Source organism: Pelodiscus sinensis, chromosome 31, assembly GCF_052426305.1.
Source record: "Pelodiscus sinensis isolate ZL-2025 chromosome 31, ASM5242630v1, whole genome shotgun sequence".
In the NCBI taxonomy this organism is placed as follows: domain Eukaryota; kingdom Metazoa; phylum Chordata; order Testudines; family Trionychidae; genus Pelodiscus; species Pelodiscus sinensis.
Genome location: NC_143082.1, coordinates 10,146,339 through 10,206,621, shown reverse-complemented (window position 1 = coordinate 10,206,621; position 60,283 = coordinate 10,146,339). Strand labels below are relative to the sequence as shown.

At 46.5% G+C, this 60,283-nt stretch overlaps 3 protein-coding genes across 7 annotated transcripts; 1 reads left to right on the top strand and 2 right to left on the bottom strand.

The window, feature by feature from the left end:
* Positions 1-2,993: 2,993 nt before the first annotated feature.
* Positions 2,994-6,131, bottom strand: LOC106732567 (uncharacterized). Of its 3 annotated transcripts, none has more exons than XR_016348166.1 (3): positions 5,849-6,113; positions 4,185-4,444; positions 2,994-3,528 (listed from the first exon to the last, which is right to left on the bottom strand). XR_016348166.1 is itself a non-coding variant. In XM_089774725.1 (3 exons), the coding sequence occupies exons 1-3, from the start codon at positions 6,104-6,106 to the stop codon at positions 3,032-3,034; spliced, it is 948 nt and encodes a 315-aa protein (XP_089630851.1). In that variant the 5' UTR covers positions 6,107-6,131; the 3' UTR covers positions 2,994-3,031. The 3 variants fall into 3 exon arrangements, 1 of the variants encoding a protein (XP_089630851.1); XR_016348167.1 differs by lacking the exon at positions 5,849-6,113 and adding an exon at positions 5,293-5,824; XM_089774725.1 differs by having other exon boundaries at positions 5,916-6,131.
* Positions 6,132-6,189: 58 nt separating this feature from the next.
* Positions 6,190-55,603, top strand: CERS5 (ceramide synthase 5). Its single transcript, XM_006131149.5, has 10 exons — positions 6,190-6,574; positions 28,411-28,516; positions 31,797-31,927; positions 34,511-34,568; positions 35,548-35,598; positions 38,529-38,621; positions 46,895-47,023; positions 47,590-47,696; positions 50,541-50,697; positions 54,338-55,603. The coding sequence occupies exons 1-10, from the start codon at positions 6,384-6,386 to the stop codon at positions 54,488-54,490; spliced, it is 1,176 nt and encodes a 391-aa protein (XP_006131211.4). The 5' UTR covers positions 6,190-6,383; the 3' UTR covers positions 54,491-55,603.
* A 2,589-nt stretch (positions 55,604-58,192) lies between these two features.
* Positions 58,193-59,314, bottom strand: COX14 (cytochrome c oxidase assembly factor COX14). 3 transcript variants are annotated; one of them, XM_075902055.1, is made up of 2 exons: positions 59,157-59,314; positions 58,193-58,490 (listed from the first exon to the last, which is right to left on the bottom strand). In XM_075902055.1, exon 2 carries the CDS (start codon positions 58,486-58,488, stop codon positions 58,309-58,311), a length of 180 nt encoding a protein of 59 aa, XP_075758170.1. In that variant the 5' UTR covers positions 58,489-58,490; positions 59,157-59,314; the 3' UTR covers positions 58,193-58,308. The 3 variants fall into 3 exon arrangements, with proteins under 3 accessions (XP_075758170.1, XP_075758172.1, XP_075758171.1); XM_075902057.1 differs by having other exon boundaries at positions 59,167-59,289; XM_075902056.1 differs by having other exon boundaries at positions 59,161-59,267.
* Positions 59,315-60,283: the final 969 nt, after the last annotated feature.

The following is a 60,283-nucleotide window of genomic DNA, read 5'->3' as shown; positions in this document are numbered from 1 at the left end:
ATTCTCCCTCTCCCACATGACAAACAAGTCCATTTGAAGTTCATGAAAGCTGCAGGCACTCAGCACATCTGAAAAGAAGGCCTTTGGCCCATGTAGTGAATAGCAAGTCAAAGGTACTGTCTCCCCACTTTGTCCAAGGTGCAACTATATTGACATTTAGTATTCCAATAAGTATGAAATCACTTTTGTTTGATGTGCTCCATCTCCATCCCATGTAGAGTCCATACTAACTTATGACATGGACCAGGTTATGTGAAACATGATGTAGCTCAAATCCCATTTGTCTGAGACTTTGCCATTACGCATCAATGAATGTAATTCCCATGCTTTCCAAGATAGGAAAGCTCAAATCTTGAGATGCTATGTTCCCTGTCTAGGTAACTGAGTTACCCCTAAAAAAGTTCATACCACTAGGGTGATTCAAACATTGTTTTTTGCCAAAATTCTAATGTCTGTACCCTTTCCAGCCATAGTTTTATATTGGTGGTTATTACCATAGTCCGTGCTTACATAGGCCAGTTCATTTCCATCCACAACAGAGCAGCTTCTGAGAGAATAATCATACAGATTATCTTGTACATTGTACTCAAATCTTCAACCCTTAGGACAATATGCTGAATAAGTCTTGTGTGATGAAATTTCAAAACCTATTTGGGAAAATAAACCAAAACAAACAAAACAAATAAATGGCAACCTCCTGATAATAGTGATAGAAATGTAGCCGTGTTAGTCTGGTGTAGCTGAAACAAAAAACAGGACTATGTAGCACTTTAAAGACTAAAGTGCTACATAGTTCTGTTTCCTGATAAGCACACTGTTTTAGGTGTTTAATTTGGGTTTATATAAAAAATATTTTAAGAAATCCCAAGACTCTTCTGCACCTTTTTATTTGAGCAACTACATGAATTTGGCTGTAGGAGTAGGTCCTCTAAGTGGGATGAGCAGAATTTTAGCCTGATGTCCTATTTAACCACTACTTTTATCTTTGAAGAAAGTATCTGCATGGCTGATAGCAATTAATAAATGAAAGAGCTAAGGAATTGTCACTGATTCACCAACTGCTGTTCCAAAATTTCAATAACATGTCTTTATAATCCAAAGAGTCACTGCACAAAGAGTATAGGAAATGCATCTATAAATTCTCATTGTCTTGAGAGCTTGTGTTCCTTCCAGACAGTTGATATAGCTTGCTTTCAACAAGAGGAAGAGACTAGACTGTTCTGCAGTAATGTATCAACTGATAGGAGAACTAACAGCATTCCCCAATACATTAGGAAGAGACAGTGCGGCTTGAACATAGGACTGGAAACCAGGAATTTTTCAACCTTGATCTACTAATAGCTTGGGACACATGAGTCCGTTTCAGTACTTGAAGGAGATGATATTCCCATTTTAAAGAGGGCAAGAGGACAACTATTGTGACTTTTAAACAATCACATAGTGATTGTTAAACTATCTGTAGAAATTGAGGAATATGAAGTCAAGATTTCTTCCCATGCCTCTCAAACTAGCTCTAGGTAAAATCCAGATGTGATTTTAAAGGGAAATCATTAGTGAATATCCCATACAACTATTTGATTTGCTAAAATACTTGTTTTTAAAATGATCAGTTTCTTTGCCATCCCAAATGGATGAGGAAATAAAAAGAAAAATGTCTGTCCATGTCCCCTTCAAGCACACACACAAATAAAAACCATGTAAGTGCTTCAGGCCAACTGAATGATCATAAGACTAAAATTCTAAATTCACTAAGTTAAATCCTCCTTCAACTTTGCTTGCTCAGGACCTGCTGAGTGGGAGTACTTCCTACATCTGTGTATTTATTTTAAATCTCACCCCATTTTAACTTTTCTATAAACTCTAGCACCTATTCACATTAAATCTGTAGGATTTCAGCATTAACAGGTTGTCAACTCAGATTTACAGTACACTTGCAGTTTCCCACTCAAACACCCTCATTCAACCTTGACGAATTAGCTGAGCTAGCTGCTTTACCACCAACACCAATGAAGATGTTGCAAGTAAGGGGGTGATTTTGTCTACCTCGTCTCAAAATCAGATAAGGGAATAAACTCAATCTCTGCTGAACTTGCTCCAATTTTGCTAGCAGTTCCATCTACTACCAGTTTAAACTGGTTTAACATTACTCAGCATAAAGCAAATCAGTTATTTTGTCCAATATCAGTGGCTTTTGGACCATATGAGAATCCTGTTTAAAAACTACTGTCCTGGTTTCCAATATACTCTATCTTGCCTTGTCTCTCCCATATTTTTCTAGTGCAGGGGCTGGCAACCTTTTCAAATCAGAGCCAAACATTAAATTTCAGAACAAGTGGTCAATGAAGAGCTGCAACCTAATATGACATTAGCCTTCTTGGCTACATGCTCACACTGTTGACCCATATCCAGCTTCTCGTCCACTGTAATCTATCATGGCTGAGGCAGCCTAGCCCCCTGATGCCATGGCTTATGAAGTCCTACACTGGCCACAAGCAGGGAACAATTTAATGTGCACTTGAATGGGACTCACTTGCAGGTTGAATGTGCCTTCAGGCCTTTAAAGGGGAGGTTCAGGTGCCTGCTCACTCACCTCCATGTGCGGGTAATGAAACATCCCCAAGGTGGTGGCCACGTGTTGTGTGCTTCACAGCCTGGTAGAGAGGAAAGGGGAAGCCTTTCTCCCAGGGTGGGTAATGGGCTGGTGGAGAGGGGAGGCAGTTCGAGCAGCTGCCGCCCACCAGGCTGCAATGAGCATCCAGGAGGCCCAAGAGAGAGATTTTCAGAAGGAACCCAATGATTCTCCCCCGTGCCTCCCCAATGGGGGCTTGGGCCTGGCCCCCCAATACTTTTCCCCCCACAACCCATCCCTGCCCCACTTTCTGGACATTATAAGACAGATACCAAGTTTTGTTTGAAAAATAAACTTAGTATTAAATAACAAGCAATGTAAATAACAAGCACAATGCTGGTTTCAAAAATAAACTTCATCTTAAATTTAAAAACATTTCTGTAATTGGGGGTGGAAGGAGCTCTAAACCTGGACAGCGAAGGGAGGCTCAGGGCTGAGGGTGTTGCCTGGACCGCAAGCTCCTGCTCTCTCTGGTCCAGGGACCTTGATGGAATAGGAGTTGGGTGGGGCCTGGGACAGTAGAGGGCAGGGTAAGGGGGGCGGTGCTGCAGCTGGATCTAGGATAGCAGGGGATGAGGGAGCAAGGGAGAGATTGGGGGGGGGGGGGGAGGATGCAAGGGGAGCAGGAGCAGCAGCAAGGGGGACAGGACCTGGGAAGGCCATGATCTCCCTCATTGTGGAACATATTGTTGTGCGCTGCTGGACGAGCTCGTCCAGCAAGTGGTCTTGCCACACAGCCTTTGCCCGCATCCTCTCAGCTATGGTCTCCTGCAGTCTTTGGAGGACCCTAATGTGCTGGCGGGTGAGGTCTTGATACATGCACCAGTGCCTGTGGCTTCCATGGACCCAGCTGGGTGGTGGGACAGATGTCGCTTGACCATCAGGGACGGATGGTCCAGCTGTGGAGGACAAGAGGCAGAAGTGGTCAGTCATGCATGCACACGCTGTCCCTGCTTGTGAGCAGTGAGTTACTGTCCTTGGAACAGGGGATTCTGATGTTCTGACAGCAAGTCCACATGTGGCCTGGCCAGCAGCCCCAGCATCACAGGGGCCCCTTGGTGCCCAGGGTACCATCCTGCCTCTGCCCCCCCATAGCCAAGCAGCCTAGGGAAGTGTCCAGCCACAATGGGTTCCCAGATATTGGAGAGGGGCCTGGAGCTCTCCCAGGCTCTCACCCCACCCCACCCCACACGTGCATGTGGCAACACTGTCTGCAGGAGCAGTTGTTGCCTCGCATGTACACACGTGGCCAAGTGCTATGTGCAACACTCATTGGTCTGGGTGGGGTCGTGTGTGCATGCTTGTGCCCAGCCTGCTTCCTGGCAGGGGGAGGACAGCCCTCCCTGTTGTTGGACATGTGTGGGGCCGTCCCCAGGCTATGAGCAGCAGCTTGTGTGTGCCCCGGGAAGAGACGTGCCCTGGGACTGCATGTGCTTACACGTGCATAGACAGCTAGATGCTGTCCAGGCCCAGCATCATGCATGAAAATCGTGCCCCCATCCCTTGTGCTCCCATCTCCCGCACGCTGTGTGTGTGGCAATCCCACAGCACTCACCTGATGTTCCCTCCTCGGGGTCTGAAGATGCCTGGGAGGCGTCCTGAGTCTGGGGGACCGGTTCCAGGGTGAGGGTCACACCACGCCCGGGGTCGTCGTCCTCTTCATCCTGGAGCTGCTGGTCATCAGGGTTGTCTTCATGAAGCTCTGGCCAGGGTAGACGTAGCCTTAATGGGACACTTAGCTTTGCCAAGAAAAGTGTGGAAGTGGATTTCCCATTATCAGCATGAGACTTTTGGTAAGATCTGTGAGGCCAATGCCTGTGAAGTGAGAGAATCTGTCACCACCCTGTTCTGTCTCTAACTAGTCGGCTATGTCTAGACTGGCATGACTTTGCGGAAATACTTTTAATGGAAAAGTTTTTCCGTTAAAAGTATTTCTGCAAAAGAGCGTCTAGATTGGCACGGATGCTTTCGCACAAGAAAGCTCCCACGGCCATTTTAGCCATCGGGCTTTCTTGTGCAAAAAATTAAGGTGCCTGTTTACACTGGCCCTCTTGCGTAAGTATTCTTGCGCAAGAGGGCTGATTCCTGAGCGGGAGCATGAAAGTATTTGCGCAAGAGGCACTATTTTGTACATTACAAAATCAGTGCTCTTGCGCAAATTCAAGTGGCCAGTATAGACAGTTGGCAAGTTTTTGTGCAGAGAAGTGGCTGCTTTTGCGCAAAATCTTGCCAGTCTAGATGCACCCATCATGTTTTGGTAATAGCACTGGACAGACCCTTTCTGCAACCCTCCTGCTCCCAACACTCCCTTCAGCACTAACAAATCAATACTACTAATCAGGGGCATCCTCTGCTGTTTGTGCTTCCCCAACCTTCAACTGCTGTGACCCACTTGCCTCCTGCAGGGTAGAAGAGAACTCCTGACTACATGCATCTGTGGAAGCAGAACAATCCACTGGCTGTGGGCCCCATCTCTCTCATCCATGATTTCCTCCAAAGTATCCCTGTGGGTTTTTGGGCTGGAGATGAGGTTGTTCCCACATATTGTATCCTGCTCTTTGTAGAACCCACAGGACACTGGTACAACACCAGCATGGAAACCCCCTGGGGCAGGGCTTAGGCTGCTTGTTGGAGCATCTGTGGGGACCTGAGCTCTCCATCACCTTTGGTACCCCTGGGCAGTGCCTTGAGTAGGCATACCGCAGAGTGCTTCCCTTTTTGTCATGTATCTTGATATCCGCCCGTAGTTAACATAATTCTTGTGCCTTGAGCGTAGCTGGCACTGGGACTCTCCCCAATTGCTGATGAGTTCCAGCACCTCAGCATTGCCTGAAGTTGGGGAATGCCTAGTGTGTGGAACAGGCCTGGCCACCTAGAAAGATACACTGAGTGAGGAGGGTGCTGAATTAGGCCCCTCCCAACCTGTCTGTGCCCTTCCCTGCCCCAAGCTGGGTTCACTCTCCCATACCCATCACCTCTGCCACAAATGGAGTCTGGTCTGAGAGCTGGCAACTTAGCCACAGCTGGAGGCTGTTGCAGAGTCCTGGGCAAGGAGCAGGACCCAAAGCAGCAGCCACTGGCCTAGACCCCTGCAAAGGCGGGGCTGTGTGGAGTAGGCAGCTGACAGAGCCAGGGGCACCCCAGGGGAGCTTCAGGGAGGCCAGGAGGGCGTGGGACAGCCGAGGACCAGCAGCCACAGGGCGGGGCAGCGGGGCCTGCCTGTAGCTGTAGGCGGGAGAGCTGCCGCCCGCGTCCAAGGTTACTGATCCGAGTGGCAGCGCCCCGCCCCCGCCTCAGGCGTTGGTTTCTGCGCGTCTCCTCAGCGACGGCTGCAGGCTCAGAGTCATTCCGCCCGCACGGAGCCGCGCCGGGGCGGGGCCCTGCATCGCGCGCTCCTCGCGCACGGGGGCGGGGCTCTGTAGGGAACGCGACGCCCCCTCCTCGCGCACCGAGCCGCGGCTGGGCGGGGCCCTGCATCGCGCGCGCTCCTGCGCCTGGCGCCCTGAGACGCCTCTCCCCTCCCCCCCCACGGGCGGGCTTTTGGTCCCTCTGCTGGTGACCGTGCGACGGCCCCCGCCGGGGTGACGTCAGCAAGGGGCATGGCCTTGCTTGAGGCACAGGGGAAGCAGATCTGTGGGGGGCGTGGTCGCTGGCTGGGAGGGCGTGGTCCCGCGAGGGGCGGGGACCAGGGCTGTGCACCGCCCTGGCCCGCTGGCTGCTGCTGCTGGCTGGTGGGGGGAGGCCGCGGCGGAAGATGGCGGCGCTGCTCTCGGCCTGGTTCTGGAACGAGCGCTTCTGGCTGCCGCACAACGTGACCTGGGCGGACTTGGCCAGGGAGCCCGGCCCGGAGTGGGGCAGCGACGCCCAGTACCCCCGGGCCTGGCACGTCCTTTTCGCCTTCCCGCTGGCGCTGGGCATCTTCGCCGTCAGGCTGCTGTTCGAGCGGTGAGCGCGCGGGATCCTCCGCCGCGTGCCAGGGACCCGTCAGGGCTGGGGGGCGTCCCCGGGACCTGAGCTCAGGAGCCCTTCGCTGGGCACCCCCAGGGCAGAGGGGACCCTTCTCCAGAGCATCCCCGGGACCTGAGCTCAGGAGCCCTTCCCTGGGCACCCCCAGGGCAGAGGGGATCCTTCTCCAGAGCATCCCCGGGACCTGAGCTCAGGAGCCCTTCCCTGGGCACCCCCAGGGCAGAGGGGATCCTTCTCCAGAGCATCCCCGGGACCTGAGCTCAGGAGCCCTTCCCTGGGCACCCCCAGGGCAGAGGGGATCCTTCTCCAGAGCGTCCCCGGGACCTGAGTTCAGGAACCCTTCGCTGGGCATCCCTAGGGCAGAGGGGATCCTTCTCCAGAGCGTCCCCGGGACCTGAGTTCAGGAGCCCTTCGCTGGGCACCCCCCAGGGCAGAGGGGACCCTTCTCTAGAGTCTCTCCAGGGATCTGAGCTCAGGAGCCCTCCACCATTCCCTGGGCACCCCCTAGGGCAGGCCTGGGGGGGGGGACCCTTCTCCAGAGCATCCCCAGGGATCTGAGCTCAGGAGCCCTCACCCTCCGCCCCCCTGCATCCTGGGTATCCCTGGGGGACAGGGCTAGGGACTTCTCTCTGGCACATCCCTAGAGACATCCCTCATCTCTTGGAACTCTCTGTGAACAGGGCCGGTGACAGCTCTCCAGGGCGTCTCAGTCTGGAGGTGGGCATACCCAGGGCATCCTCTGGGACGGACCTGGGGTGGAGGAGGTCTCCTGAGCCTTTCCCAGGGACCACTGAGGAGCTTTCCCTCCCCTGCATCTTGGACATTCCCTAGGGGCAAGGCTGGGTACTTCTCTCTGTAGCATTTCCAGGGACCAGAGCAAAGGCGTTCCTTTCCCTCACTCCCAGCACCCAGGGTAACTCAGACAGGCACACTCACCTAGAAACTCTTGGGGACAGCGGCAGCTCTGTAGAATATCCCTCGGGATTAGAGTTGAGGAATTCCCCCTTCCCTTGCCATAGCTGGGTACCCCACATCCTCACAGAGCATGTCTAGAATCCCCTGGAAGTAGGGCTGGAGAGGTTTCCATAGCATCTTCCAGCCCCACAGGAACCAGAGCTGTATATCCTCCACCCTTGGAGATTCCAGTACTAATCTCTGCTGGGAGTCTCTTTGTCACTAAATTCACATGGAGCTCAGGCTCCCAAATCCTCAGGATTGGAGAGCTGGGTTCTAAGATGTTGGATTTCCAGGAATGGGGGTGGTACCTCTAGATGTGGTATCTGGGGAAATCTACCCATCAGTAAACTTAATATGATATTTCTCTACATGCCAGATGCTGTAAGAATTAATAGCAGTGAGCCAATGAGAGATTTTCAGCTATATAGTACTATGCAAGACTTATTTACGTGTGACTGACTAGACAGTTAATGTGCAATATCTTTTTCAGTTATGAGATTGAACAGCCATGCAGGGTGACAAAAGGACATGGGTAGAAATCGAAGCCCCCTTTATCCACTGGAAAAGTATAGAATAAGGCAGGCAACAGCAGGGCATACCTCAAATGTAAACTTGGTTTCTTCAATCCTTAGCTCCTTCTCTAAGACTGCCAATAAGGAAGTCAGGTAGTCACGATATAAAGCTAGTTTATGTGGCGTGGGACACTTATCCACTACAAAGCTGATGGACCATCCACCAAACTCACTTTGCACAGGTTACTAAAGAGTCTTCAGGTACCTATTTGGGAATGTCTACACAGCAAGAAAAGGAGCAGCCAGCCAGTTTCAGAGATTGGGTCAGCTGACTAAGACTTGCCTGTGGAGCTAAAAATAACAGGTGTAGCTGGTTGGTGTTTGGGCTGGCTCTGAAACCAGTGAGGAGGGAGGTCTCAGAGTGTGGACTGCAGCCCAAGCCCAAATGTTACACTTCTATTTTTAGTCCTGTGGCTTAAACCCTGTGAGTCTGAGTCAGGTGACACAGGCTCTGAGTCTTGGTGCCTCAGGAGTTTTGATTTTTTACAATGTAGATGTACCCCATCAATCATGGCCTCAGTTTGTGATATCATCTATCTTTTAATCATTTCAGCCTCTCATTAAAATACTCTATTTGCTGAGGATGGGCTCTTGGGCAACCAAGCAGAGAATGTATGTGTTTGGAAGTTGCTTTCACAACTTCTTTCATGGTTTTAATGTTCTGAGCTGGCATAGCTTTCATCCTTGTGTTATACGGATCTTATGCTAATGTGTATAAAGACAAATCAAGATGCTTAATGATCTCTTCATACTGATGTCCAGTAGCTGAAGCTGCCAGGTTAGAGGTGTGGGGGTCATACTAGAGAAAATGTTCAGTCCATGCTTGCTATTAAAATACACTTGAATTTGAGTAATGTAATCTCTGGATTCTTAAATATTCTTGTAATTTATTTTGAATATGCATCATAATAATAATAATAATACTTTGCATTTTTATTTTTTGCTAATGCTCTGTGAATTTGCCACATTGTGAAGCACTTCCTAGTTTGACTCCTCTGTTATATTCAGTTCAAAGATGGATGTAGGGCATGTGGAGTTTAATTCCAAATATTTATGCAAAAAAGTATCTGTACATCCCTGTGTGATTTAGGATGTAGAGACTTTTTGGTTGCTTTTACCACTTGGCCTGCATAATTGTTGGCCAGGCTGCTGAACTCTTTCTTGTATGTTACAGTTACTAATAGTGAAACTGTTGTACATATTGATACTTTTTAGCAGTTCTCTTGTTAATTCTCACAGCTCATTGTTGCAGCTTTATCTGTAGACTTAAGAAACTGGTAACAGTGGGTTTAAGAACAGCATCCTGTGTAAAAACACACACCACTGAAAGCGTAGAATCTTCTTCATACAGTAACTGCTTAAAGAAAGTGAAATATCTGAACAATATTTTAAAGTAATTATTTGAGAACTTCCAGTTGTGATTCTTAAATGTTTTGTTAGTCTATAAAGTGCTACCAGACTATTGGTTGTTTTTTCAGTTTACACTGGTCATGTGAGGCTTTTTCTCTGAAGGATGTGGGGAATTGTTTGCCCAATCCCACTTACTCTATAAAGCAAGAAGCTTAATTATTTCTCTTGATGCATACTTCATGTACAGTAAGACTTAGTTAAATCTGTGTGAAAATAAAATGGGAATGTTACATAACCCTAGAAAATGTACTGCTGGGAACAGCTAAGGGGTGTTTGGTATTGTTTCCCCATGGGAAATAGCAGAGGGGAACTAAACAGGTAATTTTGGTTCTTTCAGCAAATCATTTGATAGTAGAAGACTGAGTGGTAATAGTTATTTTCTCTGTGTAACAAGGGCAAAAGCTTTTATTTATGAAAAGGATTGTAGAAGGAAACTGATCAGGGAACTATTCGGTTTTCCCTTGCTGACTTTACATATGAAGTACAGGCAGTCCCCGGGTTGCGTACAAGATAGGGACTGTAGGTTTGTTCTTAAGTTGAATTTGTATGTAAGTCGGAACTGGTACATATTGTAAGGGAAACTCTAGCCAAACATTTCTCCAGAGCTCAGTTTTATTCTCCCACACCTCATTTCCCTCAGTCCTTTATTCTCAAGGTGAGGTGTCTGCTAAGAAAAGGATTTGTTTAAGCATTTGTCCGCGTCTCCCTGGTCTGCTGGGGGGAAGCAGCTAGTGCGGGGTTGCCTTACCCCGTTTGTAAGTAGGGATCCGATGTAAGTTGGATCCATGTAACCTGGGGACTACCTGTACTATGGGTGTTGAGACTGCATAACTTGATCTAGGACTCCAAAGAAGGGAGGCTGTTGAAGGAGAAAAGCAGAAAAGATAAAAATATGTAATAAAAGGCAGGTGAAAGGAGAAAATAGAACAGTAAAAGAAAAAGCAATGATCTTTCCCTCCTGCCCCACCTATTCTGACCTGAAAACCAAACCAAAAAAGACATTCCTTTGCTCTGCCTTCTGAGACTCCTCTTTGAAGCACCATGCCATCCAATGCAAAGGATCTAGGGACACACTTCCCAGAGTGTCAGTGCTGGTCCTGGCCAAATGTCTGCACTCAGCAGCAAACAATGACAGGATGTGATGGAATGTTCCCTGTTATAGAGATGTTGCAAGGGTCAAGATGGAATCCTTCCTCCTCTTTCCATGTACAGCACTGAATAATGGGCCCAGGCATACTAGTTTTGGTGGGAAGTGCAGAAGATTATAATTTTCCTTTGCAACATGAGGTATTAGCTGCTGGCAGAGACAGAGTACTAGACTTGATGATTTAGTAGAGTAGCTTCAAGGTTGACACTTCTTTTATCACTTCCATAACTTCTGGGTTATATTTCCTAGCTTTGTGGCTCATCTACATGTGAGAGCTTTTCTATACGTTTAATGAATGTTTTCATACTGTACCTCACCATGGGTCAGGTTTAGTTTGTATTTTGCAAAAGCATGTTGTTAGTGAGACCAGTTGTGCTGATATCTGGCTTGTTTTCTAAACCTGCAGCCTATTAATTTATTGGGTGATCCCACGTCCTTGTATTGTAGAGGGGTAAGTAATACTACCTTACTCCCTTTCTTCACACCAGTGGTGATTTTATAAAACTTTATTATACCCCCGCCCTTAGTAGTCTCTTTTTTAAAATAAAGAGTCCCAGTCTTTAATCTTTCCTCATATGGAAATTGTTCCATAAGCCCAATAATTTTTGTTGTTCTCTGCACTTTTTCCAATTTTAATCTTTTTTTTTTTTTAAATGGGGTGAACAGAACGGCAGTCAGTATTCAAGTTATGGATGTACCATGGCTTTATAGAATGGCATGTTCAGTAAAACTCCATTGGACCAGCACCATCAGGAACCTGGAAGTGCTCCGGGCAGCCGGACCATTGGAGCTGCTCTGCCCCCGGCATCCCCGATTCAGCTGCTGCTGAAACTGACCAGCAGCTGAATCGGGAAAGCCGGGGGCAGAGCAGCTGGAGTGCTGCCGGTAGGTCCCGTAGCACTGCCCCTCGGCGCTGCGGGATCAACCCGGCAGCACCACAGCTGTCCCCGATTCAGCCGCTGCTGAAACTGACCAGCGGCTGACTCCGGGAAACCGAGGTAAAGCTGCTCTGCCCCGGGCTTGCCGGAGTCAGCCGCTGCTCAGTTTCAGCAGCGGCTGACTTGGGGACGCCTGGGGCAGAGCAGCTGTGGTGCTGCCGGGTTGGTCCAGTAGCGCCGCCCCTTGGCGCTGTGGGACCAACCCGGCAGCACCCCAGCTGCTCTGCCCCAGGTGTTCCCAAGAGCAACTGAGGTGCTGCCAGGTTGATCTCGCAGCACCAAGGGGCGGCACTACCGGACCAACCCGGCAGCACCGCAGCTGCTCTGCCGCAGACATCCCGATTCAGCTGCTGCTGAAACTGACCAGCAGCGGCTGAATCGGGGACGCCTGGGGCAGAGCCGGACTATCGGAAGGGGGGGCTATGAGGGGTCTGGGGTGGCATCCCCCACACCACCCTAGACCCCTCATAGCCCCTCCCCTTCTGATAGTCCGGCATATTTGATAATCCGGCACTCCCTGGGTCCTAAAGGTGCCAGATTATCGGAAGTTTTCTGTTGTTTGCTTCTGTTTGTTCCTAACGTTGGGGCACTTTTTAATACCTTTGCAAGTTAAGCAGATGTTTTTAGAAAATATTCACAGTGACTCCCAAGAACTTTCTTGAGCAAATAGCTAAAGCAGACCCCCATCACTAGGATAGTTTGATCTATTTCCAAAGTACATTACTTTGCATCCATCAACCCTTTTCTCTACTACCTCCTGTACCTCACCACTTTGAACATGTGCTAAATGTTCACATTTATCTAATAAAATCCCATTGTGCACATACCACTTTCTAGGCCTTGGGAATTATTAAATCAGATGGCTTCCTTGACACATAATTGGCAGTAACACTGATGACTCAGAGCCTGAACTGTATTTCTGTAGTTCTTTTGCTTTAGCTTCTCTCCCTCCTGTAATTTTCTCCTTCCTTCTCTCATTCCCCCATTAGCTCTTCAGCATTATGAGGAAGTGTGGTTTTTCTTCCTTGAATGGTTTTGTTACCGCAACACATTTCTGTTCTAACTGAATGTCATCTTGAGGCAGAGAGCAGTTTACAAAGAAACCTGTGAATCTTTAATTTTGACTGTAAACAGGGAGGTGTTGCTAAGGATCTGCAGAAACCTGCAATGTATTCTTCCTATGATTTGCTCTCAGTAATTACTTAAGACTGCTTTTTCAGTCCCTCCAGGTCTGAATGCATTCCTATCTGGCTAAGAAACTTCCCTGGATTTTTGCTTCATGTAAAGCAGAGTTGAAAATTAGTGTCCTGTAAATCATTTACATATCAAATATAATGAGATTATGAAGGAGAGAGGTTGCGCAGAGGCTCAGCTTCTTATCTTGGGATTCAATTACCAAATTGCATACACAACTGCTGAAAGGTGGATTGGTCAGATGTTTTATAATCTCGGGAAAATTTTCTGTGTGTTTTCATGCAAGATGGGGTGGGGGACTCAGCACACAAAATAGAATTTTGCTCTGTGGGGGGCCAGATTTGGGAAGGAGAAATCTCCAGAGAAAATGTTTGTGATCTTCGGGAGGAAGAAAACATCCCATAGTCTTCCCAGCCTCCTTTTTGTCCCCATTTTTTTGCCTTGGTTATCCATGTGGCAGACAGGGAGAGTGGCTACCTTGATATTTTTGAGAGAACAGAAAGTTAGATTGGGCGTTTGGGTGAGAACCGAGTGAACAAAATATATCTCCAATGGGATGACTCCCTGTGCCTTTTTAATTCTGAGATTGCTGCTGTGGCAGGTTGCTGAATTGGAAGGCGAACTCATTGAGATATTTAGAATGGTCATTAACTTTAAAGGGCCTTTTTGATCCACCAGTCTCTCCCAGCTAGGAATATAATAGTGTAGTCAGTTAACCGATAAGCAAAAGCTTATAGGTTAATGCTATAGACTACACGCATTCCTCCCCCTGCCGATAGTAAATTTTTTAGCAGGCTGACCAGCAGCCTAGCTCAGTCCTGGCTCATGCTGGATCTGGGACCTACTCCCGTTTCAGCTCTGCATTTCAAATGTACTAAGAGCTGGGTGGGCAGGCAGCCCAGCTCAGTTCTGACTCGCACTAGGTCTGGGAGCTCAGACCTCTTCTCCCCCCCCCCCACTTTCTCAGAAGCAGCAACACAAGGTGACAGTCAGCTGGCCCACGAGGGGAGCTGGTTTTTAAACAAGCTCAACCTCATGGACCAGCTCCTACCTGGTACCCTGCAGTGCTGCCTCTGATACAGCGGTTGCCAGCCCCACCCCTGGGTACTAGAGAATAGTCGATTAACCAATACAAATTCATGAGGTTACTCAGCTACAGGCAGTCCCCGACTTACGTGGATCCGACTTATGTCGGATCCGCACATACGAACCGGGCTTTTCTCGCCCCAGAGCTCACGGGCGGCGGGTCTGCCACCCGTGTCCTCTGGGGCGAGAAAAGCTGCTCCTGTCTCCCTGGTCCAGCGGCGTTGCTGGACCCCCCCAGCAGACCAGGGAGACAGGAGCAAAACCGCGCAGGCGGCGGCTTTGCTCCGGTCTCCCTGGTCTGCTGGGGGGGTCCAGCGGCTTTGCTGGACTCCCCCAGCAGACCAGAGAGACAGGAGCAAAGCCGCAAAGGCGGCGGGGCCCCCTCCTCCGCGGCTTTGCTCCAGGTCTCCCTGGTCTGCTGGGGGGCGGGGTGCGCAGCTAGTGCGCCCCCCCCTCCAGCAATCCAGGCTTTTGTTGCGGACACCTGGGGTAGAGCAGCTGGGGGCTGCCAGGTTGGTCCTGCAGCGTTGCTCCTCGGCACTACTGGACCAACCTGGCAGAACCCCAGCTGCTCTGCCCCAGGCGTTCTGATTCAGCCGCTGCTGTCAGTTTCAGCAGCGACTGAATCAGGACGCCTGGGGCAGAGCATCTGGGGTGCTGCCCGGTTGGTCCAGTAGCTCCGAGGAGCGGCGCTACTGGACCAACCAAGCAGCACCCCAGCTGCTCTGACCCAGGCGTCCCCAAGTCACCTGCTGCTGAAACTGACCAGTGGCTGACTACAGGATGCCCCGGGCTTCCTGGAATCAGCCGCTGATCAGTTTCAGCAGCAGCTGACTTGGGGACACCTGGGGTAGAGTAGCTGGGGTGCTGCCGGGTTGGTCCTGCAGGGACCTACCCGGCAGCGCCCCAGCTGTTCTGTCCCAGGCGTCCAGATTCAGCCGCTGTTGAAACTGATCAGCGGCTGATTCCAGGAAGCTGGGGGCAGAGCAACTCTGCCTCAGGCTTTCTGTAGTCAGCCACTGGTCAGTTTCAGCAGCAGCGGCTGAATCTGGAGCCAATTCCGACTTACATACAAATTCAACTTAAGAACAAACCTAGAGTCCCTATCTTGTACGTAACCCGGGGACTGCCTGTATTCAATTAACTGACATTTAACATCCCTACTCCCAGCTTTAGAATCATAACACCTGGATTGATCCTGACTGACCTGATCTAGCCTGCATTTACCTTGTAATTTGTTTCCTAAAGTGCTAGGGTATGTCTACACTGCAGTTTAAGCTCTGGGTTAATAGAACTTGAGTTAGTAAACCCTTGGTTTGTTAACATTGAGCCTGAGAATCGACACTCATTTGTAATCCAAGGTAGGAGGAGTTGAACTCTGTCTCCCAAAGTGGATGTCCAACATATCCCCTTTAGGGTACAGTCGTCCATATCCTAGACTTCCTTGTACCTTCCCAAAATGTGGTCACTCTAGCTTTTTGTATGAGGGAAAACTTGACTTTCCAGTGGACAAAGGTAATCGGGTCTGCAGGATTGTGTAATATTTTAATGAACTCCAAGAGCACAAATTTAGTGGAGTAGCATCTACACTGCAAAGCAATAGGGTTGAGACCTGGACACCAGCTTGACTCAGACCTTCCATTCCTGTGGAGTCCTGAGATCGGATTTAAAATTATTTATGCATAGAAAGAAGGGGAAGTTAGGCTTGAGCATGAGCCCGAATCTTGGGCTTACCTGCAATGTAAACATACCCTTAGAATGAGAGACAAGAATAGTTCAGAGACTTTTTTTACATGCTGAAACTTCAGGCCCCTGGAATGCTTTCCTGTCCTAGTTTTGGATAAGTGACTACCTTTTAAATTTCCTTGTTTCTAAAATGGAGTTAATGATACTTGGTATGCTTTGTAATGTACTTTGAAATCCTCTAATTAAAGTGCTATTCAAGTTCAAAGTATGAAGATCACTTCAGTGCTGACTTTTTACACCTGTGCGCTGCCATGACCTGCTACTGATGCTATCTCTAACTATCAGTTGAGTTTATTGCAGGTTGTTGTAATATACAGTTTGCTAACATTTATTATCAATACATGCATTGTACAGAATGTGATAATCCAGTTCACAAGTATAGATTTGTGATGTTTGACCTAAAATCTAAGTTGCATTGCTCTCTCTACAGTGAAAGCTGATTGCATACTATATTTATTGCTTTTGTGTTCAGCTTTCAAAGCAATTATGCTCAAATGATAACTAATTCAGCTCAGAGAATTTCTGTGGGTTATAAAAAGACAGGAGCCCTTTGGGAATGGTGATCAGGAGGACTGGGGACATTTCTAAAACATTTAGTCTTGATCTTTTGCCCTGTCTACATGATATTAATAAGTTTTCCTCCATTTAATACTTGATAGCTGTGCAGTACAATTAACAATATGATTAGCATACATAAATGGGAATACTTCCTTTTAAACTCAAATAATCAGTTAACGGGGAAGAAATAACAAAAAAATGGGACAAACAATAGTTAAATTTAAACAAATCAATTTTTGTAGTAGATTTTGAGATTTAGTTGTGGAAACTTGGACTGAGTCTGGCCTCAAAGGAGGTGGGCAGGAAGGAGCTCCACACCCACCATGGCAAAGGTACAGTTACTTGCCAACCTGAGATGCAATGGTGAGTAAAATGAAAGGCAGGCCTTTCAAGAGTAACTAGTTACATTGGGTATCTAGCTTGAGGTGGCTTAAAAAAATTCAGAAAGTGGCTGACTCCTGCCCTCTGATAATCAGCTGCCTAAAAAGTGTCTCCAGTGAGCCAGTAGCCCAAAGTGATCTTGTGTGTGTAACAAAATCTTGGTTTATTGCAGGTTGTTGTAATATACAGTTTGCTAACATTTATTATCAATAAATGCATTGTGCAGAATGTGATAATCCAGTTCACAAGTATAGATTTGTGATGTTTGGCCTAAAATCTTGGTGTGTAACAAAATCAAATGAGCACCCCCAGTGTCAAGATTCCAGAAGAAAGTCTATAATGTATTTGAGGCCTATACACTTTAGGGCTGTTAAAAAAGAAGAGTCAAGTTAAAATTGGTCTTTACCTTAACAGGCACCCATTGTACAGAATGCAGACCCAGTAATACCTTAAAAACTTTTGAGCAGACAAGTTGCTACCTTTTGAGAAAGCTGCAAGTGATGGAGGTTCCTTGCTGAGAATTGAAGTAATCCAGTCTTGATGGCTACATGGTGCTGTTTCAAGGTTCTAAAGGGAAATGCTGCTAAATTGTGCATCTGAAAATCCACTCTTGGTACCCAGGGAATATTCTAACATGACATCAAGATTTTAGAGCTTGCTCCCATAGCATCTGCTTAAGTGAGAACATACAAGGCTGTTCTCTTTATCTTGATAACCTTTGCCCAATAGCAAGACTGGTTTTTCTGGGGTTGAAAGAAACATCCAACTGGCAAAACAGAAACTGCATGTGGAACCATGAAAAATATATAGTTAGCCTGCTGATAATTAAAAGTAGAATAAATATTATGGTTGCACACCAAATATGCCCACACTGGACAGGAAATTGCTAACAAGCCATCTTGCAACATGGTTTGGTTGAAACTATGGTTGCTAGCAGAGTTGTTAGTACGGAGCCCAAATGCACTCTTAAAATGACACATGGTTATCTTATCTTTGATTTTTTTTTTTTTCAAATCAGCCGTGTTTTCCCTAGGCCATTTAAAAAATTACATTTGTTTCAAACAAATTACGTTTGTTTCTTTCCTACTACAAAGAAATGGTAACAAAACAAGTTTTGGGAATGGTAACTTAGGATTGGCTGCCATGTTATTTTTTATGTTCCAAGGGATTATTTTGATCCCTTATGTGTGTCTTTCTTTGATCAGGTAGTAATTTTAATGATTTGATTTTTCTCCCCCAATTTCATTAGATCTTGAGTTTTAAATTAATTCCAAGACAACAATAGTGGTGAAAATATTTAAGAGACCTATATGCGATCGAAGCTAATATTTATCTCCAGCTATTTGAGGCCACAATGACCCTCCTTTCCCATCCACCCAAGTTGTTGTTTTTCACTTAAAAAAAATACTCTGAATTTTAAAAAAAGAACTAAATCTGTATGCTCGTAGATAAACTGAGGCGAGCTCAAGATCTTTAATCTTAGCTTTGTCTTAGTTCTAATCATGTATCAGCAAGTAAAACAAATGCTTGGGATCTTAAGGTTCCATGTATAAGCTACATGCACACAGTTGTAATTAGCTTATTACTCTGACGTCTCTTGAGCCTATCAAACAGAACAGCCAGAGGGTGATCATAAGGTTCCAGCAAGAAGCATTGATTTTTTTTTATAAGAATTTGATATAGATCATGACTGTTCTGCGGGAGCCATTCTAAGTTGGGCAATTACAAATAGCCCAAATACAAATAGCATCTATTTGCTCTAATGCAGCTGCTGCTGTTCCATACTATTATATTATTAAGATGTCTTGAAAAATTTAAATCACATGGATAATGGCTTGATAACACTAATTATCTGAAATTCAGAGATACAGTTGGAATGTCATTATCCACATTGGTATACATGGGTACTACTGTAGGAGGTCTGGGCATATGTATTGTAATATAACTGCACAGTTCCTACTTAGTGGCCTAGATTGCATATTGAGCAAGGAAGAACCAGCTTGAAATGAAGATCCTGCCTCATTCTTTAACTCTGGCTGTTAAAATGGTCATGGTGTTATTTCTTTGGGGAAATGGAAGAGGATAGGACTGTATTAACTAGACCAGCTAATTCTTGGTCACAGTGTCTGTTAGTTTTATTTGATTACTTGAGAAATTCCATAAAGGTCATAATGGGAGAATTTCTCAAGAGCAAACATGATTGATGCTAGCAAAAGAAACACCTGCTTGGAAGTGCTTTGTTATAAGTACTCCTGGAGTTGTACCAATTCTTGTGTTCAATCTTTTCAAGAGGATTTTCTTTAACTCTCCTTAGTTCACTTTTTAGATAACCAGTTTTTTTTTATTCTCCCCTTTCTTCTTTACTAAATGCAACTCAGCCAAGGTGAGAAGCTATTGCTGATAATTCATCATATATTTCAGGGGCCAAAAATCCATTTACTAAATCTTCTGGCAATCAAAAAATCCTTCAAAACCTCATTGCTGTATAAAAATACATTAATAATGTCTATTTAAATTAGAGAGAAAAAGGAATATAAAACTTCCACTCAGACACATTATGGAGTAGCAGTAATGACTTCCATTAAGACTGAGCATTGTTTTCTGTTTAAGGGCAGACTCTTCACAATCAGATTGAATTGTTTTGCAAGTTGAGACATCAAAGTAGTTTTAGCAATGTAAATGTTGAGACCATTTGATTATGAAGTTCCTCTTCCCCCAAAATGAATTCATTTTAAACCTTGCTGGTGCTTATTACTCTTTTATCCACAATAAGGGAAAAAGCAATGGGAAGTCTCCACATAAATCTTGTATCTTTTGACAGCCTTTGAGACTATCTGGCACCAAAATCCAGCTTCAAAAACTAATAAATATAAAAGTTATTAGATCTGATCTCTGGGTCTGTAAAATAAGCTTGCTTTCTGATTCAGGCAACCAATGGGAGCACACACGTAGGAATTTAGAATTGAGGAGAAGTAGCAGACATTTCTGCATAATTGCAAAATGTCAGTGTTCTAAAAACTTACAAAAAGTTTCAGATCAACATGCAAATGGGTGTGCTACATCAGGTGCTGAGGTAGACTGGTGCAAATTTGGGGTCATTTGGTCAGTTTGATATAGCTTCCCCTTCTCTCCCATGAACTGGTTTGAGATTTTCTTTTTTAACTCAGCAGTAGGGAAACGCTATGGCTTGAGCCTCGTAAAAATCTATCACCAGACTTTCAACTGTATGAGAACACCAAGAACCAATTTAGAAACCCAGTATTTCAATAATTAAGGCACTACAAAGACTTCAGCACTTAGGCTTGGTCTATACTAGAATTTTAGGTTGAACTTAGCTGCATTAGGTCGATTTTTTTTTCTAAATGCTGAGTCAACGCCACCACACCCGTTCTTTCGACATTAAAGTGAGTTTTGGTACTGCTGCTTTTCACAGGGAGTAATGGTAAATTTGACCTTACATGGTCAACTTTAGGGTAGTTCAGATGCAGCCTTCTTCTTGGCCTCTGGGAGGAGTCCACAATGTCCTGCTGTGACGGCTCTGCCCAAGACTTCAACTCTGCTGTTCTCCAGTTGCACAGGAAAAGCCCTAGAAAAAACTGAATTTTCATTTCCTGTGTGGCCAGTGTGGTGAGCAGACCTCAGAGCAGGCAGCACACCTAAGCAGTATACCTGACTATGAATGCTCAGGGTCACACGCACTAGCATGGAGTGTTCAGGAAATCCTGGACCTCATTGCTTTGTGGGGAGAGGAATCTGTTTAGGCAGAACTACAAAGCAGCAAAGGAAGCACTGATATCTGTGTCAAGATCACAAAGGGCATGAAAGAGAGAGAATATAGCAGGGATGCCCAGCAGTGCCATGTGGAAATAAAAGGAGCTCAGGCAGACATACTAAGACAAAGGAGGAAAACAGATTATCTGGATTCTTGCCGCAAACATTCCACTTCCATGAGAAGCTGCATGCAATTTGGGGGGGGGGGGGAGGGAAGAGACACCAGTTTCCCAATCAAGTCCATGGATTCCTCCAAGATACTCCTCAAACAGCCTCAGGCAGCAGCATGGAGGATGGTGTGGAGGAAGAGGTGGAGAATGGTCAGCAGGTGAGCAGCGCATCTGATCTCACTCACAGCCAGGACCTTTTTATAACTTTGGAGACAATCCCTTCCTCTCAGGCTGTCTCGCTGCTGGGCCCTGATGTCAGGAAAGGCACCACTGATGAATTCACTTTTTTTTAAACCATTCTACAAGTGGATTAAGACAAATTGGGTATGATCAGTGACAGCCACTCTGTCTCCACAGCGTGGGCTCCCCAGAACAGCTTGTTAACGTGTCTGGAGATGGAGCAGGAATCCTCTCTTCACATCTCCATAAAGATCTCATAGGAACTCTTTATTTTTCCATCTCTAAAGGTTTCTGGAGAGGCTGCCTTATTCCATCCTTTGTGTAGGACACCTTTCCCTGCCAAGTCAGCAGCAAGTGGTCTGGTGTCATTGCAGCACAAAGTGTTTTTCTGGCCACATCTAGTCATCTTCTGCTCCTTATCACTCTGTGTGATTCGGAGAAGACTGCTATTGCACATGGCAACCTAGATGAAGCAGGGGAAGCTATTAACTGATGACTCAGCAGTAAACCTCCATTTGCTCATACCAAATGAAGCAAACCTAGCCCCCTACCTAGTCTCCTTCCCATCCAGAAGCTCCTTGGTGTCTGCACCCTTCGCCATGCCCAGACCCCCTCCTCCCCTCACCCGCATGCGCCTGCAGGAAGGGGAATTGTCAACAAACGGTGGGTGCCAAACACAAAGTCACTCTGTGAGCCTCTTCCCTGCCTTGCTGCTATGCTTGGACCCCCTTCCACTTCTGGCTCAAGCCTTAGCCTGTCCCTTACCGTGCCTGCCACCAGAGTCCAGCTGCTCCCCTAAGATCACTGTGGTGTACCTGCTGCATAGTGGATGCTTAAAAGAATAACCGTGTTCTTGTACATAACACATTCCTATTGTCTTTGGACAGACCTTCTTTTATGCTAAGAGATTACGTTTTGCACTTTGACAATTTATCTCCTGTAAAGTCTGCCCTTTTCATTACAATGAGTGCAGCAGCAAGCATGCTGCACTTCCTTCAGCTGTCTAGCACAAATCTGAAGGCGAAAATGTACTAGGGATGACATGTTCAAGGAGCAGTGCAATCCACCCACAATTGGACAGGGAGCAATTAAGTGAATGGAGGAAAACACTGCTGCAGGAGATGAGGGGAGCATGCAGGGTATGCAAACTGAAGGATCAGGAGAGAGTCTTGATGATCATGGCACATGTGCACAGGCACTCTCCACCCCTTGCGGACCCACGTTCCTGCCTCACCAAGTTCCATAGCCACCTCTCCCAGGGGCCCATGAATGCAGAGGAGGCTATGGAACTTGGTAAGGCCCTAGAATGTAATGGGCAGAGTCACGCTCAACCCCCAGGGATGTGTCCCTGGAGCAAAAGACTGACCTTCTCACACCTGTGATGGCTACACAGGGGGATTGTGATAAAACACCACTTTCCCTTCTCTCCTCCTGAAGCTCCCACCCTGAACTCCTTTTCTAGCCCTGCTTCCCTGTATTCCCTAAATAAAAATGCATGATTTCTCAACATCAGTCTCTTTATTGCTTGTGTTGACGGTAGAAGGGTTTAGAGGGAAGCACCCTTAATGGAGGGGCACTTCGTTAAGAGCAACATCCATGACTGTCATGTCGCTGGCCATTCACAAAGCTGTTTTTCAAAGCCTCTGTTTTTCCAGTGCCCCTCGCTGTGCTCTCCTTATTGCCCTGGTGTCTGGCTGTTCATAATTACTGGCTAGCTGCTGTGCCTCAGCCACCCACACTGCCATAAAACTTTCCTCCTTATTATGGTGCACAGCAGGCTTCCACAACAATGGGAATGTTGCTTTCACTGATATTTAACCTAGTCAATAGATGGCAAAACCTTTCCTTTAAACCTCCAAAAACACATTCTACCACCATTCTGCACTTGTTCAGCCTGTAGTTGAACTGTTCCTAACTGTGGTTCAGGCTGCCCATGTATGGCTTCATGAGCCATGGGAACAAGGGGTAGGCTGGGTCGTCAAGGTTCGCTATAGTGTCTCCAGTGGTAATTTTCCGGTCTGGGGAAAGAAATCCTAGCTTGCTGAAAAGGCAGGAGATCTCAAGATGAGTGTGTCATGCACCTTTTCATGACCATCCTCTGTTGATGTGATCCACCAGCGCCTGAAGGGCCATCAAGAAGTCCCCCTTACGGTTTATGTACTCTTTGGCAAGGCGGTTGGGTGCCAAAATAGGGATGTGAGTTCCATCTATTGCCCCACCACAGTTATGGAACTGCACTGTTGCAAAGCTGTCTACTATATCCTGCATGTTTCCCAGAGTTGCTGTCCTTTGTAGCAGAAGGGTATTGATTGCCTTGGCTACCTGGATCACAACAGCCCCCACTGTAGATATCCCCACTCCAAATTGATTTGCAGCTGACTGGTAGCTGTCTGGCTTTGCAGGTTTCCACAGGGCTATTGCCACTCGCTTCTCTGACAGAGCAGGTCTCATTCTGGCATTCCTGCACTTGGGGGTGAGGAAAAGTAATGTGCAAATGTCCATAAGAGTGGCCTTATGCATGCATAAATTTTGCAGCCACTGCTTATCCTGTAGCTGCATAACTATGCAGTCCCACCAGTCTGTGCTTGTCTCATGGCACCAGAACTGGTGTACCACTGTGTCAAGAGGATAGAATGCTGGGAGCATTTGCCAATTACTTGATTCAAGTGCTTCACAGAAGAATACATTAATGACCTCCTGAGATTTTCTTGGGGTGGGGAGGGGGACCCACCAGTTCATAAAAATCACATTCCTTCCCCAAGACCCCACCCCTTCCTTGAGGCCCCTCTCTATTCCCCTCCTCTCCATCACTTGCTATCCCCAGCCCTTATACACTCTCACTGGGTTGAGACGGGAGGTGCGGGCTCCGGGGTGGGAATGAGGGATTTGGGTGTGGGAAGGGGTGAGAAGTGCAAGCTCTGGGAGGGAATTTGGATGCAGGAGAAGGGGATGCTGGCTCAGGGACGGGGCTCCAGGCTGGGGAGTGTTGGGCTCAGGTGCAAAGTTGGGGTGCTGAGCAAGCCACAGGCTTGTGGACGTGAGGGTGCAGAAGTTTGGGTTGGATATGTGAGGGACTCAGGGCAAGGAGGTTGTGAGTATGATGGGCTCAGGACACAGATTTGTGATGTGTGGATGGTGCAAAACTGAGGATATGGCAGAAGACTGAGGATGTGGGGATGCAGGAGTTTGGGGATGTAAGAGGCTCAGGACAGGGGGTTCCAATATATCACAGGCTCAGATTTGGGGTCAGGTGGTGCAGAAGTGTTATGATGCTGCAGTAAGATGGGGGCTTGTTGGCCAGGCTTCATTTTAAATAAAATATTATGTCAAACTCAAAAGGTTTTAGCATTGTCTTTATTTATGAGAGGGGCGGGGAACCTCCTTTGAGTCAAGGGTCACTGATCCACAGAAAAGTCAGTTGGGGCCACACAAGTGAGACGCAAAAAAACCCCCAAGTCCCATTAATGTGGTCCCTACTGTGCTGGTGGCGTCAGGGGACAGGGTGCTGGTGGGTGCTGGGGCTGGTAGAGGGGTGTTGGGGTGGGTGGCAGCACAGGTTACTGAGTATTGGGGCAGGATGCTGGGGCAGGTAGCAGGGTGCTGGGGTTAGGGACATGGTCCTGTTGGGCACTGGGGTGGGTGGCAGGGTGCTGGGGCCAGGGACGGGTGCTGCTGGGTGCTGGGGACAGTGCTGGTAGGGGCAGGGGACAGGGTACTTGTGGGGGGGGTCTGGACAGGGGCAGCTGGGACCAGTACCTGGCAATCCTGCAACACCTCTGGGTTCCGGGAAGTGTGCAACTGCACTTCCCCTCTCCAAACAGCTGGCGCGCGTGCGTGCTGCCTGAACTGCAGGGGCTGTTGCACCCCAGGAACTTACTTCCGCGATGCTTCCTGTGGGGGTGGGAGGTGCGGGGAGTCCCAGGGCAGAGCACGCTGCCTGCACAGCCCCAGGTCTCCTGACCTCCCCACCCCCCCGCACCGCGCAGAAAGGCCATGGAACTAAGTTGCCGGGTGCCACAGCCCAAGCAGTTCAGGCAGCGCGCACCAGCTCCTTTGGGAAGGGGAAGTGCTTCCCGCCCCGCTGTGGGTCACATGGGGTCACCCCTGTCTGGCACCCTCCTAGTATGCTGGCTGGGAGCAACTGTTCCTCTCTGCCCCCGCCTTGCTACGCCTCAGCGTTGCCAGGGTGGAACGGGAAACAAGTGTTCTGTTTCTTTAAGAAGTTGGCTAACCGGCTCTCTCTCTTTCAGAGAGGGTGGGGGAGTGCTGGCTCCTCGCGGAACCCCTACTTTCACTTCGCGAAACCCCAGGGTTCTTCAGAGCACCAGTTGGGAAACAGTGGATTAACCAATAAACAAACACTTATAGGTTAATGCTATAGACTACACGCATTTCCTCCCCACTGTAGGAACTTCATTTCCCTGAATGCCTGTAACTAGAGCAACAGAAGCATTCTGCAGTTTGGCAGGTTGACATGACTGATGCTCAGGTGATGAATTTTCCACATCTCTGAGCACCATAGCGATATTGAGCTAGCTTCTGAACATGAACTAGGCCTAAGGTTCTTATTTAGATTGCTCAGCTGGTGGTGTGAGTGATGAAAATTGTAACATATGCAAGTGTTTTTGTCTTCACTGTCATGTTAACTCTAGTTATTACTAATTTTGTCCCAACTTGAATCTTAGAAATGTACAATAACTTTTAACATGAGTTGGCCCATCAAGGACGGTAGAGTACAACTTGACATCTGCTAACAACATGGTATCCAACTATATATAGTAGCTACTGCTATAGTGAACTAGCCACGCTCAACTGCCATATAGCCACGTGGCTAGTGGCTAGCGCGTTGGACACCATGGTGCTAGCACAGTCACTGACTGTGCCACTTGAGTTTTGTTTAGCAGTGTTGCTTGTCTCTTGAATTATCTGCACTTAATTCTGCAGTGAAAAGGTACTCTCTCAACATCACTTGAGAATTTGTCCTTTTCAATTAGTGTAAATATTTACAATGGCGTTTTTACTGCTCTCTGTTTTTGCTTCAAGTTTTTATTATCTGTTGGTCTGTAAAAAAATCCTCTCTGGACCAGAGGAAATACTACATTTTTGGCTTTTTAAATAAACACTGCCCCTGTTTTATAAATAGTCCACTCTTCTTAGACTCTGCAGAAATGTAGACTGTAGTGACTAGTTAGAGTGCAAGTGACTACTAACCATTTACACTCAGCCTCTTGGGGAGGCAGTTTCACTGTGGCAATGCAGCAGAGGCTCCTCCCTGGGAGCACAGTGGGAAAGGGATGCCCTCTCTGCTCTCGGGGAGGAGGTTTCATTGCGGTAATGAAGCCATCTCCCCAGTAGCAGAGCCGGGAGGGCTAGCAGCCCCTCTCCCAAGGAGACTTTGCTGTGGGCTCTGCAGTATAAAGCCTGCAGCACATATAACTGTGTAACCCTTGAGATTTTCAGTGGTTACATGGTTACCCTATTACAAAATCCCTAATCTAGACTTCTTCAATCAAGTGACAATTCTACATACCTCTTCTAGCTGGAAAGCAGCAGAAGCTCAGGGACTGTTTTACTTTTGCTTTCAGCTCAAGCACCAAGAAGAGTCATGAATGATTGCTCTTCCTGTTGCAAAAATAGATCAGACTTTTCTTCAGATCATCTGCAGACATTCAGTGCATGTTTTCAAATTAACTTTCTCCAGAACCGAGTGTGGAGAAGAGGAGGGAAATCATAGAAAGTAAAGCGGAAGGGACCTCAAGAAGTGATCAAGTCCAGCCCCTTGCACTGAGGCAGGATCAAGTAACCTAGACCATCCCTGACCAGTTTTTCTCCAAATTGCTCTGAAAAACCTCCAGTGATGGGGATTCCACAGCCTTCCTTGGAAGCCTATTACAGAGCTTAACTATCTGTACAGTTAGAAGGCTTTTCCTAATCTCGAACCTAAATCTCCTTTGCTGCCTGTTAAGCTGGTTACTTCTCATTCTACTTTGAGGGGACATGAAGAACAAAAAGCTTAATATATTTGAAGACTATCATTCTGCCCTGGTAGAAGTTACTATTTAAATAATGAAGAAACTGTGTTTTTTGTTTATACTTGGTGACCTGTTGTCATATGGTAGAAACAAAACCTAAAATCTGGCAATAAAACTATTTTGGTAGACTGTAATCTCCTTGTTGGATGGAAACAACCTGAAATTAAGACTGTACTCTTCCGCGTTTGACACGGGCTTGTTTTCAGATTGTTTAAGACTCTTCCCTTTTTCGCTCTGGAGAAGGGCAACTCCTAAACTGGAAATCTTATCCTCAGTGGGAGGGAGGTATTAAATAGAGCAGAAATGAAGTGGGTATTTTCTGAACAGGGACAATACTTACCCTTGCATAGGAGGTTGCAGTGTGAGGGGTGAAGTTAAATATAGTAGTGTCTGGAAAGTACCTGCAGGCCTGTGCTAATAGGCACTGTATTTATACATGCATTTTCTGGTCAGAATTTAAATAATACTTTATAAGAATGATATTCTGAAGAATCCCTGCTTCTTCGGGCACCAATTGCAGCATGTCCCATCTGAAAAAGTAGTGTGTCTGCACCTTCTTCCAAACCAGAAGGAGCTTTTCAGAGTGTCACAGCAAGGGAAAGGAGAATGCTCAGAGGTACAAGGAATACACTCAGGTTTTCAACGTTAACTACATACCTCTGTTTAGCTTCATGACTTCTACCCCAGACTTGACTAGCAACTTCTTCCATTTGTTTCTTCTGATAGTTTTTCAGGATTATGTGGTTTCTGTTTTAGAGAGTTACGGGCTACTAGGTGGTAGTTTTAAAACGCTGATGATGTATATTCAGTGGACTCCAGGCTCTTCACAAACTTCATTTAAAACCTCACAACATTTGTGGTAGGCAGAGCTAGGAAAATGAGGCAGTTTGGCAAAGCTGCGAATAGAACCCAGTCTCTGAAGTCCCAGCCCTATGCCATAACCGTAAGGAAGTCTTTAATCTCTTTTTCTTTGAGTATCCTCAAAGTCTCTAACATATATCCCATGTGTTGGTTCTGTAGCCATACACGAACAGTTCAAACTCTGGTTCCAAAAATGTGTCAGTTCTCCCCATTTTTTGAGGTGGTTCTTTTTCCAGATTGTGGGCAGAAAACATTAGTGAAGAAGCTTGTCCTGCTGCAGCTGCATTAGTTCTTTGAATGTCCATTTAGTATCTTTCATCATAAGCACTAAAATAGTCTGCTGATGAGCTTAGAAATGCTATAATACATATTCACCAAAGAGACTGTCCCATAACCTTCTGCTGAGTCCTTTCTCATTGCATTACTCTGTTCCTTGGCCCCGGTAGAAGGAAATCCTGGAGTCAGAGATTATCAAATACTATTCTGAAAAGGAATGAGGAATCCTGTGGCACCTTAATGACTAATTCAGTCAGGGTGAATTGGCCTCATTACCCACCGATCCGCTACTTGATAAGGTAATTCATGTGCTAGTATATTTAGGCCTGCCTCCATAATTTCTACTCCATGCATCTGACAAAGTGGGGGTTTGCCCACAAAAGCTTATGTCCAAATAAATCTGTTAGTCTTTATGGTGCCACAGACTTGTTGTTGTTTTTTTTGTGCATATAGCCTAACAGAGCCGAGATAATTGAGACACAGAAAAAGGGAATTAATTTCTTATTTTAATCGGACTCTTCATTTGGGACTTTCAGGTTTATTGCCAAACCATGTGCCATAAAACTTGGCATTCAGGACGGTGGACCTCACAGAGCTCAGCCCAATGCAATTCTAGAGAAAGTGTTTACATCCATCACTAAGGTAAGTCACTTTTCAGGTTCTGCAAGAGGTTCAGGCACATAAATGAGAACTGGGCTGCTTTTCTTTTGTCACCTTAGGGCAATGTACTTCACAGCTCTCTGTTCTCTGATTGATGGGAATCTGTGCACAAAAATACAAGTGTCTCTGGATAACTTTTGCTTCTAGCTTTAGTTGAGATGACCATGTCCACCTCCTATCCTGTTTCCTGCAGTGACTTTAGTTCTGTCTGTGCTTTAAGCCACAGTGTTGCAAGCAAAAGAGTGGGTTTGATACTAACAAAATGAGAATAAGAGTTGTTGTTTTTTTTGGGCCCCTGAATTTCTGTACAAGGTATAATGCTCAAATTTTTAGTGTTCACCAAGAGCTTCTCCTACATTTTTTTTCACTCTCTCCTTGGAAGTTACCACTCTGGTCCCAAAGGAAGAATCTTTTGCTGGTCAGTCAGCAGCTGCCTTCTTCAAATTACTTCTGTGATTGTGGACTTGATGGCTTATCACTACAGAAATCTAGTTGTAGAAAGAAAGCAGTTCAGTCATAAATGCTGTTGAGGGATGTTGGTGGTAGATTGTTGAATGGTGGTAGATTTTCTTCTAGTTATTCCTCTCAGTTACTCTTTCATTTTAATATCTGCTTGTTGTGCTATTTCACTAGTAAATGACTGAATCCTGTAAAAATTTAAAAAGCAATGAATAGTCTGGTAGCACTTTAAAGACTAACAAAACATGTAGATGGTATCATGAGCTTTCGTGGGCACAGCCCACTTCTGAAGAAGTGGGCTGTGCCCACAAAAGCTCATGATACCATCTACATGTTTTGTTAGTCTTTAAAGTGCTACCAGACTACAGTAAACTTAGATAATCCGGCACCTTTAGGACCCAGAGGGTGCCGGATTATCAGATTTGCCGAACTATCGGAAGGGGGGGGCTATGAGGGGTCTGGGGTGGGGCGATGCCACCCCAGACCCCTCATAGCCCCCCCTTCCGATAGTCCGGCTCTGCCCCAGGTGACCCCGATTCAGCCGCTGCTGGTCAGTTTCAGCAGCGGCTGAATCGGGGACCCCTGCAGCAGAGCAGCTGGAGTGCTTCCGGGTTGGTCTGGTAGCGCCGACCCTTGGCGTGGCAAGACCAACCCGGCAGCACCCCTGCTGCTCTTGGGGACGCCTGCGGCAGAGCAGCTGGGGTGCTGCTGGGTTGGTCCCGCAGCGCCGCCCCTTGGCGCTGTGGGACCAACCCGGTAGCACCCCAGCTGTTCTGCCCCAGGTGTCCCCAAGTCAGCCGCTGCTGATACTGATCAAAGGCTGACTCCAGGAAGCCCGGGGCAGAGCTGCTCTGCCTCGGGCTTCCTGGAGTCAGCCTCTGATCAGTTTCAGCAGCGGCTGAATCGGGGACAGCTGGGGTGCTGCCAGGTTGGTCCCGCAGCCCCGAGCGGCAGCGCTACGGAACCAACCCGGCAGCACTCCAGCTGCTCTGCCCCCGGCTTCTCCAATTCAGCTGCTGGTCAGTTCTAGCAGTGGCTGAATCGGGGAAGCTGGGGGCAGAGCAGCTCCAATGGTCCGGCTACCCGAAGCACTTCCGGGTTCCTGATGGTGCCGGACCATCAGATGCCGGACCATCGGAGTTTTACTGAATTTCTTGTTTTTTAAGTTTTTCCTGTAACAGACTAACCCCTCTGAAACTTTGAATCCTGTAAGTTGTCCATCAATTGTTGAATACTGACTGTTAAACTAATATTGATTTAAAAAAAAATCACAAATTCCCATGTAAGGAAATAAAACAGACTATATTGCCAGCTGTTATGAGAGAAAATCTTCTTAGTCAATGGGTGATCTTAAAGTGCTGCAATAAAAACTAGTCTCAATAGAGCTTAACAGACCCAGTGTTATGCAAACTGAGATGCAGATGAGTAGAAGGAGATTTGTGGTTTGCCAGTGTTAAGGAGGGAGCTCATGCATCGGTGTCCTTGAAAGTTATGTTTAGAATTAAGCATGCATCCATGATGGGAAGGACTACACTGTTCAGAACTTAAACAGAACTTCATTTTCCTGGACTGATACAGTATTTGCTTAGATTTGGGGAATCAGCATGGAGGATGACATTGATGTGGAAAATATTTACCATCTGTTCTGAAACTAGGGTGCTATAAAACAGCCTTATGATTGCACTCTGCCAAAAGGGCAGATGCATTCCCAATGCAGAAACTTCTTTTCCAGTTAGCCCAAGCCCCTAGTCATGTGAAAAAGAAACTATGGATGTGATGGAATTGCCGGAAGGAAACAGTAGTTCTAGTACTTGACCATTAATGACAGAAAAATCTTTGCTCTCCGATTATGTTGAACAACTTGTGATTGCCCTCTCTGCTAGTTCAGAACTCTGCATATCAGTCTGCTTTTGTGGATAAACTCCAGTTGTGAAACCTGTTTAGTTTCTTTCACGTTTGTGGTAGTTCCCTGGCAGAGCTTATTAAAAGGACTAAAACTAATCTGATCTACCTCAGCAGCGGTAACTTGTAAAGATTTAATTAATTTTGTCTGCTCTTCTATACTGACTCATGCCACTATTAAAAAACCCAAAAATCTATAGTGGTAAAGCCTCTAGTCAGAGACTGGGCTATTCAGTATCATATTTTACAAATGAGACAATTCTGTAATATTTGTGAAGTTATAAATAAAAGCAATCTACAGAAGTGCCAATATCTGTGTATTATGCCTGTGGAATTCATAAACACTTAGGGCTCAAACGGCCCATCTTTATTTCAAATCAAGATAAGCTGTTGTGTCATATTCAAATATGGTAACACTACCAGCTGTTCTGACTATCCACTCCTGCTAGTCATTTATGCCAGTGTTTTTATGCAGATTTCCCCTGACAGACCATTTTGCTAAAAACTCCCTGTGTAATATACAGTGGAACGCTAGTTAGCTGGTAAATTGTTTCCTGTATATCAGTGTTCCTGTTCTTTGTTGCTGATGGCAGAATTGGAGTAGAAATAGGGGAGGAAACATTGAACCCACTTTGAAATGAGGTATCTGAATTCTTGTTATGGTGGGTATTATGTGCTTGGAGGCTAAATGTGACTATACATTTTTTTTTTTAACCTTGTAAGAATTTTTAGCAAATTAAACCTTTCCTGGCATGATTTTTCATTCTCCATCTCCATTTTGTGACCGAGATCATGATTTAGAGGGAAATGTCTAACAGAAGATATATGAGAGAGAGAAAGACGTTTGATGTACGTTGGGGAGGCAGAAGAAATGTCTGACTTCTGTTTCATTTCTTCTCAGTGTCCAGATGGAAGAAGATTAGAAGGTTTGTCAAAGCAGCTAGACTGGGATGTTCGAAAGATCCAGCACTGGTTTCGCCATCGTAGGAACCAGGACAAACCCAGCGTCCTCACTAAGTTTTGTGAGAGCATGTAGGTTTGTGCAGAGACCAAAATATGGCCTTGATTCAAGCTCCAATTGTGCACTGTAATTGAATTTTTTGAATTTGTAGTGTAATTTAGTGCGTTTCAATATTACGGGAAGTATAAAGATGTGTGCACATCTCCTTGTGCCAGAGTACGATGTTGCAGAGGAGAGGTTTAACCCTGCAGGTTGACTCTCTTTGGATGCCACTCAACCCTCTGTCTAAGTTGTTAGGTCAGGCTCCTTTCAGGTGAACAAAACATCCAGATGTAGTCCAGAGTCCAAAAAAACCCTTTCCTTGTGGGCTCTGTGCTCAACTGTTTCCTGTAATTCCTCTGTCTTTATTTAGCTCTGGTATCAAGTACTGTCCTGCCCATCTCCAACCTTTCTGAGGCCCGTAGCCTCCAGCAGTCTGTGGTAGGTCAGCCCTCTGCATTAGCCCCTCCTTTCCTGTCAGCTCCCTTTTCTAGACTGAACTCTCTCACCCTATTGATAACACCCAGTCCTTATCAGCTGACCCTTCATTAGTCCAACCCTCTCTTGCTGATAAGTAAACGATACGGTCGGGGTTTTTATTATGGAGAAAAATGCCAACCTAACAAATTTCCATTCGGACCAATAGAGAGAAAATCAGAATGGCTTTCTACGATGCTGTCCTATCAGTTTGTATGTGTGCCATGAGAAATCAGAAATATTCTTTACAAGAATATTTATAGTCTAAAAGGTTAATAGTAATACTTTTAGGTTTGCATAGTGGACATGTCTCATGCAGATGGTAACACTTGATCTTGTGTATTCAACTGAGTAACTCCCCTCCAGACAAGGCTCTGGACAGTCTGATTCCTAGACTTGACAATTTCCTAAACTGATTTCATGTGTTAGGTAATGGTAGACACTCTAAGGGACACTTCATGGATTCTTGTTCCCTCTCAATTCTTTGTTCAGATACTTACTTGATTCCTCATTGCTGTAGTTTCTGAATATTTTCCCCTGCTCCTTCTGTGGTGGTTTCTCTTTTCCCCAATCACTTCCCTAATATCCTCACATAATTCTTCCTCGGTATTCCCCCTCCTCTCCCTGCAAGTAAAGGTTTGTATACTTAGAGGCACAGATAAGATGGACAAATAGAATTGGGAGGACTACTTCTATCTCTGGCTTAATTGGCCTGCAAGTGTAGTTTGAAACATGTTATGTATACTAGGGCATCTGCTATGTACCTACTGTCATAGTTTAGGGCATCTGCACCTGAATGTCCCCTTAGTTGTCCAGCTGTGGCACCCACTGTTATGCTCCTGGCCCACAAGCTATTGCCCTTTCTAGTAGAAATCCTCATCTGTCTTTTCCTTGACCAGAGTATTTCCAAGCTAAACAGTTCCTGGCCTTCACTGTTTTTTCCAGCTTAAGCAGGCATGCTTACCTTCTCCATTTAGAATTGGTACACAGTGCATTTACATTGTACACAATACCATCTACGTGTTTTGTTAGGCTATAAAGTGCTACCAGACCATTTATTGTTTTTTTCAGTGCATTTACAGATAGTTATAAGTTACTATCTTCCTATGCAAGTCTATTTAATTCTTAAGGTAAAAGCACTACAAAGAAAATATTAAAACCAATAAAACGACCTACAGTCATGATAATAAGCTTACCAAAGATCGCTCCAACATTGCCTCTGGCAGGTGAGTCCTTCAGACCTCAAAGGTCATGAGTTCAATAACATGAGTTCAAGTTTTGTGGTCATGAGTTCAACAACAGCCCTAGCTCAGAACTAGTATTCAGTCATATGGGATCTCAGTATTCAAAGTCCTTCCTTTGGGACCGGGATCTTCTGTGTGCTAGAGGTCTTATCCACTTTCTGGATCACAAGGAAGGTCTGGAGTCAGGTTCAATTCAGGCTCTTTATGGAAAAAGCTGTGTATTGTCCATTGGTCCCTGGACAATGCAGATTGGGTTTTTGACTTGTCCCTTTCCTCAGAGCAAAGCTTCAAAGTCTGAGTCTGAAGGTGAGGGTGTGCAACCCCCTTCTTGCCAGCCCCTTCTAGGAATTCTACTTCACACACATTGTCTCAGGGAGTCCTTTGAAGTTCCTGACCCTTGCCAGAGATTGCATTAGTCAGTTCCCTAGCCAAGTTGCATACAGTTCTATGCTAACACCTACATAACTTTGTTTTTAATACTGTAAACTCCAAAGTATTGACTTAATAATTCAATCATTGTTAATCTTTAATTCCAAAGGGCTTGCCCAGGCTATTGTCCTATGTTACGCTAGATCACAATGGTTTCTTCAGGATTGTTGCCTTAACATATGTACATGTTGAGAGATAATTTGGCATTAACCTTCAGATACATTTCTAAGACAATCTGTAGCTTTTTTGGAACTGTGCTCTTTATATGATTGATTCTTATAAAAAATATTTTTATTTTATTCCAAAGGCCAATATCAGTGGGTGAAAACTCCACTTGTGTACTTGCCAAATTTGGTTCCATTTATAATTATTCCATCTTTTGCTACACGAACATTAATCCTACAATACTAACGTATTGTAATTTCAAATGTTTAATTGTTTGCCCTTTCTCATTTCCATTTCCAGGTGGAAGTTTACATTTTATTTAAGTATATTTTCTTATGGATTCAAATTTATGTGGTCGGTGAGTTCAGTTTTGTTTTGTTTTTTACTTTCACTGCTTGCTCCAAGTACATGATGTGGAACTAAACTAGCAAGAATTCAATAGTCTCAGGTCTTCCTTATGCTTCCTAGTCAGATCCTTATGCATCGTCATTTAGAGGTATGCTGTCACAAAACAGGAAAGGTTGCCAGAAATGCTAGAAGACTCTTTTCTGATGCCAGAACAAGATGGACTTATCCACTCTTAAACAAACTTTGCTTTCTCACTTGCAAAGACATAGAACCATTTCTCTGGAATGTCCTTGCACAGAGCTCTGCAAAGCTCTACACTTCAACTTTAATTTTTATATGCACAATGGCATGTTTTTGCATAGGTTAAAGTAGATGCTAGGACTTGTCAGTGTTCCCTGCACTGGGGCCAGCATCCTCAGCAAGTATGGGGGAGAGTGGCTCTGGGGCCTCAGAAGGGACAGGGCCTAGAGTAGAAGGGCAAAGTTGGGGGCAGGACTATTCTCCCAGCCACTACTTCTTCATGACCAGAGGCTGTAGCAGTGGAAGCCAGGAACCCGGAGGCTTCAGTAGTGGGAATCTTGAGCCCTTTTAAAATGCTGGGCCCTAGGGCAGCTGCCCCTTTACTCACTCGTCCCACCCCCATCGGCAGCTCTGCTGGTAGGGTCTGGCACCGCTGCCACAGCAGTGCTTTGACCTTGCCCCTGGGGAAAAGGGGTACTAAAGCACTGCTGCCAACGGGGGAACAAGAAGTTGGCTCTGGGTGAGCCAGTCTGGTGAGCAGTTCTTACTGGAGCATTGCACCGGCTCACTTTTACCTCTTCTTTCTTCTCCATGAAACCCCAGAATAAATGTGGCTTGGACCAAAGAAGGAAGGTGAAAACCTTTGAAGTAATCTTGTGGTAGGGATGGAGTGCTTTAATTGGCCAAAGCCAGAGCATATGAGGAGAAAAATTCTAGTAGCATAATTTCTTGTTCTTTTCTCTCTCTAGACACCCTGGTTTTGGGACACGCGACAATGCTGGTACAACTACCCTTTTCAAGTAAGATATCTATTATTTACCAAAATGAAAGTAGAACACAGAACATAAGAACGGCTATACTGCGACAGATCAAAGGTCTATCTAGCCCAGTATCCTATCTGCCGACAGTGGCCAATGCCAAGTGCCCCAGAGGGAGGGAACACAGCAGGTAATCCTCACATGATCCCTCTCCTGTCACCCATTTATACAAAGAGGCTAGGGACACCATTCCTACCCACCCTGGCTAAAAGCCATTGATGGACTTAACCTCCATGAATTTATCTAGCTGTGGTTTGAATCCTGTTGAAGTCCTAGTCTTCACCATGTCCCTCTGGCAAGAAGTTCCACAGGTTGACTCTCTGCTCTGAGTGAACAAAAACTTCCTTTTGTTTTAAACCTGCTGTCTATCAATTTCATTTGGTGACCCCTAGTTCTTATATTGTGAGACTAAGTAAATAACTTCTCCTTATTCACTTTTTCCACACCAATCATGATTTTATAGACTTCTATCATATCTGCCCTTAGTCTCCTCTTTTTACTCTCTCTTCATATGGGATCCATTCCAAACCCCTAATCATTTTTGTTGCCCTTTTCTGAACCTTTTCCAATGCCAATATATCTTTTTTGAGATAAGGCGACCCACCGTTGGGGGACCACTGTAGTTACCTCTTTCCACTCTGAAAACTTACCATTTATTCCTACCCTTTGTTTCCTGTCTTTTTACCAGATACCAATCCATGAAAGGACCTTCCCTCTTATCCCAATACAACTTATTTTACTTAAGAGCCTTTGGTGAGGGAGCTCGTCAAAGGCTTTCTGGAAATCTAACTACATCATATCCACTGGATTTCCCCCTTGTCCACATGTTTGTTGACCTCCCCCCCCACCAAAGAACTCTAGGGCTACGTCTACACTGGCCCCTTTTCCGGAAGGGGCATGTTAATTTCAGAAGCCGTAATAGGGAAATCCGCGGGGGATTTAAATATCCCCCACGGCATTTAAATAAAAATGTCCGCCGCTTTTTTCCGGCTTTTAAAAAAGCCGGAAAAGAGCGTCTACACTGGCCCCAATCCTCCGGAAAAAGCGCCCTTTTCCGGAGGATCTTATTCCTACTTTGAAGCAATTACTTCAAAGTAGGAATAAGATCCTCCGGAAAAGGGCGCTTTTTCCGGAGGATCGGGGCCAGTGTAGACGCTCTTTTCCGGCTTTTTTAAAAGCCGGAAAAAAGCGGCGGACATTTTTATTTAAATACCGTGGGGGATATTTAAATCCCCCGCGGATTTCCCTATTACGGCTTCTGAAATTAACATGCCCCTTCCGGAAAAGGGGCCAGTGTAGACGTAGCCTAGTAGATTAGTAAGGCATAATTTCCCTTTACAGAAACCATGTTGACTTCCCCCAACAAATTATGTTCACCTATGTGTCTGACAATTTTATTATTTACTATAGTTTCAACTAATTTGCCTGGTACTGATGTTAGATTTACTGATCTGTAATTGCCAGGATCACCTCTAGAGTCTCTTTTAAATATTGGCGTCATGTTAGCTATTTTCCAGTCATTAGGTACGGATGCTGATTTAAAGGATAGGTTACAAACCACAGATAATAGTTCTACAATTTCCCATTTGAGTTCTTTCAGAACTCTTGGGTGAATGCCATCTGGTCCCGGTGACTTGTATTGTTAAGTTTACCAATTTGTTCCAAAACCTCCTCTGATGACACCTCAATCTGGGACAATTCCTCAGATTTGTCACCTAAAAAGAATGGCTCAGGTTTGGGAATCTCCCCAATATCCTCAGCCATGAAGACTGAAGCAAAGAATTAATTTAGCTTCTCTGCAATGACTTGATTGTCTTTGAGTGTTCCTTTAGCATCTCCTTTAGCATCGTCCAAGGGCCCCACAGGTAGTTTAGCAGACTTCCTGCTTCTGATGTACTTACAGGTAGGCAAAGCAAGTATAATGCCGCAGCTGCTGAGACATCTTGGTTGTTTTGAAGCTTTTTTGGTATGGTATTAAAAAACTAGATAAATTCATGCAGGATAGGTCCAACCCATGGCTATTAGCCACTGTGGACAGAGATGGTGTCGCTGGGAATGGATCACTTGATTACCTGTTGTGTTCACTGCTTTTGGGGCAACTGGCATTGGCCCCTGTCAGAAGCCAAGATACCCGGCTAGATAGACCTTTGGTCTGACCCAGTATGGCCATACATGTGTGTGCGTCTCCTTTTTTTCATGTGAAGTCCTTCAGTTTTGCATGTCTCCAGTATTATTCCATGTGAATGGTGTCAGATTGAAATTTGTGAGATCTATATGCCTCCCAGTGCCTAAAGGTAAACCTGGTAAACTCCAGTCAGTGAGTCACTGCTCTGCTCAGGAAATTTCACCTCTGAAATCCTCCCCTGGCCCAGGCAGATCTTGGCCTTTGAACTAACACTGCCCCCACAAAGGAGTAGATTGTAAGGTGGTATTTTTCATGGTGTAGACACTGGTTCATCAAACTAGACCGATCACCTATTCATGTTTGAAAGCAAATTTCCATATATGGTACTTTGATTATTAAAAGTAATGCAGTTTTACAAATGTGATTTTTATCAGCCGCAATTAATTGGAGTTTTCTGTTTGCCCTTCATTCAGCTCAAATAATTGTAGATAGCCAATCAGATTCTCCTATTTGTTCTTCTCCAGCAGGAAACCACAGCTCTTAGATTGTAAAAACTGAAAGAGTTTTATTCCTTTAAAAATAAATCTACCATAGACTTTTCTTGATTAAATTCGTATTTTTTAAACACAAATTTGGAACCTTTAACTTACCTCCTACATCCCCCCCCTTCTCAAAGGCCGGAGCCACAGGAAAGGTGGATTGGTTGTTAGGGGTTGGGGGAAAAGTCTTTTAATGCAAATTTTGCACTACTTTGCCTTTTAATTAAGTGTTCTTTTTTTTTTTTTAGCCTCTAACATCCGGTCTTTACTATTACTATATCCTGCAGCTGGCCTTCTATTGGTCTCTTATGTTTTCTCAGTTTACAGACATTAAACGAAAGGTAAGAGAAGCCAGAATTTCACTACACATATGAACAAGCAAGGCTGACAGAATAATTGTATGTCTGTGTCATGTGGACCTCCCTCTGGCAGGTGTCCCTCCATGTCCTCATGTCACGCTCCGGCTCAGGCCCACGTCACTCTTGGACCTCAGGATCCTCTTCAGGACACTGCCCTCCGGCAGTGCCCACTCCATTGTGTCTCAGCCCCCTTCTGGGGTGGGGGTGTTTATCCGTCTCTGTACTCCAGGGTCCTCTCCTCCCAAGGAACCCCCAATTCCCCAATCCCCACGTTGCCTTAGTGACCCACTGCCAGTATTCATCCAGCCCCTTATCGCAGGGGCAAATTGCAGTCGGAAATGGCCACTCATCATCGGCAGGGGGGTGGACCTGCTGCCTTTGCCTATCCTGGCCACCTCCCTGCCGCTCTAGAATCCTGGAGTGAGGTCAGGGCAGAGCTCCACAGCCCTACCAGCCTTTTCCCACTACTGCCCTGTCCCAGGAAGCCCCCAGCTTCCCTGACAGCCAGTCCCTTCTGCTCCCCAGCTAGAGCAAGTGTCTCCTCCTCCTCCATCCTGGAACCCTTATTTGTGTAGTCCCAGATGGGCCCTAATTGGCTACTATCAGCTGCAGCTGTGGGCTTTGCTCTCAGCTCTCTTCCAGGGCTGGGTTTTTACCCTTAAAGGGCCATAGCAGATGCTGTGTCACACTCTGGCTTGTAAAACTGCTGAAATATTGCTAAAATTGCATTTTCCTGTCACTCCTCTCCTTTCACATTTCCTTTCCTTTTGTAGACTGTACACAGAGAGGCCTTTGGGGACTATCCTGATAAACAACCTGTGCAGAACATTCCTATCTCTCTGCAGAGGGAAGAGGGGAAAGCAATCAGCATATCCTAATAGAACAGCTGAATCAATCTTTGTAAAAAATATTGTTTGATTCTGAGACTTATAGGAAAATATAGAAATAAAATACTAAGTATTAACTAGAAGCTTAGAAGAAAGCTTTTTAGTTTTGGCAAAATAAAGAGGACTGATAGTTTTTGTGTTCTGTAAGCAGCATGGCATTCTCACTATGACTGAGCTAGCCTACCTCTCATGTGCTCAAGAAAATGTTAATGTAGTGCTAAGAGACTGAGGAGCGTAAGTTTTCTGTTTTTCAAAAGTTACATGGATGTGAAGGAACCTAAGTCCCACTGAACTTAGGCATTGCAGAAAATGTTACCCTGCACCTCTTCTTTGGGCCTTGACATATGGTTTGAAAATTTCTTGAGTCTCAGTTCATATGGGAAGAGTCTCTTTCCTGTTCCTTTTCAACATTCTGTGTCTTCCAAAACACCAGTGCACTTTCATTCAAGTGCATTTCAAATAGATTTCTCTGTCCTGAGTACCAATGTCTGTATCTGTTAGTCACATATACACACAATCTTCCATTTAGTTGCAAACAATATACTTGGGCTTAGTGAATTTTGTAGCATTGCTTATGTGATCAAGCCACACCTATTTTGAGATACCTTTCTGAGGAGAAAACTTCCCATCCCTTGGAAAAAAGTGGGATTCCAAATTGTTTTTCCATCCACTTTTATAGCAGGTTGATCTGCATCTTCCCAGACAGTTTCAGGAAGTACTGTGTCTCAAAGCTAGTCACACCTTTGGGTGGCACTTCTCACAGGCTAAATCTTGGGTCTGGTTTCGTATGTTTAGTACAGTAAACATCCCACAGAGATGTCACCTTAGCCATGATTATCCACCATCCTCAACAGGTTCTCAATGTACACCAAATACTCCTAGATGATGAAGCACTGCAAGCAAGTCAGGATTGGTCTAGATAATGTGCAGCATCTAATTAGAAATTAGATCCAGACAGTTGAACCAAACAGGCACTGAAAAGCACAAAGCTGAGGAGGGCACCACACAAACGGCAGGCAGCTTCCTTAGACATTCTCTAGCCCCGTGGTCACCAACCAGTCGATCGCGATCTACTGGTAGATCTCAGGGGCTCTAAGAGTAGCTCTTGAGCCCTCTCTGAACTGCGCGCCTGCGCAGTATATTTACATTAGATTTCTTCATTTGAGGAGCAGCTACTCACCGAGCAACAACACAGGTGAGTAGCTGCGAGGAATGGTGGGAGCTGGGAGGTCGGGAGGGCTGAAACTGACTGTGGCTTTCAGCTGAAAGAGGCTGCCCCACGCTCCAGCTGATCGGCAGCTTCTCCTCTGCGCCTGCCCACGTGGAGCTTGGTGCACCGTGGCTGAGCGCCATGGCCAGCTGGCTGGGCAGCCACTTCTCTTCCCTCCAGCCCTGCTGCCCTGCGCTCAGCCCAGGGAGGCTGCATCTAGCTCCAGCTGTGCTGGAGCAAGCTTCCCAGGCTGAGTGCAGGATCACAGATGCCCATCTGATGGACTGTATACGACTAGCAATCTCAGATTACAACCCAGACTTCAAGACACTGGCAGTCACAGGTGTCACACTGAGACTTTGTTATTGGAAGAAAAAATATATCATTATCAATACTTGATTTTAGATTTACAAAATAGCAGAGAACAAAATGTATAATTGTAAATGCTTCATTTGACATTTAAAGAGCATGAATTAAAAACAGACCATTTATTTCATAACTTTTATAAACGTGATTTTAATTTTATATACAGGCAGTCCCCGGGTTATGTACAAGATAGGGACTGTAGGTTTGTTCTTAAGTTGAATCTGTATGTAAGTCGGAACTGGCGTCCAGATTCAACCGCTGCTGAAACTGACCGCCAGTTCTGACTTACATACAGATTCAACTTAACAACCCCAAGCTTCCCCAAGTCAGCTGCTGCTGAAACTGATGAGCGCTGATTCCAGGAAGCCTGGGGCAGAGCAACTCTGCCTCGGGCTTCCTATAGTCAGCGCTGGTCAGTTTCAGCAGCGGCTGACTTGGGGACGCCTGGGGCAGAGCAGCTGGGGTGCTGCTGGGTTGCTCCAGTAGCACCCCTCGGCGCTACTGGACCAACCCAGCAGCACCCCAGCTGCTCTGCCCCAGGCGTCCTGATTCAGCCACTGCTGAAACTGACCAGCAGCGGCTGAATCAGGACCTGGGGCAGAGCAGCTGGGGTGCTGCCGGGTTGGTCCAGTAGTGCCCAGAGTGGGTGCTGCAGGACCAATCTGCAGCACCCCAGCTGCTCTGCTCCAGGGTCCAAAACAAAAGCCTGGTCTGCTGGGGGGGGGGCACACTATCCGCACCCCCCCCAGCAGACCAGGGACACGGGGAGCAGAGCGGCAGCGGGGTGCCGCGCCTCTGAGGCTTTGCTCTGGCAAAGTCTCAGAGGCGTGGGACCCCTCCCCCCCCCCCGCGGCTGCGGCTTCAGTCCCGGTGCCTGTGGTCTGCTGGGGACCGTCCCCAGCAGACCACAGGCACCGGGTCTCAAGCGGCAGCAGCAGCGGTTCCCGCGCTTCTGAGGCTTTGCTCTGGCAAAGCCTCAGAAGCGTGGGAACCCGCCCGGTGCCCCTGGTCTGCTGGAGACGGTCTCCAGCAGACCAGGGGCACCGGAGCAGCTTACGAACGGGGCTTTCTCCCCCGGAGCTCGCAGGTAGCAATCCGCTACCTCGACCTCCGGGGCGAGAAAGCCCCGTTCGTAAGTGCGGATCCGACATAAGTCGGATCCGCGTAAGTCGGGGACTGCCTGTATTGCATAATTTAAAAATAAACTGTTTAACAGAGTGTATAAGGGCTGTGGATAGCAAGTGATGGACAGGAGAATAGAGAGGGCGGGGCTTCAAGGAAGGGGCGGGGCGGTAGATCTTTGCCTGTTCTGAGACTTAAAAAGTGATCTTGGGTGTAAAAAGGTTGGAGACCGCTGCTCTAGCCAGTGTGTCAAGTAACATTTCAAATCAGGAGCTTCTCAGTTAAAACCCCATCAGTACAGATACATTGTGCAGCTTTGGGAGAAATAAACAGGACTGGTTATTAGTAAACCCTGAGTAATATTTTACAAACAGTGGAATTAAATTCAGGGGTTTACGGTGAGAGAGAAAAAGTAGAACAGTAGTGGGCAATTATTAAAAAAATAGCCCTGAGAGAGCAGATGTAATTTGGGATTTGTAAAGTAGGAGGTGAAACTTGTAAGATCTTGTCAGTTAAATGCTATCAAACCTGTGTTTGAGTGCCAATCTGGAGTTTTACTCTTAAAGCAAAATTTTAAGATTACAGTTATGGGTTTTTCCTTCTATTGAAATCTGGCTGTATGCAAATAGATTGCTGTTTGTTGTGCATGAATGATGTGTGATGTGAAAAGAATACTATCCGTCAACATCCAAGCTGGACAAAACACCGTAATTTGCGAATGTCCGTATGAAATGTGGTTATCTAAAGTTGATGATGTTAGGTTAAAATTAATAACTTCTTAAATCAAGATTTCCTGTTGCTAATAATTTTACTTTTTAGTTTTAATATCATCTAAATTTACTTTTGGCTGTTAATTTCTTTGCATTTCACACAATCAAAATAGGCTGGTCTGTTTAATATTTTGTGGTCAGTTTCATGTACTTGTTCTTATTCCTGATGTAGTATTTTGATTCCTGTCACTTAAACTGAGAGCGGATGTTCTAACAAAAATCCCTATCAGACACTTTCCTGGGAAGACCAGAAACTTCATCTGACAATGGGGGGAAATCAAGGAATTGCTGCTGGAGTATTATAGGGAGGGAGACAGAACCCAAGAGAGTGGTATTGTAGAGAAAGGAGGATACTGCAGATGGGTATTGTGGGAGTGGAGAGTGGTGTTTTTTCTTTTTCTGCTGCTGCCTTATCTTTTTGCCCTGGTAGAGATTGACTTTCCATCTGTATGCAGCATTGCCTAGAAAACTAAGTCTCAGAGAAGTAGCCGTGTTAGTCTGTATATGCAAAAATAACAAGGAGTCTTGTGGTGCCTTAAAGACTAATTCATTTATTTGGGCAAAAGCTTTTGTGAATAAAAACCACTTTGTCAGATGCAGCTTATGCCCAAATAAATCTGTTAGTCTGTAAGATGCTATAGGACTTGTTGTTTCTTCAAAACAAAGGCTTCCTGGGACAGCTTGGCACACAGGGAAACTTTATAAATAAGTCTCTTGCATTGGATATTACTAGGCTCAGCAAATTTATAGGAGGTTCTCATGGAGCTTAGGATATGTCTACACTACAGCACTAATTCGAACTAACTTAATTAGAATTAGTTAATTCGAACTGAGCTAATTCGAACTAGTGCATCTAGACCTAAAAACTAGTTTGAATTAGCATTTTGCTAATTTGAACTAGCATGTCCACATTGAGTGGACCCTGAACCGAGGTTAAGGATGGCCGGAAGCAGTGCCGGCAGGGCATCAGATTAGGACTTAGAGCGTGGAGCTGCTGTCTCAGGCTAGCCGAGGGCTGTGCTTAAAGGGACCTGACCCCCACCCCAGACAGACAGTTCTCAGGGGTTTCCCGCTTGCAAAGCAGTCCTGGCTTGGAGTGCCCTGAGTACCCACACTCGGCACATCACAGCACTCGGCTATCAGCCCGGCTGCACTTGCCACAGGCTGCCATCCGGGGGGGGAGGTCAATTGGGGGGCTGCAGGAGAGCTTCCACCCCAAGGAGCCCGCAGAGCCACCCCAGTCCTCCCCATTGGGGACTCATACCCCATTCCTCCATCACCTCCTTCCACTTACCCCTCCCTAGCCCACCTTCCTGTTGTACAAAATAAAGGACATGTGTGTTCAAAAATAGAAACTCTCTTTATTGAACAAAACTCGGGGAGACTGGGAAAAGGAGGTGGGAGAGGGGAGGGCAACTAAAATGATCAGGGGTTTGGAACAGGTCCCATATGAAGAGAGGCTAAAGAGACTGGGACTTTTCAGCTTAGAAAAGAGGAGACTGAGGGGGGATATGATAGAGGTCTATAAAAGCATGAGTGGTGTGGAGAGGATGCATAAAGAAAAGTTCTTCATTAGTTCCCATTAATAGAAGGACTAGAGGACACCAAATGAAATGAATGGGTAGCAGGCTTCAAACTAATAACAGAAAGTTCTTCTTCACAAAGCAAATAGTCAACCTGTGGAACTCCTTGCTGCAGGAGGCTGTGAAGGCTAGCACTATAACAGAGTTTAAAGAGAAGTGAGATCAAGTCATGGAGGTTGGGTCCATGGAGTGCTATTAGCGAGGGGATAGAAATGGTGTCCCTGGCCTCTGTTTGTGGCAGGCTGGAGATGGATGGCACAAGACAAATGGCTTGGTCACTGTCTTCGGTCCATCCCCTCTGGGGTACCTGGTGTTGGCCGCTGTCAGCAGACAGGCTACTGGGCTAGATGGACCTTTGGTCTGACCCAGTACAGCTATTCTTATGTTCTAAGCTTAGGGCTCAGAATCAGGGGTATCACTGGACCACCTTGATTTTCATGCAAACCTGTTCCTGGGTTTGCATGTGGCCTTTGGTGGCCAGGCTGGCAGCTATCCTGCCCTAGACGGCCATTTCCTGTGCCTAGTGCGGACGTTGTGGATGAGGTCCACGATCTCCGCGTTAGACCAGGTGGGCGCCCGCCTCTTGCGGCCCCAGGCAGGCTCCTGGGAGCCGCCATCCTGGTCCCAGGAAGAGGCAGAGGGCTGGGTGGCAGTGGGTGGCTGGCTCGTGCCGTGCCAGGTGCAGGGTCTGCTGGCTGGGTGCTAGTAGGCTTGCACCTGGCACGGGCATCGTAGCCAGACCGTGCCCCTTTAAGGGCTTCAGGGCTGGGAGGGGGGCAGAAGAGTTTCCCTGGTGGTGCCCAGAGTGGCCACCAGGGCAAGCTGGGGAGGGCTAGCCTCCCACTAGTTCTAATTAAGTGGCTACACAGCCCTTAATTCGAACTACTTAATTCGAACTAGGCGTTAACCTCATTCTACGAGGACTTACCTAGTTCGAATTAAGCGCTCCACTAGTTCGAATTAAGTTCGAACTAGCGGTTTATATGTGTAGCGCCTATCAAAGTTAATTCGAACTAACATCTGTTAGTTCGAATTAACTTTGTAGTGTAGACGTACCCTTAGTTACAAGATGAGTCTTTGAGCATACTCCCCACCTAAGATGAGGCTAGATCGGGGGTGGGCAAATTCTGGCCTTCAGGCGAGATCTGGTCCAGAGGATTAGTCCTTGGTGGGTCTCCACCTTTATATTTACCCACATCTTCACAGGTATTGGGCAATCGTAGCTCTAATTAGCCACAGATCACCATTTGCAGACACTGGGAGCAGCGGGAAGTGGTGCAGATCAGGATTTTTTTTTTTTTTTTTTTGCCCGTCCCTGGGCTAGATGCAGCTATGAAAGAAATGTGCCACAAAGGCCCTTCCCAAATTGAAATGTTGCTTTCCAACGCAGTTCAGTAGATAAAATTAATCTCAATTGTTTGGTAGCTCCATGACTTCATTCACACTGGAGTTAGGGCCCTTGCTAAAGGAACTTTCATTAAACATTATGGGGCTCTGAGCTCATTAGGAGCCACAGACAGCCCTTGACAGAACCTTGGGTGTGGGCTATGAGTAAAACTATGTAAGAAACGTGCCTGAATTTCTAGAACTACATCAGCCCTCCTTTGGTTGGCTTTTTCGAAAGGCCATAATGCTTTGCTGTTTATTGGAGGAAAGGCCAGATGCTATACTTCATTCTAGCCCAGCAGTTCCCAAATTTTTCCAGATGGGGACCCATTTTGACAATTCAGGAAGATTTGGTGACCCAAGGCAATTCAAAAACGGGGGGAAATGAGAGGGCAGAGCCACCTGGGGAGACACATTTCAAAAGGGTCTCCAAGTAATGGCGACCCATATTTGGGTCCCGACCCATAGGTTGGGAAACCCTGATTTAGATGTTTTGTCTTGGTCTGGAGCTCACCATTTGAAGCCCACCTCCCTCCTTGATTTCAGGGCTCAAGCTTGAATGTCTACACAGTTGTTTATTGTGCCTTTGCTCAAGTCTGTAGACCCAGGCTCTGATACTTGCTGTTGCTTGCCATGTAGACATATGCTAGCAATGCAGTCATCCCAATGCTGGGAGAGCGAAAGTGCAGGCCAGATGTTGGCCAGTTGTCTTATAGGTACAGATTTACTTATCTTTGCTACAGAGCTCCAGCATGCAGGGTTCCATCTTGATTGAAGCAAAACTGTTAATCACAATGCAGCATAAAAACAATTGTGTCTGAAATCTGCGCTGTTTTATGCGAAGGAAAAACATGAGAGTTGTCATGTGACTCTAAGCTTCTATGATGATTTGACTGCCAAAGATCACTCACAGTTCATCTTCTTCTTTCAGGATTTCCTGATGATGTTTGTCCACCACTGGTTTGCAGTTGGACTCATCACATTCTCCTATGTGAATAACATGGTGCGGGTGGGAACTCTGGTGCTATTCCTACATGATGCCGCAGACTTCCTCTTAGAGGTGAGTTTGCTGCTTCCCACCTGAGCTTTGCATCCCTAATGATAAAGGACCTCACTCTTGAGGCTGGAGGATGAAACCTAGCCTCTCCTCTTTCATCCCTTACCCTTCCACACACAGTTCAGGCTGGATCTCTCATAAACACTCATTACTGAATCTACCCCACTGGCTTTCTCCCATAAAATTTCCCAAGTTGATAATAGTTCTTTAATGTTCCAAACTCCTCCAGGATTGCTTTCTCTGTGATCACATGATTGTCTGGAATGCTGTTTTAACATGACTATAAAACCAGTCTTCCTTACATTTAATACATCATTGACATCAAAAGCTAAGTATGGGACATTTCCAACCTGCTCGGTTAGCCTCATTAGCACCAGCATCACAATTGTCCCCCTCTCCCTTTTTTCTGTTCTAAATTCAGAGTGCCACTTTTTTCTCCATTCAAGTTCATCTAAGGAAGTGAGCGTTGCCCATGAAAGCTCATATGCTGTGCTATGCTATATATTTTTTGTGTTAGTTTTTAAGGTGCCACAGGACTACTCATTGTTTTAACACTTTGTTTTTGTCAGGCTGCAAAGATGGCCAATTATGCTAAGTACCAGCACCTATGTGACGCCATCTTCATGTTCTTTGGTGTTGTGTTCATAGTCACTCGACTGGTTATTTACCCTTACTGGTAAGTACCTGGATCTTTCTGAGTAACGTCAGATATGCTCCTTTGTTCCTACCCTCCTCTAAAGTCAGCCTTCATATTAGGGATCCTATCGCTCATTACAGCCAGTCCCCCTCAGGGCGGCATGAAGCTGCAGCCCTCCCAAATGTTGCTCAGGAGCAGCGCTTTAAAATATTGTCAGAATGGTTTCTTCTTGATTTGTCATGTCCTTAGAGTAAGGGTACCCCGAGTGTGAGCACAGAGTCCCAAAGTGCCACTGGTGAGGAGGACAATGCTGATCAGTTGTAGCTGCTCTCTCAGCCAGTGTCAAACCAGGGTTGTGTACACAGGGAACTAAGATGGAGGGGAAAAAAAGGTGTGAAATTAAAGCTTGCTAAATCCTTCGTGGATTTGGAGGCTTAAGTTAAAGGAAAGGCCGCTTTACAGTTGACTTAGAACATTCACCCAGCAATGTAGTGTGCATTAACTTCATACCACTAGTAAATTTTTCCAGACTTTCCTGTGCATTCCAGTGTTGACAAACCCTTAAAACCAAAGGTGGTTTGTGACTTTCCATTTTAAGAGCTCATGAAAATTGAGGTGTTAGTGAGGCACGTCCTTCCTGAGGCAAGGTTCTCTTTGGGGCCCTCTGGTTTTTGATCATCTAAAGTACCTAGCTCTTTTCACTGCCTCGCCTGCTGGCCTGGGAAGATTGTCTGCCAGATATTGGGGTATTTTTTGGATTTAGAATCTTAGCTAAGATGTTTGTAATTAATCAGTCTGTAATAAGATTCCCCTCCTTTACACACACATGTAGACAAAGTCAGGCTTGATAGGATTCTTTTACTGATTATTATATTCCCTTTGGAAAGGTATCTTTTAAGGACTGGTTCACCTGAGTTTGTCTTTATCCTGCATCCTTATTTTTTAAACAACAGAGGCCTACTTTCTTTCTCTTTAGTTTTATCCCAAACTTCTTAGAAAAGCATCCCTATTTATTTTTGTATAACTCCAAATAAACATAAAGGGATCTAGGTTTGTTTAGTCTGCAGAAGAGAAGAGTGAGGGGGGATTTGAGAGCAGCCTTCAACTTCCTGAAGGGAAGTTCCAAAGAGGATGGAGAGAGGCTGTTCACAATAGTGATGGATGGCAGAACAAGGAGCAATGGTCTCAATTTACAGTGGGAGAGGTCTAGGCTGGATATTAGGAAAAACTTTCACTAGGAGGGTGCTGAAGCACTGGAATGGGTTACCTAGGGAGGTGGTGGAATCTCCATCCCTAGAGGTTTTTAAGTCTTGGCTTGACAAAGCCCTGGCTGGGTTGATTTAGTTGGGGTTGGTCCTGCTTTGAGAAGGGGGCTATACTGGATGACCTCCTGAGGTCTCTTCCAGCTTTATGGTTCTCGGTAGGGAAATTTTTCAGGCACAAATGATGTGCCCTTCAGATGGGCAGATGTTACCACTTTCTGCTGTCAAATGAGGCAGTCCTTTCTCTGTTCCTCACCCCATTGTCTGCCATGATGCAGTATGCTCTCTGGCACCACCCTGTCACTCAACATGTCTTATAAATCTGTAATGTGATTTCCACTGGCTGTAATGTAATTCCTCCGCTTCCTAGGGAGAACATGAATCTCCAGTTGCATGCAAAGGTGCCATACTATTCCAGTCAGTACAGGTTCCTGTCCTTGATCTGTGGTGCAGTGATATCCCACACTTAGGAAACTGCATGCTGACTCCACAACTAGCTAGTGCCTAGGTAACCGTTATTTTTTAACTGAAATTAAGGCTCTGGATTTCCTCCCTGAAAGTTTATTTCTCACTTTTTCAATAAATGCTGAAAGCAAAATATTTAAAAAATTTCTCCTCAGTCCCTCCTAGTAACTACTTTATAAACCATCATCAAAAGGCTCTATTGAATTCCTTATGTGCTGCCAAAAAATCCCAGAGAGGAGAACGATGCCATAGCCGTCTTCAAGGAGCAGAGTGGAGTAAGGAAAAGGCTAGGAGTAGGGATGTTAAGCACTAGTCAACCAGATAGTCGACTAGATGTTCTCTCTCTCCCCCCGCCCCTCAGCCCATTGCTGCTACTATCAGATAGAGGCAGCAAGGGAGGGAAGTGGGGGGTACTTCAAAGTGGCAGCGCTGCTGTTTTGCAATGCCGCCATGCTGTTTCAAAGGGCACTAATACTGGGATCAGCTGTGCAGCGCTGTCTCACAGAGTCCGGGGTCAGCTGAGGATCCCAGGCTCCGTGCAGCACTGCCCCCTTTGAAATGCCATGGCTGCGTTTCAAAGGGGGCAGCACCGCCCTATCAACTAATCGAATAGTCAATGCAAAAATGCATCAACTATTCGATTAGTGAAATACCCAATACTTAAATTTCTTAGCTCGGAGCAAGGGAACAGCAGCTTCACTGTCAAAACTGCTTCAGAGCCCCCTCGTGGCAAAATTCTTTCCCTGCCTTTTGATGTAGTCAAGTTGTTCCATGCCACTCAACACCATGTATACATCCAAAGCAGCACTAGTGTTCCAAACAGTTGCCATCTCTCCCACTGAAGCCATTGTGAATGTTGATCATGCCTTGGAGAAAAGGGTAGAAAGCAGATTTTTATTTTTACTCTATTCTTCTCAGTGTATCCACATCTTCCATTGCTGCTTAGTTCAGGTGACTTTAACCCAAGCCCAGCTTCAGGCCCTTCTATACTGTGCAAGGGATGGTAGATTGGGGCATCGAACAATGCAAGAGAAGGTTAAATGGCACAGAACCCTGTTGTGTATCTGCCCAGCCAGCTCGGTTCAGAGCTGGAAAATGGGAATTCTAGTCCAGCAGCAGAGCAGCCAATCTAACAAGCTCCCTGATTTTCTTTCAGGATCTTGAATACTACTCTGTTTGAGAGCTGGGAACTGATTGGACCTTATCCTTCATGGTGGCTGTTCAATGGACTTTTGGTGACCCTGCAGGTTATGCATGTCATCTGGTCCTGTCTCATCATTCGCGTTGCCTACAAGGCCTTGATGCGAGGAAAGGTAAGGCTGTCAGTCGCTGGGCGGGATTCTCTCTCTGACACTGAGAGGATCAGGGCATCTGTTAAAAAATCAGAGGGAGTGAGGCCACTGTTGGCTCCAAAATAAGAGTAGCACATTTGCTGCTTCTGAGAGTGGCTCACTTCATCTAGAGCTGTCCTGGTTGGTTAGGTTTGGCAGGCTCCTGCACCCACCTGGCCCAAGTGTATACAGAGGGAGGTACCTGTTTCTTGATCGTCTGGCCATACAAGTGAATAGTGCAGTTTGGCCTGCTCAAATGCTTTAATGACAATCCGTTTAGTTTGTGCATTGCTCTGCTTGTTCTGGTAACTTGATCAAGGCTTTTGCCTTTCCCCTTGTGGAAGCTTGAAGACCAACTGCTCTGTGTGCATTACAAAGCGGGGAAGGTTGTGCTCCCTGGTTTAATCTGGAGCTGCCATTAGAGGCCTCTGACTATCTTGGGGAAACTGTCTGTGTTACACAATGGACCCTTACCATAGGGTGACTGGAGCCTAATATTTGGAGCTTGCTACAGTAGTAACCCAGGACTAGGGCTGCCTATGCATATCCCAACAGTGCAGCAAGGTAAACCAGGCAATGGAGGCTACTGGAAATGTAGTGCGACCTGCTGACAGTTAGTGGGACTCTAGTGTCCGGTTTCAAGTGTGTAGAATGCTCTGGGTAGAATGAATTCCTCCTGGATAAAAGAGTGTGGACACAAGCTCTTCCTGTAAGAGGGAAAGGTCCTGCTATCTGCTGCAGACCCAGTTGCCTCAGAGAGGAGGTATGTATAAGTGTAGCTCAGTTAGTGTTGGGCCATCAAGCATGATGTGCTCTCCTCCTTGGAGCTTGTCCCTCTCCCTGTGTTGCCACTTCATTTAAAAAAAAATCTTGGCCTGTCTGCTATTCTAGCCAACACCTTGAGTAAGAATTGAAGGCCTTGAAGTGGCTGTCCTGTCCCCAGCACATAAAAGCTTAGATGCGCTATTACTGGCCTGGACTCTGATGCCAGTGCTGCTTTGTTGGATTATACTGGAGTTTCCAGGATTCTGGCCAGTTTTGTTTACAGAGGAGCAACTGTGCCTCATCAAAGGCATGATCCTTTGGAACAGAATGCTGCAAAGTCCTTCCATACAGCTTGAAAGACATGACCGGGAGGCAGCCTGAACTATGTTCTTCTGGCTCTTATGTGACATCCAAGGAATAGAAGGAACTTTTCAAGTCGTGGCTTTTAAGTAAATGCCATGTGACAAGGGCAGATCATACCAGATGCAACCCATGGGCTTCTAGCACAGTTTTTTCCCCAATTGTCTGTAGTTGAGGATTTCCATACAGCAGGGTAGATGGAGGAGACAAATCTGCAGGCATTTGACTAGTGATAGGCCCTGAGTAAGTTTGCTGTTGAGTTCCTCCCCACTGAGTCAATGCTATTGAGAAGTTGTTTTCAGGTCAGTGGCTGAAGGCTGGAGTACTTTGTCTGGGATCCTGCTCCCCATTTTTACCCACTTGTCATGACTGGAAGTGGTTTCTTTCAGAACCAGGCAATGCTGTTTGATCCTCCTCCAGAAGGGATAGTTAGACAGTAACATAGTTTATATCACCTTAGCTGTTTGGGAACCAAGCCTGAATCCCACTTGTGGCTGTGTTTTCACTGCCTACAGACTACTGGTCAGGTCTGTTTGGAACTTGTTTAGCCTAGAGGAATATTTGAAGTGGAGTGTGTGTTGGGGAAGGCCTTCTGAGGGGTGGGGAAGGAACATGTTGCAAGGTGTATGTGTGGTCTGTTATCATTTGTTGCTGTCTTCCATGGCTGCTGCTAGTTTCCCAATATCATATCTGTCTGTGCAGCTGTCCCCACACCTGGATATCTATATCTCTCTTCTCTCCTTGCTTTTCTCTCCTGACCAGGTGACCTAGCCAGGGAAGGACTAGCCCCTGCCTCTGTATTCTCCACTCTTTTCTCACTCCTTTTCTCTGTGCCAGATTGGAGCTGGACAGTTTCATCCCTTGCATGTAAGTGTAACCTGTGCTGTTGCTTGTAGAGTGGACCATGTGTGTGTGTGTTTTTTTTCTCTGAGCTTTTTTAAGACTTAAATACAAAACTGTGGGTCTGAATTGGTTTGGTTTCAGATGGGAGATATTTTGCAGCTTCCTTTAAACTGCCTGTCTCGCTTGGAATTGCTCCCAAGTAAAACAAGTTGTGGCTACAGAAGCTAAGGTGCTGGTTTGTCTAGTGGCTAGAATAAGGGACTGTGTGTGTAAGCTTGTTCTCACCTCTACCATAGACTGGCAGTATGACTGTCATCCAGTGTACAAAAAGGTGACACCTGTTTCAGTGTTTGTAATTCTCTGAGATCTGTGGATGAAAGGGCTGTAGTAACACATTATCATTAGTTCTCACTCTCAAAAAATCAGAGGGAGAAAAATACTTTTCTTAAATGACCATGGGAATTAAGCAGAACGGTATCTAGGGGTTTCTGCTTCCTTTCCCTGGGCAGTTGAACTCTTTTTGGTAGGGGAAAATGGGGAACTTCCGCCTGCAGAGGGTTTCTGTGCCTCCTAGATTGTATGCACAAGCGGTTGGTCTGATGAAATCCTACCTGGAAATCATTAACTGAGACTGGCTTCCTGCCAATTTTTTCCATTTGTCAGGAAACTTCCTCAGTGTCTGCCCAACTCAGAGTAGGCAGGGCTGATCCTGATCCTGTACTTTGCTGGAATGTGTTAATTATTGAGAAACTGCTTGCCCACCATGTACCTGGGGGCTGTCAGTTCTAGACTTGCAGGTACAGGGAGCTTGGGCTGGGCTGGGCAAGGGAAGTGCTATACTGGCAATGGGGAAATATGGAGACAGCTCTCCTCTTTCAGCAGCATCAGTGGCTATTTAGCCCTGGCAGTTAGCTAATTACCGGGGTTACTTATGTGATTCAACTTGAGTTGGTAAATTTGTGCATTGTTGTTTGCAGTGTTGTGGAGGTGATCCCAGGATGTGAGACACAAAATGGATGATGTAATCCTTTATTGGACCAACTTCTGTTGGTGAAAGAGCCAAGTGCTTGAGCTCCAGTTCCTTTTTTAAATGAAATATCAGTTAAGATATCTTGAGCAAACCCTACAAACAAAAATTCATCCCTTTAAAAACTAAAATCTGCTTCTGCCCACTCCCTGCTGATTGCCAAAAAGTGTCTGAACAAACTGGTAACTCATAAACTTGTGTTCCAATTTGCCATTTGGAAAGGCATCCTTTATAATCTGTACAAGGGTTTAGCTACTGGAAGAAGGATCGAACAGTGATCCAGTGCTATGGGCTCCTTCCATGGATATCAGAGCACTTCTCAATACACTTAAGTAAGGGACGTGATAATACTGAATTGGAAGTGCAAAAGTTAGCTTGGCCAAGACTGTACAACAAATCAGAATGTGTTGGAGAACAGAACACATCTCCTGATTTGGTCATCTGTCTGAATTCTGTACCTCACTCCCTGTATTGTGATTGGAATGTGAGGTTCAACATCATAAACAAATTAAAAAAATCTAATGAAGGGGAAAACTGCATTGGCTGGTCAGATAGATTTCGTGAACGACTGTTTCCTGTGAATATGTAGTCTTTCCTACACACTTACCTGTGATTTGAAACTTTTAGGTATCAAAAGATGATCGCAGTGATGTAGAGAGCAGCTCTGAAGAGGAAGACATGACTTCAAATAGCACAAAAGGAATCTTCAGCACTTCAAGCAATGGTGCCAATCGGCTTAATGGTCATGTGGCTAGTGCTCAGTGGCCAGGAGAGGCCTGAGGCAAACATGGACTCTCTAGATATCTAGATGTGTTGCACTCAACATTCCTAAGTGATCTTTAATCTAGATACCCCTTCCTTCAAAAAAAGTCCATCAAATCTGAACTAAGCATAGTCCAGACCTGTTGAAGGTTTCATGCCACAGAAGGGACCGAGCCAATTACTAGTGCAAAAACAAAGATGCAAAATTCCACTTTATTAAATACAAAATGGCTTATTTTCTTAGTCTCCTAGTCCATCTCTAATATTTGCAGAAGTATTTGTGTGTATGTGCTACAAACTGTTTTTTATTAGGATCAGCTCAAGCTTGATGGAATGAGTTTGGGCTGGGACGGACACTGACTGGACTGTGTACCTTTCTAAAAATGTTTCGTGACTTGGAGCAGGTCCAGTATGCCTTCTTGATGCACTCCAGGATACATTTAGATTGTGTGATCTAGTATCATTCTAATAGATCATGCTGTAAGCTGCCCAGGCTGCAGCACAGAGATTTTTAAATCAATTTTAATGTATCAGTCCTGCTGTGACTGTGTTACAGCCATGAATTGAATCAGATTCTGATGGACAAAGCATGTTTTAACTTGTCATTGGGATGCTCTGTGTGAAGGAGATTATATATAGTTTATAATCTGTGCTGTCAAGATGGCCCGAGTAGTATTTACTGCCTATTGTGGTGCTGAAATGCCCATCCGAAGTCTTAAATAAACCTAAAAGAAGTTGCACTCCAGATCCTTATTTAGAAAACTATCACAGCACAGCCATACTTGCAACGCATGTGAATTTAAAGACTTTTACAGGATATGGTTAAGATTTATAAGGCAGGACATTAGCCAAAAATGGACAATGCTGGTAGGTTATATTAACTTTCCACAGGGACAGAAGTTGCAGCCCTGTCTGTGTTTAAGACAGAAGTGAGCATCGCTATCCTGATATCAAGGTAGTGGAAAGGCAGCCACAGCAAAGGCTTCACTTCTTCCTTTACTCAATGGTACTTCAGGGGCAATGGAAGACACCTGAGTGTGTCATAATCATGTGCAGGACTTCAGAAATGTCTTATTTTATACAATTGTTTACTCTTCTCTGATTTAAAAAAAAAAAAGCTTCAGAAACTTGTTTGACTTGCATTTTTTCAGCATTTCTCTTAAGGAGGCAGCTGCCTCTGCTTTGTAAACAACTCATCTTGAAATATTGAACAAGTTTGGCATATACACTGCAGAAAATAGTGGTGGTGGTCTTCTGTGTCCCCCATGTGCTGGTCCCATAGGACTGCTATCCTAAAGGAGAGACTTCTGATTAAGATTCTGTGCTTCACTTAAGTGACAGCTACAATGTTCTGACCAAATTCCAGATTAGCTAACTACCAAAGTAGGTCAAATGAGCTTTAATCAAGTCTCATGCTCTTCACTAACATTATTTTGGAAAATTAATCACAGGCTGCAAAGCTGAACAAATTTCCTTCATGAATATTTTCATCAGCCCTAGCTCCAACAACTTTTATTCAGTGTCCCTTAATTGCCCAAAAGTTAGTGCCTCTTGCTGAACTTTTGCTCTGTGTTCTTCTCAAGCATATCTGTGGCAAGAGAACCATGTGTTAAGTATCAAACTTACATTTATCAATATGTAGGGTTCATCAAATTTGAGTTGGATCTTAAAATAGCTACCGCATACCACTATTTTCTCAGAGTGCATCTACACAACACCCTAAACTTGAAATAAGTTATGCAATTTGTCACTATCTAACATTGAAATGAAGCTACAAATTAAACTTTTGGATGTGAGTGCCTGGCCATTGGGAGTAAAACGTGCAACTGTTAAATTCATACACTTATGGACGGTGACTAGAAAACTTTAATGTGGGTGTCAAACCAGTGTTGATAAAAATCTAATCTGCTTGGGAACAGGACTCAATCCAAAATTGTCACAGAAATTTGCTCTCCATTTCCTCAGTTTGAGTCCACAATGGCAAATTCGATCAGTACAACAAGTACTCAGCAGTGTGCAAAATCCACACCCGAGCAATGCTCTAACACACACTTAACACCTGCTGTAGATAGTACTAGGTGGACTGGAGGACTCTCTTGATACAATTTACCTAATAGGGAGTAGTTGTATCTATGGGGCCCATGTCACACTGCTAACCCTCTGCACCACAATCCCCAGGTCACAACTAATTTCATTGTGAGGATTTCTTCCATCCATGTGTTGAATAAATACGTGCACCAAGCCATGCGTGAATGTGCACCACAAGTATAAGCAAATAACCTAACTGTGGGGCTACATCTACACTGGCACCTTCTTGCACAAGAACTCTTTTACGGAAGAGTTCTTGTGCAAAAACTCTTCCAAAAGAGAGCATCTACACTGGCATGTGCTTTTGCACAAGAGCATCCATGCCAGTGCAGACGCTCTCTTGCGCAAGAAAGCTCTGATGGCCATTTTAACCACGGGGCTTTCTTGCGCAAGAAATTCATGTTGCCTGTCTACACTGGCCTCTTGCGCAAGAACAGTTGTGCAAAAGGGCTTATTCCTGAGTGGGAGCGTCAGTTCTGGCACAAGAAGCCCTGATTTCATATATTAGAATGTCAGTTTACTTGCGCAAGAACATGCGGCCAGTGTAGACACAGCCTGGGTGTTCAGCTAATCAGCCACGTGGCATCTGAATTAAGGATGTTTAGAAGCAGATAAGTGACTAATCGCAATAAAGGAAGATGCTCAGAAGGAGCTACCCCCACTGTGACTCTGCAGTTTAAATATAGTAGGAGCCAGGCACCCAGGCAGAGGTGCAGCAGGGATTGGCCCTGGACTGGCACGAGCCAGGACCACTACAGCACTGCATTTTAAATGTTGTAAGAGCCATTAACTCTTACTGCATTTAAAATGCAGAGCTATAGCCATCCTGGACCAGTGATATCCAGGACTGAGCCTGGCTTGCTGGACCTGGCAGGAGCAGGGACTGAGCAGCTCCTGTTAGTAGCCAGTCCTGCCTGCTGTGAACAAAGGCTGCTTTGCAGCAACCACCTCATTTGCTGGGGGACTTACCTCCCCCCTGGGACCTCCTGCAGATAGAGGCTGCTGCTAGAGCAGTCTCTCCCCTCCCCTTGACACACCTGGAGATAGTCCTGGGGGAACCAGATTCCTCAATTGCTGCCTCTGATTGGGGGGGGGGGGGGGGAGAGCAAGTAGTTGACTTGACTCTGCAATAAGCTTAGGCTTATCAAGTAATAGTCTACTTGCTTACATCCCTAATTTGAATTGTTACAGGGAACACTGGGCCCATACCCCCTCCCACTCCCTGCATCCCTCCTCCAGGTCAGAATCCTCTCCTACAACCATACCCCTTCATGGACCTTACCTCAATTCCCAACCCCTTCACTCAAACTCCCTTTGACCCCACACGTCTTCCTGCACCCTAATCCCCTTCCTCCTGTCATAAGACCAATCTCCATCCAAGACCTGTTATCTCCTCAAGAACGTGACCTGTGACCACTTAATCATTTTCTTGGAGTGCCCTCCCACCACTAAAAACTGCCCTGAGCTACAGTGTGTTAAGCTCTCACAAGCCCTTAATTTCTCAGCCTGTGGCAACTCAGTTGGCTGAGGTGGGAGAGGAGAATTTGAGGCGGATCCCGGCAGCCAGCGCACAGATGTAGCTTGAATGGACTCCTTCACGCGGGCCCTTCTGGTCACAGACGGACAAGTGGAGACAAGTAGAATATTTAATTCTCACATGATCAAGCCAGCTGCTCCGGCAGAGTCCTGAGGGCAGGGAAACGCCCCACGCTGCAGCAGGGCTGCCAGCCCCTGCAGCAGGTGTCACCTTAGTCTTCCACGGTGCCAGGGCCAAGCTGGGCCTGTTCCAGCTGCTTGAGGGCCTGCTGGCGCTGGAAGTAGCGGTAGGCGCGGGCGCTGCACAGGTAGCCGCCGTAGAGTGTCAGGAGCATCATGGAGCCGGAAAAGGCCTTGTAGCTGAAGTCGGCCAGCTGCTTGGCGGAGACCATGCCTGGGAGGGGGGAACCACAGGCCACGCTCAGTCCCAGCCCCGGCCCCCCCCCTTCTTCCTCCTCCTCCTCACTCCCGCCCCCCTCCCCCCCTCCTCCCCTTCTTCCTCCTCCTCACTCCAGCCCCCCTCCCCTTCCTTCCCACCCCCCCTCCCCCTCCTCTCCTCCAGCTCCCAGCCCCCCCCCCTCTTCCTCCTCCTCCTCCTCCTCCTCCCCCCGCCCTCCCCCCCCTCCCCCTCCTCCTCCCCTTCTCCTCCTCCTCTCCCTCCCGCCCCCCTCCCCTTCTTCCTCCTCCTCCTCCCGCCCCCCTCCCTTCCCCCCTCCTCCCCTCCCCTCTTCCTCCTCCTCCTCCACTCCCTCCCCCCCCTCCCCCTTCTTCCTCCTCCTCCTCCCGCTCCCGCCCCCCCCCCCTCCCCTCCTCCCCTCCTCCTCCTCCCCCTCTCCTCCCACCCCCCCTCCCCTCTCTGCCCCCCCTCCCCCTTCCTTCCTCCTCCTCCTCCCACCCCCCCCCTCCCCTTCTTCTCCTCCTCCTCCTCACTCCCACCCCCCCCTCCTCCTCCTCTTCTTCCTCCTCCTCGCTCCTGCCCCCCCTCCCCTTCTTCCTCCTCCTCCTCGCTCCTGCCCCCCCTCCCCTTCTTCTTCCTTCTCGCTCCCGCCCCGCCCGTCACCTGCCGTCACCGCTTCCAGAAGCTGCGTCTCAGGGTCGCGGGCAGTTCCGGCTCGCCTTCCGCCCGACCCCTCGTGACCTCTACCCAGAGGCCGGGTTCTTCCGGTCACGTGGTCCCGGGAGCGGAAGAGTGCATGCTGGGAGCGGTAGTCTCTCTGAGTGCCCGGCGCACTGAGGCGGGGGGGGGGGCAGAAGGGCGATGGGGACAAGGGTGCGGGGGCCACACACCCCGTGCCGGGCTCTACGTAACCCCCCCAGGCTGTGACCCCAATGGGCGACTCGCCCCCCCCCCCGCGGTGCCCCTGCTGCAGGCCGGGCGGGGGCCGAGCCCCTCACCCAAAGGGCGACCCCTGCTGGCGATGGCGGGTCGCGGCCTGTTGCCGCCGTGGTGCCCCCCCCCCCCCCATTACAGCCCTGCCAAGGCCTAGAGGGGCAGGGGCAGGCTCCCAACCCCCCCCCTTAGCTCAAACTGGCTAAGAGATTTTCAGCGTGACCCCCCCTGCCCCCACCTCCCCCGCCATCTGCCCCTTGAGTCAGGCCCTTAATTCGCCTGGCTCTGCCCCACCCCCTTTCCCATCCACCTCCCTCTACCGCTCTGCCTCAGGAGCGGGCAAATACCGGCCTGGTTCGCCAGGCATAGCGCCCGGTGGGCCGCTGCAGGTACGGCCAGTTACAGCTCCTGCTGGCCATGGTGGGTCGCCATTCCCGGCTACTGGAAGATGCGGGAAGCGGTGTGGACCAGGACACCGCTTCCCGCAGTTCCCATGGGCCACCGCTTCCCGCAGTTCCACAGGTCAATATAGCAGCGGTGGCCAGTCAGGTGCTAACCCTGGGGAACTGCCACTGTTTTATTGCCCTTCTCCATTTCCTGCCTCCCACTTCCAGTACAAGATTAGCTGCTTGTCTCTTTCACATGCAGTAGCCTAGCATGTTTTTCCCTTGGTCTGCAGCCCTCCCATACGCCTTTCTGTTTTTCATGAACTTCTCAGAGCACTCATATTAATTAGGTGAATGGGGTGGGAGGAGCACAAGGGACTTACATCCCTTAAGGTCAATTTGCATAACAGCTGATCTGATGTTGGGCGTTGTGCAGCCTGTTACCTCTAAACATGGGTCCATATCACACTA

What these genes read in the sequence shown, in the direction of transcription:
- LOC106732567 (XM_089774725.1), bottom strand. Translation starts at nt 6,106, where the DNA reads ATGCAGGGCCCCGCCCAGCCGCGGCTCGGTGCGCGAGGAGGGGGCGTC. An exon ending in AACCAACGCCTGAGGCGGGG is followed by an intron (nt 4,445 to 5,915) that starts GCGGGGCGCTGC and finishes CTCACTTCACAG; the next exon opens with GCATTGGCCTCACAGATCTT. An exon ending in CCCCGAGGAGGGAACATCAG is followed by an intron (nt 3,529 to 4,184) that starts GTGAGTGCTGTG and finishes TGTCCTCCACAG; the next exon opens with CTGGACCATCCGTCCCTGAT.
- CERS5 (XM_006131149.5), top strand. Translation starts at nt 6,384, where the DNA reads ATGGCGGCGCTGCTCTCGGCCTGGTTCTGGAACGAGCGCTTCTGGCTG. An exon ending in GTCAGGCTGCTGTTCGAGCG is followed by an intron (nt 6,575 to 28,410) that starts GTGAGCGCGCGG and finishes TGGGACTTTCAG; the next exon opens with GTTTATTGCCAAACCATGTG. An exon ending in CTGGTTATTTACCCTTACTG is followed by an intron (nt 47,697 to 50,540) that starts GTAAGTACCTGG and finishes ATTTTCTTTCAG; the next exon opens with GATCTTGAATACTACTCTGT.
- COX14 (XM_075902055.1), bottom strand. Translation starts at nt 58,488, where the DNA reads ATGGTCTCCGCCAAGCAGCTGGCCGACTTCAGCTACAAGGCCTTTTCC.